At 53.3% G+C, this 55,943-nt stretch overlaps 2 protein-coding genes and 3 long non-coding RNA genes across 18 annotated transcripts; 3 read left to right on the forward strand and 2 right to left on the reverse strand.

Moving 5' to 3' along the window:
* Window positions 1–617: 617 nt before the first annotated feature.
* IGFN1 (immunoglobulin like and fibronectin type III domain containing 1) lies at window positions 618–27,471 on the reverse strand. Its single transcript, XM_073217734.1, is given in 20 exon segments — window positions 618–864; window positions 1,194–1,255; window positions 2,823–3,283; window positions 8,134–8,433; window positions 9,146–9,344; window positions 10,594–10,690; window positions 11,632–11,902; window positions 13,856–13,993; window positions 14,871–15,044; window positions 15,557–15,649; window positions 15,652–15,738; window positions 15,741–15,854; window positions 16,443–16,646; window positions 16,649–16,763; window positions 18,655–19,576; window positions 24,208–24,681; window positions 24,974–25,086; window positions 25,328–25,475; window positions 26,669–26,765; window positions 27,369–27,471. Coding segments are annotated over 20 exon segments (4,419 nt in total).
* LOC140844520 (uncharacterized) lies at window positions 23,782–29,113 on the forward strand. Of its 10 annotated transcripts, none has more exons than XM_073217166.1 (3): window positions 23,782–24,351; window positions 25,566–25,639; window positions 26,147–29,113. In XM_073217166.1, exon 3 carries the CDS (start codon window positions 27,470–27,472, stop codon window positions 28,616–28,618), a length of 1,149 nt encoding a protein of 382 aa, XP_073073267.1. In that variant the 5' UTR covers window positions 23,782–24,351; window positions 25,566–25,639; window positions 26,147–27,469; the 3' UTR covers window positions 28,619–29,113. The 10 variants fall into 10 exon arrangements, with proteins under 10 accessions (XP_073073267.1, XP_073073273.1, XP_073073269.1 ...); XM_073217172.1 differs by having other exon boundaries at window positions 27,255–29,113; XM_073217168.1 differs by having other exon boundaries at window positions 23,848–23,866.
* Window positions 29,114–38,717: 9,604 nt separating this feature from the next.
* On the forward strand, window positions 38,718–48,978 carry LOC140844521 (uncharacterized). 5 transcript variants are annotated; one of them, XR_012122969.1, is made up of 5 exons: window positions 38,718–40,627; window positions 41,175–41,387; window positions 41,684–45,395; window positions 45,705–46,923; window positions 47,454–48,978. It is a non-coding gene; the product is annotated as an uncharacterized lncRNA (long non-coding RNA). The 5 variants fall into 5 exon arrangements; XR_012122970.1 differs by having other exon boundaries at window positions 38,718–40,597; XR_012122968.1 differs by having other exon boundaries at window positions 38,718–40,189; window positions 47,454–48,847.
* LOC140844523 (uncharacterized) lies at window positions 48,931–51,179 on the reverse strand. The gene is made up of 2 exons (XR_012122972.1): window positions 50,564–51,179; window positions 48,931–50,416 (listed from the first exon to the last, which is right to left on the reverse strand). It is a non-coding gene; the product is annotated as an uncharacterized lncRNA (long non-coding RNA).
* A 610-nt stretch (window positions 51,180–51,789) lies between these two features.
* On the forward strand, window positions 51,790–54,362 carry LOC140844522 (uncharacterized). The gene is made up of 3 exons (XR_012122971.1): window positions 51,790–51,980; window positions 52,362–52,435; window positions 52,942–54,362. It is a non-coding gene; the product is annotated as an uncharacterized lncRNA (long non-coding RNA).
* The last annotated feature ends 1,581 nt before the right edge of the window (window positions 54,363–55,943 follow it).

Consider the following 55,943-nt stretch of genomic DNA (forward strand, 5'->3'; position numbering starts at 1 on the left):
CAGGCACCTCACCCAGGACACTATGTCCTACGAGTGTGACAGCTGTCAGCAGCCAAGGCTGCCCCCAGACGCCTCCCTTGTGGCCCGCTTAGCAGCTCCCCCTGCTGAGGTGGGCAGGATGGAGGGAAGGGCCCTGCTCCACTGTGAAGGGAAGACGTCATGCTAGGCAGCGTGCCGCCAGCTCTGGGTCTGAGTCTCTGGTTGGGCCTGGCCCAGGTTACCTCTGCCACCAGCCCTGTCCATCTTCTGTGGCCATGGCCGTGCCCTACCCTTGCTGTGACACTCGGCCTTTCTTTTAGGCCGTCTGAGCCCAGGCCTGAGGTGGCTCCACTCCGTCCGGTGTCCCTGGCACCAGTTCTTGACCCTCAGGGAGACCCTGGCTTTGGGCCCAGGAAGAAGAGAGGGTGCTCTGCTCTGAGGGCCAGGCCTCTGCTCTACCCTGTCCTCCCTGGGCCCAGCTCAGGGGAGGGACATCTGGAGTCCCACCCAGAATCCAGCAGGGAAGACGCTAGAGACATGCTGCTGAGCAGCGGTGAGAAGGCCATGAGGCCCAAAGCAACACGGGAGGGCAGGTGGTCCTGCGCACTGTCCCCAACTGAACCCACACAGCTCCTCCCTCACCCACAGGCCGTCCGGGACACCCAGACCTCCAGGGCTCCTGCCTCCGGACCTCCACCCTGAAGCCCCTCACAGGGACACCCAGAGCCAGGGACCCACCCTCCAGAAAACCCCAGGCTGCTGGTCCTCCCGGTCTGGGGGCCACGGAGGGCGTGCAGGGAGGAGGCTGGGGAGGCCTGAAGGACACCTCTCCCCCAGGCCTGGCGCGGGGCTCCTGGGCCCAGCACGAAGTGCACCCAGGGAGACCTGGGAGAGAAGGTGGGGGGAGAGCCTGCTGGTGCCCACCCCGTGGCCCCAGCACCAGCCCCACTCCCCAGTCCCTGCTCTCCTGTCCCCAGGCTGTCCCCGGATTTCACCTGGGGCCCTTTCTCCTCCTAGCTGCCTTCCCCAGCCCTGCTGAAAAGCCTGTGGTGCCCCCTGGTGGTTCCATCTGGGAAGGCAGGCAGCTTGTCACCTGGGGTTCAGAGGATGGGGCTGAGGCCTCTCAGGTCCCCATCCACCCTGCCCAGGCCCTCCACCCTGTCGCACTCCCCGGGAAGCCTGGCCCTGACACTGCTGGACTCCACTGCCCTGACCGCCTTCCACCTGCTCCAGCCACTTCGGGAGCCCTGGAGAGCTGGGCCACGCTGGCCTCCAGCTGGGGGTGTGAGCAGAGAGTTAGAAACATCAGCGTGGGGATAGGGAATAACGTTGCATCCTCACACCCCCACCCTGTGGAGGTTCTCTCTCCACTGCACACGTGAGGACTTGGGCTCAGGGAGACTAAATCACTTGCCCAAGGCTGCATGTTAGTAAATGGTGGCACTGGGACTGAACTGGCTCTCAGGACACCCAGAGCTCCCCGCTGTGGAGTTGTGGCCCCAGCCCCAGGACAAACCCGAGCCCTGGGGGAAGATCAGAAAAACACTAAACTTGGAGTTTGAACTTAAGCCCAGCTCGGCCACCTACTTCTGTGAGCCCCGGGCACGGCGCTCTCCTGCTCTGGGCCGCATCTGCCCCCTGTGCAGGTCAGAACAGACAATCTCCACGGGCTCAGGGTCCAGGCTGGGATGGCTGCAGCACACCTCGGCTTGCCCAGGTAACGGGCCGCCCACAGAGGGTGCTGAATGAAGCCCTGGCACATTTCTGGAGACTTGAGGGCATCTCCTAGGCCTCTGAGCCCACCCTCAGAATGCTCTTCCTGTGCCTCTCTGCCTGGAACACTCTGCCCTCCAGGTCAGCTCGGGTCCCTGGCCCCACGCGCCTGCACCTCATATGGAATATGGCACCGATGGTTAAGTTGGCCCTCTGGTAAGCCTCACGGAGGTGGGGGGCTGTGAGTGGGTGCACAGGGCTTAGAAGGGTCCAGGACCCAGGTTCTAGGCTCAGCGCTATCACCAAACTAGTAGTGGACAAGGCCCTTCCCATCTCTGAGCCTGTTTCCTGTCCCCACTTTCCTGGACTGGAGGAAGTGGTCTCTGAATGATGGTTCCGGACCTTTCAGAATCAGCTTGGGTGGGAGGTTAGGGGTACCCCTTTATTAAAATCAGATTTTCAGGCCTGACTCCAGAGCTAATATGTATATCCCAGAGGATTTTTATCATTATATCAGTGGTAACATTGTTAAGTACTCAGAATAACTGAAATGCACTGAAATTTGGGAACTACTGCTTGTGGTGTCCCTACCCACCCCTCCCTGACCCCCAAAAAAACAGTGTACATAATTTGTAGATCCAGGGCAAAATGCAAACGTGGGGAACTTTGTTCAAAAATTCTTAATACAAGATGGCAAGTGCAGATCATTAAAACAAATGAGGGGTCCTTCCAAGCAGGGTCTCCAGCAGCCCCAGCCCACCGTGCCTCCACTCATTCCAAGCGACCAGTCACCATCTCCCATCCCCAACAACCTGCCTCCACGCTTACCCGCATTCTCAGCAGGGGGTTTGCAAGGACTTGGTGAAGGTGGGGCGCCCCTAAATCACACCCTGCATATGCACAGCCCTGCAGGGAGCTAGAGCAGAGGCGCGGGTGGGAGTGAGGGGGGCAGAGCACACAGCGTCCCTACAGTCAAACTCTAGGGCATTAATGGGGTAACAGAACAGCCACAAAACACGCCTCATTTACTTTCAGGACAACCCCCAACACCTAGTTTTTGGAAAGAAAGCCATTAATATTTTCCCACACTCAGCTGTAGTGAAGTTTTAATTGGAAAAGCCAGCATTTACTTCCTCATTGCCAAACCCTCCCCGGAACTGTAGGGGCGGTGGCCCAGCCTGGATATCCTCGCGCATGGATGGGCGCTGGGAGGCTGAGAGTGGAGGGGCGCCCAGGAGAGAGGCAAGCGCGGGTGACGGAGCGGCAGGACCGCGGTGGCGGGGGCACGGCACTCCCTTCTCCCCCGTCCGCGGCGCTCTGCCCACAAGCTCCGCGGGCTCGGCCGGACCTTCCCGCAGCCCCTGCGCCGTGGCCCCCAGCGCCGCCGGGTGCACGGCGAGCGGCCGGCTCTGCAGACCCACGCTGCTCCGCGCCGGAAGCGACAATAAAACACCCACGAGGAGCAGCCCTCTGCGGCCACAGCCCGGGCTTGGCGACGGGCCGCGGCGGCTCCGCTCGGTCGTCACCCGGCAGCGAGGGCCGCACCGGCGGAGCGCCGGGAGCCTGGGACACACACGCCGGTAAGGGAGCCCTGCAAGCCAGCCTCGTGAGAACCCGGGGCACGCAGCCCGCACGGCCGGGAAGGCGGGGCGAGGGGCGCCAGGGCAACGGGGTCTGTTTGGCTGCTGACGTGTCCTCTCAACCAATGAGGGGAAAGAGTGGGCAGTGTGGGCTGTGCCGGCTGGTGGAGGCGGGGCGCTGGGGGCGGGCGCTTTTTCCGCGTCCTTTACTCATTTTTCCCTAGATGCTTACCTTTTCCTCAGTGATTTTAAGGGATCTCTAATTATGGACAAGAATTCTTTGACATATATTTGTACAGCAAATCATTCTGTGAATTATTTCACATTCTTTGTTGTCAGATGAAAACACATGCCTAATTTATAGTCAAATTTATAATCTTTTACTTTATCGCTATAATTTTGACATCTTGCTTAAAAAATCCATTCCTACCTCAAAGTAATACAGATGGTTAGCATCTCCTAAGGTTTATGTTTCACCACTTATGTATAAATTTTTTAATACATCTGGAATTCATTATATATCGTATAAGGTAGCGATTCAATGTCACTTGGATAACCAATTGTTCTAGAACAACATATTAAATAGTTCTTCATCCTTCCCAATTGATTTATAGTGCCCACTGGGTCATAAATCAAGTTTCCACATAGGCATAGGTCTGTTCTGTTCTACATGTCTATTGTTACACCCAAACCTCACTGCTAAATACTATACAGAGATAATAAATCTTGATGTCTGGTAGGGCAAGTTTCCACCTTTCTTTTTAATTCTTCTTCAGAAATGTCTTGACTTGTTTTGACTCTTTGCTTATCCTACATTTTGGAATCACTTTGTTCATCTGCATGAAAAACCCTTCTGGGATTTTTATCTAAAACGCATTGAATCTATAAATGAATTTGGGCAGAACTGACATCTTTGTTGTATTAGCTTCCTGTCCAGGAACAGAGTATATCATTTACATATGCCTTTTAAATTTTTTCCCAATACAATTTTATAATTTCTCCATGCATATTTTGTACATCTTTTATTATATCTAGTCCTAGGTATTCCATATTCTAAATGATATCTTTTTAAAGTTACATTTTCTAATTGAGTATAACTGTTTATGGAAATTTATATTCCATATTTGTATATTGATTATTTTATCCAGAACTCCTAAGTTATTTTATTAATTTCTATAATTGGTAGATTACTTTGCATTTTGTAGACAATCACATCATCTGCAAGTAATGCTAGCATTGTTTCTTTCTTTCTAATTCTTATGTGTTATTTGTTTTTCTTGCACTGACTAGGACCCCCAGTACAATGTTAATTATAAATGATGACAAGTAGGCATTTTGTCTCACTTCTGATTTTAAAGAGAATGCTTTCAGCATTTCAACATCAACTATGATGTTTGCGGCAGGTCTTTGTAGATGCTCTTAGTGGATGTTATGGCTATGGACATTGATTTCTCCTCCTAGTTTGCTGAGTCTCTTTTTAAATCACAGTAATAGCAAACTTCTATTACCCATGCAATGATTGTTCTAATGCTTTACACATACGAATTATTTTAATCCTCACAACAAACCTGTGAGAAAAGTACTATGATTATCTTCACCTTTATAGATGAGGAAGGAAACTGAAGCTCAGAGATATTAAATAACTTGCTGAAGGTTACAAAGCTCTTAATGGCATAGTGAGCATTCAACACCAGGCAGTCTGTCTCCAGAGCCCATGTCTGCAACTCTCTCTCCTACCTCTCACTGGGTGTTGAATTTTACTGAATCCTTTTTGTGTATCTATTGAAATTCTTGTATGGTTTTCTCTTTCATTTTATCAATGTGGTGAATTATGTTAATCATTTCTCTAATATTAACCCAATATTACAACTCTGGAATAAAGTGATCTTGGTCTTAATTGATCACTTGATCTTGGTATAAACATTTTTGCTTCATGTTGGATTCAGTTAACTGATATTTGTTAAGGATTTTGCGTCTGTACTAATAAGTTAGATTGACCTGTGACTTTCCTCCTTTGTACTGTCCTTCTGGTTGTGGCATCAGGGTAAGGCTAATCTTGCTTAATAAATTGGAGAGTAATGCTTATTTTTCTTTTCTCTGGAGAAAATTGTAAATATCATAAATGTTTCTCAAACATTTGAAAGAACTTCTCATCTATCAGGCTGGTGTGCTGTTTCCCTTGCAAGAAAATGCTAAGCTATCAACTGAATTTTTTCAGTGATATAGGACTTTTCAGGTTTTCTATCTCTTTGAGTCTATTTTGGTAAGTGATTTTTTTTCCCCTTAGGAATTCACACATTCCATTGATTTCAGCTGTGTTAGCATACAACTTTAAATATTTTCCTTCGCTGCTGAATCTGTGTGTTCTATTTTTCATTGTTTATTCTTGCCATTTCTTTTTTCCCTTGATTAATCATGACAGAGGTTTGTTAATATTATTAACCATTTAAAAAGATAATCTTTGAATTTGATTATCCTCTCCATAATGAATTTTAATTAATTAACTTCTGCCCTTTGTTGTTTTGGTTTTAAGCTCTTTAAAGTTATTCTCCTTTCTCCCCATTTTTATAAAGTTATTTGCTATATTACTCAGGATAGGCTAACTGCCATGACAACCCCCAGATCTCAGCCTAATGCAGTTCAGGTTCATTTCTCACATCACAGTCCAGTGTGAGCTGGCCACTGAGGAGCTTGCTCTACCTGGAGTCATCAGGAACTTGAGTGCCTTCCATCAGATGGCTCCACCACATTCTAGAGTAAGGGTCCTACAAAGGATTGTTTGCATCTAGCATCTAGAGGATGCTTGCACAGGAAGTTTTAAGGGTCAGACCTGGACGTTTTGCACATAGACAATATTCTACTGGACAGAACTCAGTCACACAGTCATACCTAATCATGGGAGGCTGGGAAATCGTCCCTGACGCAGATCCTTTCCTCATTAATTTTGAGCCTTTTTTGTTTTTGTTTTTTTAGAGAAGGCATATAAGCTATAAATGTTCTTCTCCATTTGATTTTCACTGGATTCTATAAGTTTTGATATGTACTTTATTATTATTACTCAGTTCTAAATTTTTTTCTTTTCCATTATGGTTTTCTGCTTGAATCATTAATTGTTCAAAGGTATATTTTGAAATTTCCAGTTGTATGAGCTTTTACATATGTATCTTTTATTACTGATTTCCAACTTAATTGCACTGTGGCCAGACAATGTGGTCTCTGAAATAGATGAATCATTTGGAATTTGTTCAGGCTGGCTTTGTGACCTAGTACATGGCAATTTTCACAAATTTTTCGTCTGTGCTTCAGAAGAATGCTATTCTCCATTCATTGAGCACAGTGGTCTGTGTTTACTCATTAAGTTCATTAAGGGTGCTGTTCACATCTTCTGTATCTTTATTACTTTTTTGCTTGATATATTAACTACTAAAAGAAGAATGGTACAATATCACAATGATTCATTTTTCTTGTAGTTCTGTTAATTTCTGCTTTTGATGTTTTGTGGAAATATTTAAACATATTATAGGGCTCTCTTTTTAGATGCATGACAGTTCAAAACTTATATTTTCCTAGTGAAGTAGACATTTAAATGTTGGTAATGACTCCATTATCTCTTCTAACAGTAGTCTTTTTACAGATCATTTTTATCTGCTACCAATATAGTTCTATCAAGGGTTATGTCTTGTGTATTTTTTTTAGTTTTAGTTTTTGGCTAATAATTACTTGAAATATCTTCGCCATTCATCAGCTCTATCTTTTTGGGTCCTGTGTTTAAGTGTCTTTAGTAAACAGAATACAGCTGGGTTTTGATAATACAGTCTGATGGTCCTTGTCTTTTAACTGGTGAATTTAACTTATGTTATTTGTGATGACTGAGGTGTTTCTATTATTTATGTTTGTCCCAGTACTTCTGTTTCCCTCCCTCCTCCGCTTCCTCCTCCTTCCTTACTTGCCGTCGTTTGGATTGAAGTTATTTTTCACTTTCCATATTTTGCTCTGAATCTATTATTTTTGTCATTACTCTAGTTATTCTTACTATGTTTAATAAATATTAAACATAAATGTTTAAGTAATATTCTTACTAAGTTTAATAAATATCATCATATTTTACCTCTGATCATTCCTTTCCCAAATTACATCTGATTTATGTCCAGTATTTTAGTCTATCATATTAGTAAATGTCATTTTTTACACTGTGAAACTTCCCCAGCACATACCTTTTTAGGATTGTAGACTAATTTGCTGTAGTAATTTAGTCTGCTTTACTAAAGCTTCTTATGGCCTTTGGACGCCCCCTAGTGGCCAAATGCTAGACCTGAAAAAGCTTTTTGCTCGGCTGAAGTGTTCAGGTGTGAAGCATACTCGTTTGCAACTTACTTTAAAATATATAAAAAAACATAAAATGGATCAATGGATGAATTGAGAGATGCATCAATGGTTCTATATGTGAGGGAGTAAATATGGTAATGGGTTAGGCAACTATTATTCTTAACTTACCAAAGAGGAATCAGACATAGGCTAAAGAGCTTGCTGGGGTCACACAACTAGTTAGTAACGGACCTAGTCTTCAGTCCCTTGAATTCGTGCTCAGATTCAATGTGCTTGACTGGCAAGGGCTTTTGGGCTTTGTTCAGAAGTGGATGAAAATGCCATAACTGCTCCCCCTGGCCCTCATATTCTGCCCTGGTTATAAAAGTCTGCGAGGCCCCTCCCAGGGACACGCTGCTGGGCAGGTTGGACTGGAGGGAGGAGCAACAGCTCCTGGGCTGGCTGCTGGCCTGGCTGCCCTGGGATGAGCCCAGCCCTCTGCCAGAGCTGCGCCTCAGCTGCCCATGGGCCCCTGGAGCACTGGCATGGAGCTCACCTCGCTGCTGGGGGATGTACCAGGGCTGGCAGGTGTCCGAGGGTGTGCTGGCCCCCAGCTCGTTCTTGGCCACCATGCGGAAGTGGTACTGGCACCCCGGGAGGACCCTTATGAGGGTGTAGCGGTTGGTTTGCATGTGGTCGGCCACCAGGAGCCAGGGGCCGTGTGCCACGGAGCATGTGAACACAGTGTAGTGCAGAGGGATGCCCTGGGCCTCGTCCGGTGAGCACTCCCACTCGGCCGTCACTGTCCCAGGCACATTCTCCTGTAGGCAGATGGGTCCTAGTGCCTGAGGGTGCCCTGCAAGAGAGAGAGGGTACAGGGGGCCGAGTGCGGGAGGCCTGCAGAGCTCCTGGAAATGCCCATGGGGTGTTGCCAGGCCCTCACCCAGGGCCCAGGTCTTCCAGGGTCCTGGGAATGAAGTCTAGCTATGAAGGTGGCTGGAGCCAGAGGGAGTTTGGCCCTGGACACACAGTTATCTCAGAGGGTGCGAAACCTCTCCAAAAAGAGTCATTTACGTTGGTTTGCATGTAAAATGACACAGGGCACAGAGGGCATTCTGGGCAGAGTCGGACATCCAGCTGGCGCGGCAGACCCCATTGTCGCTTGCTCATCATTGCTGTGCTACAGAAGCCACCCCGACCAGGGGTGGGGGCGTGTGGGGCTGTGTGGGAGTCCCAGTGGAGAGGGCCACCTCTACCTCATACAAGGACCACAGACAATCCTTCCCAGGGCTCTTTGGAGGAGATAATAATGGTGGTGACATTTGATCACAGACCCCAAATGAAGAACACCCAGGTCTGGTGAGGGGCTGTGGCTTAGCTGTCCCTAAAGCAGAAGAACAATGAGTCCCCTCCCCCGGGCTCTCTCTCTACCTTTCTCCTTTCTGTCCTCAAGCACACAGGAAGCCCCCAGGTGGTGTGGCCACCTTGCCTACCCAGGCCTGGTGCAACAACTGAGAGCTGAGCCCAGGCCAGATGGAGCCAGATGTGCCAGCCTAGGCCGGCCTCACCTGCCATCCTGAGGTGGAAGCTGTAGGCAGCCTTCTTGCCCTGCAGGCTCCTCAGCACCACAGTGTAGAGGCCACTGTCTGAGAGGCTGGCCACAGGAATCAGAAGCTGGGTAAGGACATCTGTGGTGGAGATCACACTTCTTCTTCTAGGCGAGGGCAAGCCATCCTTCTGCCAGGTCACCTCAGGCATGGGGGCAGCCTGAGACATGAGTGAGAGGAAGGGTGAGTGGGGGAGTTTTATGGAAGGGGTGGCATTTAAGCTGGGCCTTGGAGTAAGTGGTGAGAAGAGTGTTCTGGGAGAACGTCTGAGCAGAACCCCAGTGGTGGTAAGCACCTGCTTCAGGAAAGGCTGGTTGAGACAATGCAGGAGGGCATGGTAGGGCTGGTGGGGAAGGAGAGCAAGGTGGGAGGGGAAGCTGGGCCTCAGGACACCCACACAGACATCTAGAGTTTATTTTCTAAGCAGCGAGCTTCCACTGTAAGATTCTGAGCAGGAATCTGGATTAATTAGGTCTGGATTCCTGTGGCCAGGGGAGGTCTGGATGGGAGTGAGGGGGTGTGAACCATCCTGGTGCCCAAGATCAAGAGGAGGATGACTTGGGAGGAGTCCAGGAGGCAAATTCTGTGAGCTGGCCTAGAACAGTGGTGCCCCTGACCATGGGGAGGCCAGTCCAGCTGCCTGGATGGCCGGGCTGCCAACTCCCCATGAGACCCTTGGTACCAGCATCAGAGGCAGATGAGACTGCTAACAGGAGCTTGCCTCACGGGCTTGTTCTGAGGATTCAAGAATTAATAATGACAGGAAGCCCAAAGGACAGGGCTGAGGACACAGTAAACACTCAGGGTGTGTTAAATATTTGTGTTATCATTATCATCGTCATTATTACGGCCTATGAGTGAGGGACACGTGACTCAGTTAGAGCTGGGTTTGAGTCTGATGTCAGTGTACTAATTCCCTGAATCCTCAGAACAACCCTTTGAGATAAGTTACTGTTGTTACCCCCGACTGGTCAGAAAAGGAAGTTGGAACACAGACAGGTTAAGGTATTTGTCCCAAGTCAAACAGCTAGTGAGTGGTGATGCCAGCACTTGAACTCAGTCTGTGCTTCTGATCACAGCACACTGTGTCCGCAGAGGCAGGTGTGGGTCAGGTCAACCTGCCAAATGCAGGTCATGTGACTGCATGACACACATTCTGGAAATGAAGGGGATGCAGAGGTGGGGAAAAGTAGGAGCCTTAGTTTACAGGCGCAGTGCCCAACGCTGCCGCTAGAGGGATGTGCAGCCGGGAGCAGAAGGGTCCCCCAGCAGCCAGGGGACAGACAGCACAAGGCCCTTCACTGACGAGGGGCTGAGAAGCAACAGGGAAGAGGAGAGGACGCAGGGCTGAGTCTGGCTGCCTTAGCCACTCGGGACTTCCCTCCCCAAACCCCCTTAGTTACACTCACTTCAAAGGAGACAGGCACCGCAATGGTGTCCCCAGCTCTGACCATGAGTGACTCCTTTGTGCTGGAGTCCATGAGGAACCTGGGACAGACTGGAACACACAGGATGGCTGGTCACCTCCCTTCACAGCTGGGCCCCAGTCCCTGGTCCCCAACAAGGCAGGGCTGGAGGTGGCAGCGAATTGGTGCTGAGATCCCTGGGGCCGGGTCTCTGAAGGAAATGGAGAGGGAGCCGGGACGAGGCCCCGGGATGAAATCCCTGGAGCTCATGGAGGGATGCTGGTGGGAGAGGGCAGGGGCCAGGGAAGGGCTGCCATCAGGGAGAGGGCCGGGGCTCCGGTTGGTGGGACACGGGAGTGGACAGGTAACCCAACTCTTTTCCTCTGCAGGTGAGGGAACCCCTGATCCGAGGCGGGAGAGCCTGAGACCTCGTGGGGCTGTGGTTGGAGCCAGGACCAGGGTGTGAGGTCTGCACCCGGTGCAGTGCGCTTCTTATCACTCGCCTCTGTTATTGCAGTGACAGCCAGGGTCTGCTGGGGTGGCCCGGTATCAGGCTGGGCCAAAGAGTCGGCTGCTTCCAGCAATGAGAGCTCGAAGGGAGAGAGACAGTCCACCTTGGAGCAGCAGGGAGCCCGGACGTCCTCTCCTCTGGCCGGGAGCCGCGTGGGCTGAAGAGCACGGATCCTAAGCCAGGCCTGCCAGGCAGCAGCAAACCTGGGACAGAGCCCGGGCTTTGGGGCCAGGGCCACCTGTTTTAAATCCTGACTGCCTCACATCAGCAGTGAGACCCAGGACAAGCAACCTTGACCTCAGTCTCCTTATCTATAAATCAGGGAAAAACATCCTAACCTTGTAGGATTTTTCTGAGTTGTAGTGAGAAAACATTTTTTCAAGGGCCTGGCTAGCTCACTGCCTAGCTTTTCCTAGGTATTCGATAAAAGGCACCTGGCTGAGCTGGGAGGGCTCCTGTTTCAGCCCTGCAAGGGTGCTGCTCAGGCAGGGCCTGTAGGTGGAGGAAGGAGGTGGCACTCCCCAGCAGCGGGCATGGCTGGCACCAGAGTGTTCAGGGCAGTGGGCAGGCCATGGCCCCCATTGTTAACTGCTGTCACCTGCACAAAGTAGCCCTCTTGGGGACAAAGCCCGTTGGCTGTACAGCTCCACTGGCTCCACTGGAGACTGTCTGAGCCACGTAGCTCCACCACGTATTCCTTGGCCTCATCCCTGTCCTGAGTGTCGGGCTGGGTCCAGCTCAGTGGGATGCTGGTGAACCATGTGTCTGTGACTCAGAGATCCCTCATGGGCCCAGAGCCTCCTCGCCGGACACCACAGAAAGTCAGAAACGGCATCACCCTCTCCCCAGGGAGGCCACTCAGTGTAGATACTCATTAGTTTTCCTGTGGGAGGCTAGGAAGGCCTTTCGAGCGGGGATTCTGCCTGTAGACTTCCCTGATGCTCCTGCCTGGAACCCAATCCCCACTCTATCCCGCACTCCGCCTCCCCTGTGCACCGCAGACTGCAGCTGACCTCCTCCCGGGACGCCTCCCGGCTCACGGCACCCATCTACCAACCCGCCGGCCTCCTTCCCCTAACTATCCTTCTGTAATTCCTGTGACCTGCTATTTCAGTTGATGACCTCTTAGGCCCCAAGACCAGAATTCTGTATCTTCCTATTCTGATCTCTTAGCTCCTAATCAAGACTCCTCCTGGGCACTCAGCCCATACTTCTTCTCCCCTGTTAAATAAAGCGGTGATAACACAAGCCCTACCCACCCACAGGGATTCTGGAATAAACCAACGTGTGATACCCAGGGCTCCGGCTCCAGACCTGGCTGCACAATGGAGAATCACTTGGGGAGCTTTAAAAATACTGGCACCAAGCTCCCACCCCAGAGATTTGGATTAAATTTGGGGGTACAGCCTAGGCAGCAGGGTTTTTCTTAAAGCTCCCACAGTGTTTCTAAATATGCAGCAAAGGTTGAGAACCACTGGGGTAGGGCCACGCCTCTCAAGCTTCAGGCTGTGTACAAACCGCCTGAGGAATTTGTTAAAAACACGGATCCTACTTTAGCAGGTCTGGGGCAGGAGCTGAGACTCTGCATTGCTGAGAAGCTCCCGGGTAATGCTGCTGGTCCACGGGCCATACTCAGTAGCATGGGTGAGGACATGTGGTGATTGGGGGGTGATTCTGGCACCCTGCCTCTCCTACTTGTTGCCTGTCCCCTGTCACTGATAAGAGAGAGATTGACAATAAAATAGGACAGGTTTGGTGCCTTTGCAAGGACTGAGACACGTGGGCCAGCTTTCCTCACCCTTCCCTCCATTCCACACTCTGCTCTTTCTAGGACTAATACTTGAATGCCAACTGAACAATTAAACTTGTATAATGCTCTGTTCTTGCTGGGTTCATTACAACAGCAGGACACCTCCAGTGTGTCCTGTGGGGCTATAAAGGCGCCCTGGAGGTGCTGGCCACCTGTCCGATCCAGCAAGTGCCGAAATGTGCAGCTTGCCACTGCCAGGCTCCTAAGGGGCAGGGGTCTCCTCAGAGGCACACAGAGCAGCATTTTCCAAGCTGTGTACCTTGACGTGAAGTTACTGGTAGGTGTTTTGTGGAAAAGGTATTCTCTGCTCACATTTGAGAGATTTGGATGAAAGCAGGATAAGTTTCTCTCCTGCAGGACTTGGAAGTATCGGGCTGCAAGTCATAGACATCTTGGATCCCAGGTCTTTTCTGCCGACTCTGTCGCTCTCACAGTTTCTCTTGGCATCTCAGTAAACTGATGCTTCTGCGACCACGGGCAGGGAAATGCTACTCTAGACTGGAAGTTTCCCAAGGGCAAGACCAGGTTTAGTCACTGGTCCCTGGCACAGTGGGCAAACAACTACTGGATAGAGAACTGATGGTAAGGTTCCCCTGTGTTCCCCCTGCCCTGCAGGGATGGTAACTCCTCCCTGGAGTGAGTAGGTGGTGACAGGACTGCAACAGGTGGGCCAGGCTGGGGACTGACCTGCCAGAGGCCACAGAGTGAAGTGGGCTGGGGAGGGAGCTCTTCTGGTCCCCACTACTTGGCCCTGGGGCTGTAATATCTCAGTTAGGGGTTCAAGCCTCCTCTGGGCCCCTAAGATATGCCTTGTGGCCAGAGGCCTTTCAGCCTGTATTTTCCAGCCCTCCTGGCCATTTCCTCTGGGACCACCTCTGACGTCCCACCCGCCTCAGAGCTAGCGCCTGTTCACCCCCACTACCACCCTCATCCGGGGCTGGTGCTCTATGTTCCCATGGGGTCCCGAGCAAAGATGGCATCCGATGGGGGCCCAGGCTCTTCAGGGCCAGAGGGAGCCACAGCTGTGACCCGGAACGCATATTGACAGCCCTGCCACACGTCTGCCATGGTCCACCCCTTGCCTGTGGAGAGGCGACCCCGCGTCAGTCCCACCCAGACGGGACCAGTGACGTGCGGACAGACGGCCGGGTGCCTCGCATTTCTGGAGAACACTTAGCCTGTGGCCCAAGGGGACGAGGGCCCTGCTCAGGATGTCAGGGGCCCGGAGCCCTGGACTGGTTCTTGGGCGGTTGGTGGTCTTGGGCCAGTGCCTTAGTCTCCCTGGTTCTCTCTGCCTTACAGAGTTATTGTTGTATTTAAGTGAAAAGGAAGCGCTAAATGGAGTAGTCAGAAGGATGCCGGGAGTTCCTCTTCCTCTTTCCACAGAGGAGAAACTGAGGCCAGAGAAGCCTCAGCCAGAAACCAGGTCTCCTGACAATGTGCTCAGGGCGGTGGGCTGTTCTTTCTGATCTCAGAAAGCAGATCCTTGGAAACTGCTTGGTGGGGCTGGGGGCACGTCTCCCCACGGTGTGGACAGGGCCACTAGGATCTAGCGGGAAGAGAGCTGCTGGGATGCACCAGAGGGAGAGGGGCCGCGGCTGACAGCTCCGCCTCGGGGGCCTACACCCCGAGACTTCTCTTAGACTCGGTTTCCCACCTGGGCACGATTGGCATTGTTATCAGATAATTCTGGGTTCAGGGAAGTGGGGGCGGGGGCATTGACCTGTGCATGTTTAGCAGCATCTCAGGCTTCTTCACGCTAGATGCCACTTCCCACCTTCCCCCACTTCAGTCATGACAACCAAAAAATACCAGACATTGTCAAATGTGCCCAGGGGCAAAACCACCCCCGGTGAGGCCCGCGGCACTGAATTAATCAGGTACGGCCAGGACCCTGGAGCCGGGATGGCGTCTCAGGAACCTCTGGAGGCAGGGCGGTGACGCATCTGGCCTGCTAACCAGGCACTGGCTGCTTGTTCGCTGCCATCCAGGTGTCGCTCCCCTTCCTGCTCTTCTCAACCAGGTGGCCCAGGATGTGGGCACCGCCAGGGCCCCGCAGTGCCATCCAGGTCAGTGTGAGGCCCTGGCTAGAGGTAGACAGGATGGCTGGGGTGGAAGGGGGCCCAGGGACAGCTGGGGGCAGAGAAGGTGCTGGTAAGCCAGAGGCCGAGGAAAGGGGTCAGCTCATGAGGCAGTCCTGGGGGAGAGGGGGTGCGCCCCTGGGGGCACGCCACTGTCCTTTCCTGAGGGCCTTGGGGCTGAGCCGGCCTCCCTTGGGCCCTGTTCTGCCTGGGGCCTCGGAGTCTAGAACCAGCCCTGAGGCTCCCCAGCCTCAGGGTCCCTGCCAGCCACTCCAGATGGAGGGCATCTGGTGGAGGAGGGTGCTACCCCACCAGGCCCGGAGAGAGTGGGTCCTGCATGTCCATCCCCCGTCCCCTGCAAGGAGAGCCACAGGCGGGAGAAGCCCTGGAAAGCCTGCCTCCTGATCCAGACCCCAAATGCAGCAGAGACCAGAGGTCTCCACAGTACTCTGGAAGGTCCCCAAGGCCCCCTGGAGCCCCTCAGCCCATGGCGAGACCTGCTCATCCTTCGGGCACCGTGGAAAGCGCAGGGATTTACAACCAAGACCCCACCCAGCCACTCACCCTTGGGGGCTATGAGCACCTCCGAGGACTCCAGGGCCTCTCTGGTCCCTTCAGAGGTCACAGACCCCCAACAGAACATGTACTTCCTGCCCCCTCCACGCAGCCATCGGTGAAGGTAGTGCCATCTGCAGGGGACTCGCCCACCCTCAGCAACGTGCTCCTGCCGGCCTGTCGTCTTCTGCCATGTAGTGCTCCAGGGCCTGGCCCCCATCATCGCTTGGGGGCTGCCAGTGGAGGCAAACACCGGCCTCGCTGCAATCCTGCCCCTTCAGGGGGCCCTGTGGGGGCTGGGGCTTGTCTGGGGTCCCACCGAGAGGAGGAAGTCAGGGGGGAGAGTTGGAGGAACAGGAGGGAAGCGGTGCTGGACGTCCCCCTTCACCAGCAGGTGACTTGCAGCAGGGCTGAAAGCCCAGGGAGGCTTGGCCATTACCTACAGGGGTCCCTGGTCTTACCTCCCAACACACGCACACCTGTGGTTGGGGAGGTGACGGGGGACTCCCCAGCCTGGAGGCCCCCCGCTCAGTGCTGGTGCGGGTACCTGGTCAGCCCTCCGGCCGAGGGCAGTCCTATTTGGCTCCCGTCCTTCCAGGCTGGAGGCCCCAGCCCACCCCACCCCTGCAGATCCTCAACGCTATCAGAGAAGCACAGCCAGTCCCTCCTCGCAGGGGGAGCCCCGCTCTTTATTTGTCTAAACTGCTTCATCCCAACCAGTCTGAGGAGGAGAGAGGAGATGGGGGGGTGGAGGGAGGGCAGGTTTGGATCTTGAACAGCACGCAAAGAGGGTCAAGGCCAGGGCACCACGCCCCAGGCCTGCCCTGGCTGGCTGGGAGGCCCCAGAGCCCCGGGATGCTCAGGCCTTGTCTGGGGGGAAGGCTGGGACTGGCACCTATGGCTTGGAAGGTGAGCTCGGCCTGTAGAGAGCCTCCCTCACTCCTCAGGGTCCCGCTGTACTGGCCATGGACCTTCCTGCTGGCACAGGGGAGGCACAGCCTTGGGAAGCCGTCCCCCAGGGCTGCCTGTGCGCCTGTGCTGCTTCCCAGCAGCTCAGCCACGTCCTTCCTCCCGGACGCCTGAACTGGGAGGCGGCTCTGAAGGGGATCTGCACTGTCACCGGCTTCCCAGCCTTGACCACCAGTGGTTCCCTCAGCTTTTCTATAACATCTGGGGTAATGATGGGGGCATCTAAAGATATAATGGGGCAAGGGAGTCAAAGAAGGCTGGGATGCCAGGCACTGGGTGAGGACGAGAGAGGGCAGTTTGGGCTGAGGGAAGACCAGCCCCCACCTCACTGGAAGAACTTGGCGGGGAGGTGAACGGGCAGGTGGGGGCCTTAAAGTCCTGACCCCAGCTCTAAGATGTGGGAGTCTGTCTCTAAAGTAGGCAGGTGTCAGCTTCTCAGTCTGACTGCTCCCTTCTTGTCTCTTCTATTTATTCCTCCCATCCCCTCAAAATGGCCAGAACTCAGAGGCCTGCCCTCAACGCTGCCTTGTCACCTTGTACCTTCTCTCCCCGTGGCCACAGATACGTGCAGTTCACCTGGTCTGGTGCAGGGAGTCCCAGCTTACACTTCCTTGCCACCAGTCCACAAGCTTTTGTCGAGCCACCCCAGACGGCTCACCTTGGGTCTTGAACACTCACAGGCAGGCATTTTCCTGGGGTGTTTACGAAGGTCATACTTTATGCATATTGCAAGCAAGGAGTTTTGGGGAGTGATAGAGGGTCTCTCCTTTGGGTTTGGGTTCTGGCTGTTCCCTCATTTCTGCCTCTCCTCCAGCAACCCCAGTTGCACATGCAACCACAGCCATGAACTTGGAGCATCTACCAAGGGCCCACCTTATAAAGAACTTCTCACGGGGCCCTCAGCTTTGGAGACAGGAGACCAGAAAGAGAACGAGGAAATGTTTCCCTGGCTTTGGAGGCAATGTGGGTCTGAGACAGGAGCAGAAGCAAAGAAAGATCCTGAGAAGGCTCACAAAGGAATTTCTGTTCAGGTGGGTTTAGGTGTCAGGAGGGTGGTGACCAAGGAGACTAGAGCAGAGGTGCCAGGACCTGGCAGAAGGAAGAGATGAACCCGCTGTACCCTCTGGGGAGTTACTCACCCTTTCTAGGTCTGCTTCCCCCATATAGTGAGACTAATAGCTGCCGGTTCCATTGCTTTTAGGATTAAAGGCAATCGTGAATAGAAAAATGCCTATAACATCTCACTCTAAATAGTGACCCCAGAAGGGGTTGAAGTGAAATGGAGCTGTCCTGTGGGCTCTGCTGAGCAGGGGTGTGGGGTGGGGGCTGCTCTGGCTGGCACTGGGGTCCCAGGCTGCAGCCCGGATGACCTCAGGGCATCCTCTGTGAGGTCACTGCTACTGACCTGGAAATTCAGACAGAAGGCAGCATGCCACATTCTCAGTGTATTTCTCATTTATCTTTTATTTAACATGCAGGGGTATGTCCTGAGCCCTGGTCCCCTCCCTAGCCCTGGCCCTCCCTGTGGCTTCTGGCCCCGGGTCTGCTCCCAGCCACCTCCAGTCCCTGGCTGTCCTCTTTGTGATGGTCTCCCAGCCGGTCCTGTCCAGGGTGTCCACCTCTCTCTGGCTGGGTGCGGCCGCTCACTCTGGCTTTGATGTTGTGCCACAGCGAGCCATCCTGCCATGTATCTCAGGCCAGGAACGTACACTTTTTGTCCCACGCGGTTTGTGAGAGGCTCTGGACTCCTCAGCGGTGGGGGCGTGGGCAGGGCTGACCTCCTTGCAGGTGGTGTCATGCCTGCTGTGCACAGAGCTGCCGCGGCCTTCCTCCTCCTCTCTGGGGGCTCTCAGGCTGCCTGAGGTGCTGTCCCCTGGTTGGTGGGGTATCTAGTCCCCACCTGCCCTCTGGCAGCTGGCAGCTGGGGTGGGGGTGCGGGGTGGGGAGCTCTGGAGAGCGCCCTCCTGCGTGCTCTCCCTTCTCCCTGTGGGGGCCTCAGTGCTGCCAGGAGACAGGCACGGCTGCCTCCCAGCCTGCTCCCTCCGCAAGGTCGGAGCGGAAGTCGGAGAAGCTGACACTCCACTTCCTTCTCTGCCGTTGTTGCTGGCAGGTGCTGCTCCTGCAGTCGCCGTCCTCACGCTGTCCTCCCGGGAGAGGACCGCGGACCCACTGGCAGTGCACTCTGGAGGGCACGTGTTGGCATCCCCGGAAACAGCCGCGTTGGTTTTGCGTCCTCCAGGCCACTCGGTGGCTGCCCCTGCGAGGGCTGTGTTCAGCTGTTCCGAGGCCGACTTGGTGACTGTCATGCCTTTGTGGAAGTCCTGTCGGGCCTGCTCCCCAGCGGCAGAGGCTGCAGAGAGGGCCGCAGTCGCCTCCAGGACATGGATGCTCCCAGTGCTGACCTCTCCCCGACCTCCTGTTCCTGGGAAATGTGCTGCGTTGGGGCTCCTCCTGTCCATTTCCTTCAACACGGACATGAACCTGTCCCCGGCTGGAACGGCATGCGTACTGCTGTAAGCTTCCACCGGCGGCCTCAGGAGGTGAATTAGGACTTCCCAATAGCCAAAGAGCTGTTCCTGCTTGTCCGGAGGGGCACACAGCTGCAGGTAGTAGGAGCAGCCAGTGGCGAGCTTCACGCGCAGCTGTTGTTTTTCACGGTTGTGAATGGAGATCTTTACGAACTTCAAGGGGAGGAGCCTGGTGACCTCTAAGGTCTTTGTATCTCTTTGCTCTTTTCCCTGGGTGCCCTGGCCACACCCCACATGCCATTCACAATGACGGACAGGTTGTGCCAGCAGCATGATGTCTGGTATTGGGTTGAAGGGGTTGGTGTTTACAATGCCCACGGTCGTGATCATGGCGCAGTTGTGCACATCAATTAGCATTCCCCGTTTGGTGACCTGCATAAAGTCGCTCTCAAACACAGGGACAGACTTGAACATGTCAAATTCTCCCTGGCACAGTTGTCGCTGCAGTTGCCCCATGGCGGTGTTGAACATGCCCACCCTGGGGCTCCTCTGGTCCGTGTAACACGGAAACACAGACTCACTGTTGATGACTCTGTTACCACAGGAAGCAGTGCTGGCTAGGCAGACAGGTCCCTGTGACTTCCCTTCGCTGACAGAAGAGGGAACAGAGGTGCTCCTGGGCACGGGCGGCTACCTGGCAGGTCTCTCAACAGCACCCCACCCTGCAGTACCCAACTCCCCCGGCATCAGGGCCTCCTGGAGGCAGAAGTGGGGATGGGCGTGCAGGTGATGGCCGTGGGAGTGCTAGCAGGTGCTGGATGCCAGCCGGAATCTCTGCAAGTGTGTGGAGATGTACGGTGCGCTCGCGCTCTGCTGTACCTCACCTCTGCCTCTGAGAACCTCAGATGCTGTGAGCTACAGTCCAGCTGAGAGAAGTAAGTCCTCGCCTAGCCCCCTGCGCAGCCCTATTTATACTCTGCTGCCCTTTATGACCTGTCACTGTCACAAACCCCTTTGTTCCCACCCCTCAGCCGAGCCCTCAGGGCGGGGCCGCCATCCATACCCCCAAACATCTCACTACCCCACAGAGGACAGGCCCATCCTGCCATACCCACCTCAGGGTATGACCTGTCACTGTCACAAACCCCTTTGTTCCCACCCCTCAGCCGAGCCTTCAGGGCAGGGCCGCCACCCTCCTCCACAAACATCCCAGTGCCCCGCAGAGGACAAGCCCATCCTGCCATACCCACCTCAGGGCATGACCTGTCACTGTCACAAACCCCTTTGTTCCACGCCTCAGCAAAGCCCTCAGGGCGGGGCCGCCATCCTCACCCCCAAACAACCCGCTGCCCCAGAGAGGACAGGCCCATCCTGCCATACCCACCTCAGGGTATGACCAGTCACTGTCACAAACCCCTTTGTTCCCACCCCTCAGCCAAGCCCTCAGGGCGGGGCGGCCACCCTCCTCCCCCAACATCCCAGTGCCCCGCAGAGGACAAGCCCATCCTGCCATACCCACCTCAGGGCATGACCTGTCACTGTCACAAACCCCTTTGTTCCACGCCTCAGCAAAGCCCTCAGGGCGGGGCCGCCATCCTCACCCCCAAACAACCCGCTGCCCCAGAGAGGACAGGCCCATCCTGCCATACCCACCTCAGGGTATGACCTGTCACTGTCACAAACCCCTTTGTTCCCACCCCTCAGCCGAGCCCTCAGGGCGGGGCCGCCATCCTCACCCCCCAACATCCCACTACCCCACAGAGGACAGGCCCATCCTGCCATACCCACCTCAGGGCATGACCTGTCACTGTCACAAACCCCTTTGTTCCCACCCCTCAGCCGAGCCCTCAGGGCGGGGCCGCCACCCTCCTCCCCAAACATCCCGGTGCCCCGCAGAGGACAGGCCCATCCTGCCCTGTCCTCAGGTGGGTACCAAGGTAGAAATGTCTTCAACAGGGAAAATTGTGTGGATACTTTCTTTTCCTGCCCCAAATGAAAAAGATAGAGCAAGTGGAAAAAGTTTATAGTCACGTAAGATGATGGGTGAGGATGGAACCATCAAACAACCCAGGCTTGGTCCTTAGCCAGTCCTTTCAAAAAGTCTCAGTGAACGATGATATTGAGCTTATTTAATAATACATTAAAAATTGCTTTCCTGAGGTGCTGTGTGATGTTCTTCACATATGATCATGCGAATGCACTGTGCTTGGTATTGTAGCTACCAGCCCATGTTATAGGTGAAGAAAATGAGGTTGTATCAGTTGCCTGAATTCACGGAAGTAGTGGTAGTGGAGGCAGTATTTGAACGCAGGTTTAAAGCGTTTGTTCTGAACCGCTGTAGTACTTTGCTTACAGAGAAAGCTTGGGCCATCCAAATGTTTCCAGACCGGACTGATTTAACTACCTTGGAGAGGATCAGATCAGTGCATTTTCACAAGTTGTATAATGCGATGTGCATATATATGTTCTGGAGAGAATCCAGGATGACCGCTTCAGACCGTGGCCGGTAGGACATGGGGGTTAAATTATCTGGGGAGTCATTTCAGTTTCTCCTTTCATCAGCCTGTGTATGGAAACCTACGTATTCTTTTAAGACCCCTCCACATTCTTCCCTCCTCCCCCACTGAAATGAGGAGCGCAGGAAATAAACCTGAGCCGTAAGCTTCCATTCCAGGAGCCTGCCAGATGCCCTCCAGCAGAAGTGCTTTGGAAACCTCGACACCTTTGGGGAGCGGGTACCCTTATACCTCCTGCCTTACTGCTGTCCCATAGAGCTAGTCAGAGAACATGTGATTTCTAATTTGTTACTCGACAGATCTGAGAAAGACGTCTGCTCTCAAATCCCTCACCTTCAATTTGATGTGATGCCTGAAATCCCACCCTAGAGATTCATTCCTTGACAACAAAGGCTATCTTGCTGTGAAGATACATGCAACTGTTCACTGACAGATGAATGGATAAACAAAATAGGGTCTATTCACACAGTACAATGTTACCCAGCCATAAAAAGAAATGAAGTACTGACACATGCCGAAAATGGATGAACCTTGACTACATTGTGCTAAGTGAAAGAGGCCAGATACAAAAAGCCACAGATTGTACGAATCCACTTATATGACATACACAATGGAGGCAAATCCATAGAGACAGACATGAGAGTGGTGGTCGCCTAGGACTAGAGCGAGGGGAGAATGGGGGATGACTGCTTAATAGGCATAGGATTTCCTTTTAGGGGGATGAAAAATCCTGGAACTGGTTAGTGGTGATGTTTATCTAGTATTGTGAATACACTGAGGGGCACTTGAGTTATATACTCTAAAATGGTTACAATGTTAGATTTCATGTTAATTTGTATTTTATCACAAACACACGCATGCACACACGTAAACACACTGGCTCAGAATGCTTATCGTTAAAAAGCATAGGTTCCCACTTTAGGGAGGTCACCCATGGGACCTTCAGGAAACTTCAAAGCTCTTCACTTCCTCATCTGTAACATGGGGATTAAAGTTGTGTGAGGATTAAGTGAGATACTGCATGTACATTGTGGAACATATTGTGTCAAGCAGTGGTAGCTATTATTATTAGCGCTCGTCCCACCTGGCCCTGACAGCCTCGGGGTCAGTTCCTCCCTGAGAGCAGTTTCTGATCAGACACACAGAGACGCCTCTGGGGTGAGAGCCAGAAGGACGCGCCAGGATGCTCCCTGGCCAACCCGGTCTCCTCGGAGGGCACCTCCAGCAGGTCTGTGAGTACTGCTCGCAGAAGAGCTTCTTGAGCGCAACCACGAATACGGAATGGAGAGGAGCGGAAAAGCTTGATGTGGGCTTGGCCTGCAGGAGTTTATTCAAAGCCCGTGCAGAGACATTAGGATAGGGATGGAAAAGAGTCAGCGTTTTAGATCTTGGCACAAAGTAAAAGTTTCACATCCAGAACCCCTGTCCTGGACCAAAACCCTTTAAAGCTCTCTCTCTGAGCAGTGCCAAGCCAGGCCTCAGGGAAAGGCAAGGGGACAAGGCGGAGGGCAGGAGAGAGGAGGGAGGGCGGGCGCTCCATCCCCTGTGCGACGTCACAGCCCAGCAGGCGGCAGCCCGGTGGAAACCATGGTCAGCCTGGCGTCTGGCAGGGGGCCCGTCCAAGTTTGTTCCCCCAGAGCCCCCAGCCTTTCCTTTCCACTGAATGTGACATGAGGTGAGCTAAACAGTTTGATGGTAAGTACATAGTCATCCTTTTTTAAAAAATTACAGTATTAAAACAAAGTTGGCCACAGAAAACAAGACTTTTTAATGCATTTGTTAAAGGAACATGCAGTTCCATTGTCATACACGGCACATTTCTCAGATCAGTTTCTCTTGCCAGAGTCACCACCCCCTTCCTTCCTCTCCAACCCTTTGTCGTCCATGGCCGCTTAAATATTTCCTTGAGTTTCGTAAGGGCTCAGCGTGGCCCCTATACCCACAACCAGAGGGTGAATGTAAGGATTTATTTCCCCTGCACTGAGAAAAGGAAACATCTCCAGAGAGAAGTGCCGGACGGTCCTCTGCCTGATGACTCTTTACAGATGAGGAACGGCCCCTGATGGACAGTTCAGGAAACAAAATTAGGAGGACTGTGTTACAGGGGATCGTGTAAAGGAACCATACGTGAGTTCAAGGACCAGGCGCCACTCCTGTGCGTGAATCTTAACATTTAATCAAGCCTGTGTCTCCCTGACGGGCATTGGTAGCAGAGTAGCCAAGTTTTATTCCAGCCCACGTGTTGTAGCGTAGCCTACATGACTTGTACGAAGAGATCAATCAAAGGCTTTTCACAGTGAGCGACAGGAGAGCTGGCAGCTTCCTTTTCTCCGGAAAAGGGGCGAGTGAACAGTGACTGTAATGGGGTATGTGGTTGGGCCTTGACGGTGGGCGGAATCTAGTAACCAGGGCGTTGCTCATGGGATTGTATATTAATGATACCATTAAAAAAAAGGCGAGTGAAGCCTCTTTCACTGATCTGTCCTGCGGCCTGCAAGCTGGGGGACATGTGTGGACCAGACAGAGGGCTGATCGCTCCTCAGGATCGGGGAGAAAAATCGGTATCACTGAGGTTACACAGGGAGTCAGGAGCAAGTCACGCAGGGCCCCAGACAGGGGCCCGGGAGGATGTGGGGCTTCCCCGTAAGGGAAGAAAGCAAAGATACGGTGAGGGGAAAGGACAGGACGGCGGCCTCCGCTCTCCCACGGGCGGGTCTCGCCCTCACATGCGCCGCAGAGTCCGGCGCGGAGAGGCGGCAGCGAGAGTCCACCCTCCCTGCGCCCCCGGCCGGAACGGCCGCCGCCGTCCACTCTCCGCGGACTCTCAGCCGGGACACTGCGGCTGCGCAGGGTGAGTTTCCGGCCGGACGCGGGTTCCTCCCCCCGGGGGAACCCGCCCTTCCGCTCCCAGCGTTCCCGCCGACAGTTCAAAGTGGGGAAAAGGCGGCGGCGGCGGCGGTTGGGCTGCGGTTGGGCGGCGGCGGCGGCGGTTGGGCGGCGGCGGTTGGGGGGCGGCTGCGGCGGTTGGGCGGCGGCGGTTGGGGGGCGGTTGGGCGGCGGTTGGGCGCGGCGGTGGTGGGGCAGCGGGAGGCGACCGCCGCGGGCCGTGAGAAGAGTAACCGGGACAGACGCCCTGGCCTCGGTGTCCGCCACCCCGAGAGGACGTCCGGGTGCGCTGCACCTTGAAGCGGCCCGTGGAGGACCTGGAAGATTCGTGCGGCGGCTTCATGCCGCTTGTCGGGGACGCGCTGCCAGAGGAGATTCGGGAGCTGGCGCTGCGAGGGGCGCAGTGGGTCCCAGTCGCCGTCTCCTCTCGCCTGCCGCGACCACCCGAGCCGACACAGTGCCCCTCCTTTCTCTCCATCCCCTCCCCCGCTGTGTCTTCCTTACGGTGCCGCCTGAGGAGTGCTACAAGCATTGGCTTGTGGCTCTCGGGAGCGTGTAAGCTCCATGCAGGAGGGCCTCTGGTTCACCCTGGGTAGCGGGCGTAGTCGGTTACCTGCGCCACCATCCTCAGTGCACCACAGCCCACAGCGTGCTTGGTCTCAGCTGCCAGCATCTGCACGATCGCTTCCTCCTGCTGCGCCTGCTCAGCGAGTATTGGCATTAGCCAGAGGGAAGTAACAGGAAATTAGCACACATGCAAACACACCTGGCTCAGGCAACCTGGAGCACAGGACCGAATTGAGTGGACTCAGCATCAACTGGGAATATTTCTGGGTGGTATCTCCAATCCTCCTCTGGGGATTGGAGGACACCAAGGTGACCTTCAAGGGGGCAGAAAGAGATGAGTAGATGCCAGTCAGGTAAAAAGGTTTAGTTCTCACCTGCAGCAACTGCTCCTTGCTGCCCGGGGTGGAGGATATCTGGTACTTGGTGGAGTTACTGACGTCCCCTTTGGTGCACTGCCAGTGCACCTGGGGTCTAGGCTCCCCTTGGACCACAGCGTGAAGTATGGCATTTCTCCCTGCAGGAGCAAGAGGCAGGCAGGGAGATTGACAAATTGGGGAGCAGTGAAAGGATACTTAATTGATGTTTTGATTTATGACATTTTTTCCACCTTAGGTATCTCAGCTGTCTACTCCAAGGACGGTGCCAGGATTCGGTCCCCCTGACTCAAGGATTCCCGATGCCAAGTGGTGAGCAGCTGCTGCCAGGTCCCCTGAAGAGGGCCTCACCTGGCATTTGTATTGTAGAGCCTGGGATCCTTGAGGAGGAGTTGCAGCCCAGCTGCCCGTGGTGGGAGGGAGGCAAGCAGGGCTTGCTGTGGGGAGAGGAGCATTTCTTCTCAAATGGGTGGGGTAAGGAGGCTGTAGGACTCTCCCAAGGCTGGGATGGGGAGGAGTCTTCTGTGGGTTCACATCCCCCCCTCCAGCAGGGATGACAGCCTGGGCAAGCAGTGGCTGTTTGGTGCCCAGGGGAGCTGGTGCTGACACAGGGCTCAGTCTTAGAAGAGACCCCATGCTCCATGTTTGCGTGGAAGCCAGGGAGCTGCTCACCCTCATGGGACCCCTGCGGCTCACATCAGGAATGCCTCGGTGGAGGGACCCAGGGAACCTCCCCAGCGACGACAGACAAAATTTCTCATGAGGGGGAACTTAGAGTTAGATTTAGAAGATTAAAGTACCATTACTTTCTTCTTCCAGAATGTTGGAAACTGAAGTTTCTTGGGGACCTGTGTTGGGGAGAGGACTTCAGTTCGTACCCTCTCCTCCATGAGCTTATGTCACCACCACTTTCCTGAGCACTTTTCTCATGTGGCCTTCTGGAATCGGCTTCCTAAGCCCAGCCTGAGAGCCGAAGGGGGTGTGGGTGTCTGCAGGCAGGGCTGGGAGGAGGTCAGGTCAGCTCCGTGTGGGCAGTGCCTTCGCAGCAGCTGCTCGGGGGGAAGAGACGCGATGCCAAGAAACTCACGGCCTTTCCTACTCCAGCCCAACTTTTCCCCATCCTGGTTCCTGGATGTTTCTCGAATCAGCAGACCATAGCGTATCCTCACTCTCTACTCCTCTACTCCTCAGGCGCCCCCCCAGTAACAGGAGGCAGCGTGTGGCCTGGTGATGGACTTAGGGACAGGGAGCCAGGTTGGGAAGGCTGCACGCACTGGGGAGCTTGGGGTGTGGGACTCTTTCCCCTATCGGCAGCCCTCCTCCCGGGCCTCCCCCTGCCGCAGCGCCCAGGTGACGCGCTTCTGCTCGAGGTCCGGCATGCTGCCTCCTCCTGGGACCTCCTCCACCCCAGGGATGGAGGACCTCTCGAGAGGCCTCCCTGGAGGAGATGGGAGAAAGGGAAGTGGGCCCTCCTGCTCGCCGCGGGTGGAGCACGATGCCCTTCCCTCTCCCCCGGTGGGCAAGCTTGTCTCAGAGCTGCCAGCAAGCAGGGCTTTGGGATTTTCTACCGGAATGTGGAGGCAGTGTGATTGCAGCCCCTGGGAAGTGGGTAGGGGATCCCCGGGAAAACTGGGGGTGCCTCCAGAAGGAAGAATGGGACAGGGTTCCTTGACCAGAGCAGGGCCCATGTGAGGGGCTCTGCGACATTTATTTGGGGAAACAAAAGTCCAAGTAGAGACTGAGGAAAGCAGAGAGGCAGGTGACCTCTCCAGGTCTCTGAGTCCCCCCCTTCCTCCGCCCCACCTGGTGTGGGGCCACGGCGGGAGGGCCGAGGATCAGCTCTTGTCTCACCTGCCTAGTCAGCACTGCTTCCTGTGGTAACAGAATTATTAAAAGTGAGTCTGTATTTCCGTGTTACACGGACCAGAGGAGCCCCAGGGTGGGCATGTTCAACACCGCCATGGGGCCACTGCAGCGACAACTGCGCCAGGGAGAATTTGACATGTTCAAGCTATCCCCGTGTTTGAGGGCGACTTTATACAGATCAGCGGATGGGGAACGCGGAACAGTGTGCACCGGTGCGACCCGATCACGACCGTGGGCATTGTAAACACCAGCCCCTTCAACCCAATACCAGACATCATGCTGCTGGCACAACCTGTCCGTCACTGTGAATGGCATGTGGGGTGTGGCCAGGGCACCCAGGGAAAAGAGCAAAGAGATACAAAGACCTTAGAGTTCACCAGGCTCCTCCCCTTGAAGTTCGTAAAGATCTCCATTCATAAACGTGAAAAACAACAGCTGCCCGTGAAGCTTGCCACTGGCTGCTCCTACTACCTGCAGCTGTGTGCCCCTCCAGACAAGCAGGAAAAGCTCTTTGGCTATTGGGAAGTATTAATTCACCTCCTGAGGCCGCCGGTGGAAGCTTACAGCACTACGCATGCCGTTCCAGCCGGGGACAGGTTCATGTCCATGTTGAAGGAAATGGACAGCAGGAGCCCCAACGCAGCACATTTCCCAGGAACGGGAGGTCAGGGAGAGGTCAGCACTGGGAGCATCCATGTCCTGGAGGTGACTGCGGCCCTCTCTGCAGCCTCTGCCGCTGGGGAGCGGGCCCGACAGGACTTCCACAAAGGCATGACAGTCACCAAGTCGGCCTCGGAACAGCTGAACACAGCCCTCGCAGGGGCAGCCACCGAGTGGCCTGGAGGACGCACAACCAACGCGACTGTTTTCCCGGGACGCCAACACGTGCCCTCCAGAGTGCACTGCCAGTGGGTCCGCGGTACTCTCCCGGGAGGACAGCGTGAGGACGGCGACTGCAGGAGTAGCACCTGCGAGCAGCACCTGCCAGCAACATCGGCAGAGAAGGAACTGGAGTGTCAGCTTCTCCGACTTCCGCTCCGACCTTGCGGAGGGAGCAGGCTGGGAGGCAGCCGTGCCTGTCTCCTGGCAGCACTGAGGCCCCCACAGGGAGAAGGGAGAGCACGCAGTAGGGCGCTCTCCAGAGCTCCCCACTACGCTCCCCCACCACAGCTGTGGGGCAGCGGGTTGTTTGGGGGTGAGGATGGCGGCCCCGCCCTGAGGGCTCGGCTGAGGCGTGGAACAGAGGGGTTTGTGACAGTGACAGGTCATACCCTGAGGTGGGTATGGCAGGATGGGCCTGTCCTCTGTGGGGCAGTGGGATGTTTGGGGAGGAGGGTGGCAGCCCACCCTGAGGGCTCGGCTGAGGCGTGGAACAAAGGGGTTTGTGACAGTGACAGGTCATATAGGGCAGCAGAGTATAAATAGGGCTGCGCAGGGGGCTAGGCGAGGAGTTACTTCTCTCAGCTGGACTGTAGCTCACAGCATCTGAGGTTCTCAGAGGCAGAGGTGAGGTACAGCAGAGCGCGAGCACACCGTACATCTCCACACCATTGCAGAGATTCCGGCTTGTCATCCAGCACCTGCTAGCACTCACACGGCCATCACCTACACCCCCGCCCCCACCTCTACCTCCAGGAGGCACTGAGGCCGGGGGAGTTGGGCACTGCAGGGTGGGGTGCTGTTGAGAGGCCTGCCAGGGAGCCACCCGTGCCCAGTAGCCACCGCTGTTCCATCGTCTGTCAGCGAAGGGAAGACCCAGGGAGCTGCCTGCCTAGCCAGCACTATTAAAAGTGAGTCTGTGTTTCCGTGTTACACGGACCAGAGGAGCCCCAGGGTGGGCATGTTCAACACCGCCATGGGGCCACTGCAGCGACAACTGCGCCAGGGAGAATTTGACATGTTCAAGTCTGTCCCCGTGTTTGAGGGCAACTTTATACAGATCAGCAGATGGGGAACGCGGAACAGTGTGCACCGGTGCGACCCGATCACGACCGTGGGCATTGTAAACACCAACCCCTTCAACCCAATACCAGACATCATGCTGCTGGCACAACCTGTCCGTCACTGTGAATGGCATGTGGGGTGTGAATAGGGCACCCAGGGAAAAGAGCAAAGGATACAAAGACCTTAGAGGTCACCAGGCTCCTCCCCTTGAAGTTCCTAAAGATCTCCACAACCGTGAAAAACAACAGCTGCTAGTGAAGCTCGCCACTGGCTGCTCCTACTACCTGCAGCTGTGTGCCCCTCCGGACAAGCAGGAACAGCTCTTTGGCTATTGGGAAGTCCTAATTCACCTCCTGAGGCCGCCGGTGGAAGCTTACAGCAGTACGCATGCCTTTCCAGCCGGGGACACGTTCATGTCCATGTTGAAGGAAATGGACAGCAGGAGCCCCAACGCAGCACATTTCCCAGAAACGGGAGGTCAGGGAGAGGTCAGCACTGGGAGCATCCATGTCCTGGAGGCGACTGCGGCCCTCTCTGCAGCCTCTGCCGCTGGGGAGCGGGCCCGACAGGACTTCCACAAAGGCATGACAGTCACCAAGTCGGCCTCGGAACAGCTGAACACAGCCCTCGCAGGGGCAGCCACCGAGTGGCCTGGAGGACGCACAACCAACGCGACTGTTTCCCGAGACACCAACACGTGCCCTCCAGAGTGCACTGCCAGTGGGTCCGCGGTCCTCTCCCGGGAGGACAGCGTGAGGACGGCGACTGCAGGAGCAGCACCTGCCAGCAACATCGGCAGAGAAGGAACTGGAGTGTCAGCTTCTCCGACTTCCACTCCGACCTTGCGGAGGGAGCAGGCTGGGAGGCAGCCGTGCCTGTCTCCTGGCAGCACTGAGGCCCCCACAGGGAGAAGGGAGAGCACGCAGGAGGGCGCTCTCCAGAGCTCCCCACCCCGCACCCCCACCCCAGCTGCCAGCTGCCAGAGGGCAGGTGGGGACAAGATACCCCACCAACCAGGGGACAGCACCTCAGGCAGCCTGAGAGCCCCCAGAGAGCAGGAGGAAGGCCGCCTCAGCTCTGCGCTCAGCAGGCATGACACCACCTGCAAGGAGGTCAGCCCTGCCCACGCCCCCACCGCTGAGGAGTCCAGAGCCTCTCACAAACAGGGTGGGACAAAAAGTGCACATTCCTGGCCTGAGATACACGGCAGGATCGGCTCTCTGTGGCACAACATCAAAGCCAGAGTGAGCGGCCGCACCCAGCCATAGAGAGGTGGACACCCTGGACAGGACCGACTGGGAGACCATCACAAAGAGGACAGCCAGGGACTGCAGGTGGCTGGGAGCAGGGCTAGGGAGGGGACCAGGGCTCAGGACATACCCCTGCATGTTAAATAAAAGATAAATGAGAAATAAACTGAGAATGTGGCATGCTGCCTTCTGTCTGAATTTCCAGGACAGTAGCGGTGACCTCACAGAGGATGCCCTGAGGTCATCCGGACAGCAGCCTGGGACCCCAGTGCCAGCCAGGGCAGCCCCCACCCCACACCCCTGCTCAGCAGAGCCCACAGGACGGCTCCATCTCGCCTCAAGCCCTTTCGGGCTTTGTTCCTCAAGGCCTTGGCTGAGAGTCAGACTGTGGCCTGGGAAGCTCCACCCCTCCACACACCATCTCCTTATTTTTAAAAACATTTCTTCCCTTGAGGGCCCATAAGTAAAGCAAGAACAGGACTCCTGCCCTTGCGCACCAGTGGGGAGGAGCGGAGGAGCAGCATCTGCTGGGAGGCAGAACTGGGAGGACTCTCATCTGGACTTATCACTTCTGGAGCTCCCAGGTACACACCCTGCAGACACACGAGAATGCTTATAGTAAAAATAATAGCCAAACACTGGTTTCTGGAGGTACTTAGCCCCAGGATTTCCTTTCCCCAAACTGACAGAAGCACAGTACCTGACCCAAGATCCCACACGTGCTGACAGCACTGAGATGCGAACCCGGTTTGGCTCTGGGCTCTGAACTGCTCACCACGCAGCCTCTCTGTCTGCCCATACGCAAGCAGTGGCTGTTTGGTGCCCAGGGGAGCTGGTGCTGACACAGGGCTCAGTCTTAGAAGAGACCCCATTCTCCATGTTCGCGTGGAAGCCAGGGAGCTGCTCACCCTCATGGGACCCCTGCGGCTCACATCAGGAATGCCTTGGTGGAGGGACCCAGGGAACCTTCCCAGCGACGACAGAGAAAATTTCTCATGAGGGGGAACTTAGAGTTAGATTTAGAAGATTAAAGTACCATTACTTTCTTCTCCCAGGATGTTGGAAACTGAAGTTTCTTGTGGACCTGTGTTGGGGAGAGGACTTCAGTTCGTACCCTCTCCTCCATGAGCTTATGTCACCACCACTTTCCTGAGCACTTTTCTCATGTGGCCTTCTGGAACGGGCTTCCTAAGCCCAGCCTGAGAGCCGAAGGGGGTGTGGGTGTCTGCAGGCAGGGCTGGGAGGAGGCCAGGTCAGCTCCGTGTGGGCAGTGCCTTCGCAGCAGCTGCTCGGGGTGAAGAGACGCGATGCCAAGAAACTCACGGCCTTTCCTACTCCAGCCCAACTTTTCCCCATCCTGGTTCCTGGATGTTTCTCGAATCAGCAGACCATAGCATATCCTCACTCTCTACTCCTCTACTCCTCAGGCGCCCCCCAGTAACAGGAGGCAGCGTGTGGCCTGGTGATGGACTTAGGGACAGGGAGCCAGGTTGGGAAGGCTGCACGCACTGGGGAGCTTGGTGTGTGGGACTCTTTCCCCTATCGGCAGCCCTCCTCCCCAAACATCCCACTGCCCCACAGAGGACATGCCATCCTGCCATACTCAATTGCTGAGTACTTTGCTCAGTGTATGACCTGTAACTGTCACAAACCCCTTTGTTCCACGGCTCACCCGAGCCCTCAGGGCAGGGCCGCCATCCTCACCCCCAAACAACCCGCTGCCCCAGAGAGGACAGGCCCATCCTGCCATGTCCTCAGGTGAGTACCAAGGTAGAAATGTCTTCAACAGGGAAAATTGTGTGGATCCTTTCTTTTCCACCCGAAATGAAAAAGATACAGCAAATGGAAAAAGTTTATAGTCACGTAAGATGATGGGTTAGGATGGAACCATCAAACAACCCAGTCTTGGTCCTTAGCCAGTCCTTTCAAAAAGTCTCAGTAAACGATGATATAGAGCTTATTTAAAAATACATTAAAAATTGCTTTCCTGAGGTGCTGTGTGATGTTCTTCACATATGATCATGCAAATGCACTGTGTTTGGTAATGTAGCTACCAGCCCATGTTATAGGTGAAGAAAATGAGGTTGTATCAGTTGCCTAAATTCACGGAAGTAGTGGTAGTGGAGGCAGTATTTGAACGCAGGTTTAAAGCCTTTGTTCTGAACCGCTGTAGTACTTTGCTTAGAGAGAAAGCTTGGGCCATCCAAATGTTTCCAGACCGGACTGATTTAACTACCTTGAAGAGGATCAGATCAGTGCATTTTCACAAGTTGTATAATGCGATGTGCATATATATGTTCTGGAGAGAATCCAGGATGACCGCTTCAGACCGTGGCCGGTAGGACATGGGGGTTAAATTTTCTGGGGAGTCATCTCAGTTTCTCCTTTCATCAGCCTGTGTATGGAAACCTACGTATTCTTTTAAGACCCCTCCACATTCTTCCCTCCTCCCCCACTGAAATCAGTAGCTCGGGAAATGAACCTGAGCCGTAAGCTTCCATTCCAGGAGCCTGCCAGATGCCCTCCAGCAGAAGTGCTTTGGAAACCTTCACACTTTTGGGGAGCGGGTACCCTTATACCTCCTACCTTACTGCTGTCCCATAGAGCTAGTCAGAGAACATGTGATTTCTAATTTGTTACTCGACAGATCTGAGAAAGACGTCTGCTCTCAACTCCCTCACCTTCCAGTTTGATGTTATGCCTGAAATCCCACCCTAAAGATTCATTCCTTGACAACAAAGGCTATCTTGCTGTGAAGATACATGCAACTGTTCACTGACAGATGAATGGATAAACAAAATAGGGTCTATTCACACGGTACAATGTTACCCAGCCATAAAAAGAAATGAAGTACTGACACATGCCGAAAATGGATGAAGCTTGACTACATTATGCTAAGTGAAAGAGGCCAGATACAAAAAGCCACGTATTCATAAACATGAGTGACCTCTTCTTGAACATATCTCCCCAGGCAAGGAAAACAACAGCAAAAGTGAACAAGTGGGACTATATTAAGCTGAAAAGCTTCTGTACAGCAAAAGACACCATCAATAGAACAAAAAGGAACCGTACAGTATGGGAGAATATATTTGTAAATGACAGATCTGATAAAGGCTTGACGTCCAAAATATATAAAGAGCTCACACGCCTCAACAAACAAAAGACAAATAATCCAATTAAAAAAATGGGCAGAGGAACTGAACAGACAGTTCTCCAAAAAAGAAATACAGATGGCCAACAGACACATGAAAAGATGCTCCACATTGCTAATTATCAGAGAAATGCAAATTAAAACTACAATGAGATATCACCTCACACCAGTAAGGATGGCTGCCATCCAAAAGACAAACAACAACAAATGTTGGCGAGGCTGTGGAGAAAGGGGAACCCTCCTACACTGCTGGTGGGAATGTAAATTAGTTCAACCATTGTGGAAAGCAGTATGGAGGTTCCTCAGAATGCTCAAAACAGACCTACCATTTGACCCAGGAATTCTACTCCTAGGAATTTACCCTAAGAACGCAGCAATCAAGTTTGAGAAAGAGAGATGCACCCCTATGTTTATCGCAGCACTATTTACAATAGCCAAGAATTGGAAGCAACCTAAATGTCCATCGGTAGATGAATGGATAAAGAAGATGTGGTACATATACACAATGGAATACTACTCAGCCATAAGAAGAGGGCAAATCCTACCATTTGCAGCAACATGGATGGAGCTGGAGGGTATTATGCTCAGTGAAATAAGCCAAGCGGAGAAAGAGAAATACCAAATGATTTCACTCATCTGTGGAGTATAAGAACAAAGGAAAAACTAAAGGAACAAAACAGCAGCAGAATTACAGAACCCAAAAATGGACTAACAGGTACCAAAGGGAAGGGGACTGGGGAGGATGGGTGGGTAGGGAGGGATAAGGTGGGGGGAGAAGAAAGGGGGTATTAAGATAAGCATGCATGGTGGGGGAGGGAGAAAGGGGAGGGCTGTACAACACAGAGAACACAAGTAGTGATTCTACAATATTTTGCTATGCTGATGGACAGTGACTGTAAAGTGGTTTATAGGGGGGACCTGGTATAGGGGAGAGCCTAGTAAACATAATATTCTTCATGTAAGTGTAGATTAAAGATAAAAAAAAAAGAAAGAAAAAAGGGGGATTACTCCTCGATAGGATAAAACTAACTGTAAATCACCGATTAATGCCTGCTTTAAATATCCTTAATTTTGATCACTTAAAGGGTGTCAGATGATCGGCTATGGAGGTACACTCTTCTGATAATATTCCTTTCTCTTAAAAAAAAAAAAAAGCAGTTCCTGTGTGGTGACCTCCAATGAGTTCTATACAATGGTGTAAAGGGCATATCAAAGTGTGGGCAAAGGGTCTGTTTGTGTTTATACAGAGGATCAAAGCCTAATTTGGCTTCCCAGAAAATGAACTAAGATACGATATGAAGAAGAACTTCCAACATCAGCACTCTCTGGAAGACTCATACCAGAAGATGATCATCAAAAAAACCTCAACAAAGATCCAGGCGATGCTGTAGTTGTAGCTGCATCCATCCCACCTGTTCCTGGACTTGCCATTGGAATGAAGGAGACATCTAAGGTGGCCTGTGCTTTCAGTAAAACAACAAATTTGACTGGATCTATACTGTTGGAACTCAACCAAGAATTAGGAGAAGTGCAAGTTGTAGTGCTCCAAAATCTTACAACTACAGACTATCTGCTGTTAAAAGAACATATGGGATGTGAACAGTTCCCAGGAATGGGTTGTTTTAATTTGTCTGATTTCTCTCAGACTGTTCAAGTACAGTTGGACAATATCCATCATATCAGAGACAAATTTTCACAAATGCCTAGGGTGCCTAACTGGTTTTCTTGGCTTCACTGGAGATGGCTGGTAATTATAGATCTGCTTTGGTTATGTAACTGTATTCCTGTTATGTTAATGTGTGTGCACAATTTAATTAGTAGTTTAAAACCTGTACATGCTTAAGTTACTCTACAAGAAGATATGTCAAAGAAATAATCAATCCTCCCATGTTTTCTTCTGTCTGCTACCTCTATAGCTTTTCTTCTTCCTTTCTAATTACAACCCTTAAATAGAATTCGTGCCTCATATCAAATTTACCGAGTATCATAATTCCTCCAAGTGGTAAAGATACCTCAAGACAAATGCTGGGCATAGAAGCCGCAGGGCATAAATCTGCAAAGAAGTAAAAAGCTAACCTTCTCAAACAATATGGCTTCTCTCTCACTTACCAACTTTGCATTTCCCTGTATGGCCCCGGAAGATGACTGGTTAGCCAGAGACGGGTAAGATTCCTCAAGGGAGGAACAACCTAAGACAGGCACAGTCGCAGGGGGGCCATCAGGTGAGAAATTGGGGATCAACAGTGGTGAGGCTTAGAACCTCACCCCCCCGTGTTTTGAGAGAAATCTTCTGCATCTGTGGATGTTTTAATGCCCTTGTCTAGCTTGGATTAGCACATAGTCTACAGGCACACACCTGATCATCTCCATTTGCTCTCTTACAACACTAAACTATATTTTCTACCTTTATCTTGCATCTACCTACCACTTCAGCATTTTATTAAAAATAATAATAATAAAGGGAGAAATGTGGAATCCACATATAAATCAAGTATAAAAATCAAACGAATATTCATATTTGACCTGATTGTTTATAGTTCATAATGCGTGATCAAAACCGAAAGTTTCTGTGATGACTGCCCTTGTACTGTTCACCATGTAAGAACTTATTCACTATGTAAGAATTCGTTCACCGTGTAAGAACTTGTTCGTTATGCTTCAGAAGATTGGAGACTGACGAGAATTAGGCTTGAGATGGATTAATGATTGTGCATTGAGCATTGACTCCCTTATACAAAATTTTATTGTTGTTAACAAACATTTGATCAATAAATATGAGAGAGGCCCTCTCAAAAAAAAAAAAGCCACATATTGTATGATTCCACTTATATGACATACACAACGGAGGCAAATCCATAGAGACAGACATGAGAGTGGTGGTCGCCTAGGACTAGAGGGGGGAGAGAATGGGGGATGACTGCTTAATAGGCATAGATTTCCTTTTAGGGGGATGAAAAATCCTGGAACCAGTTAGTGGTGATGTTTATCTAGTATTGTGAATACACTGAGGGACACTTGAGTTATATACTCTAAAATGGTTACAATGTTAGATTCCATGGTAATTTGTATTTTATCACAAACACACACATGCACACACGTAAACACACTGGCTCAGAATGCTTATCGTTAAAAAGCATAGGTTCCCACTTTAGGGAGGTCACCCATGGGACCTTCAGGAAACTTCAAAGCTCTTCACTTCCTCATCCGTAACATGGGGATTAAAGTTGTGTGAGGATTAAGTGAGATACTGCATGTACATTGTGGAACATATTGTGTCAAGCAGTGGTAGCTATTATTATTAGCGCTCGTCCCACCTGGCCCTGACAGCCTCGGGGTCAGTTCCTCCCTGAGAGCAGTTTCTGATCAGACACACAGAGACGCCTCTGGGGTGAGAGCCAGAAGGACGCGCCAGGATGCTCCCTGGCCAACCCGGTCTCCTCGGAGGGCACCTCCAGCAGGTCTGTGAGTACTGCTCGCAGAGGAGCTTCTTGAACGCAACCACGAATACGGAATGGAGAGGAGCGGAAAAGCTTGATGTGGGCTTGGCCTGCAGGAGTTTATTCAAAGCCCGTGCAGAGACATTAGGATAGGGATGGAAAAGAGTCAGCGTTTTAGATCTTGGCACAAAGTAAAAGTTTCACATCCAGAACCCCTGTCCTGGACCAAAACCCTTTAAAGCTCTCTCTCTGAGCAGTGCCAAGCCAGACCTCAGGGAAAGGCAAGGGGACAAGGCGGAGGGCAGGAGAGAGGAGGGAGGGCGGGTGCGCCATGCCCTGTGTGACGTCACAGCCCAGCAGGCGGCAGCCCGGTGGAAACCATGGTCAGCCTGGCGTCTGGCAGGGGGCCCGTCCAAGTTTGTTCCCCCAGAGCCCCCAGCCTTTCCTTTCCACTGAATGTGACATGAGGTGAGCTAAACAGTTTGATGGTAAGTACATAGTCATCCTTTTTTAAAAAATTAAAGTATTCAAACAAAGTTGGCCACAGAAAACAAGACTTTTTAATGCATTTGTTAAAGGAACATGCAGTTCCATTGTCATACACGGCACATTTCTCAGATCAGTTTCTCTTGCCAGAGTCACCACCCCCTTCCTTCCTCTCCAACCCTTTGTCGTCCATGGCCGCTTAAATATTTCCTTGAGTTTCGTAAGGGCTCAGCGTGGCCCCTATACCCACAACCAGAGGGTGAATGTAAGGATTTATTTCCCCTGCACTGAGAAAAGGAAACATCTCCAGAGAGAAGTGCCGGACGGTCCTCTGCCTGATGACTCTTTACAGATGAGGAACGGCCCCTGATGGACAGTTCAGGAAACAAAACTAGGAGGACTGTGTTACAGGGGATCGTGTAAAGGAACCATACGTGAGTTCAAGGACCAGGCGCCACTCCTGTGCGTGAATCTTAACATTTAATCAAGCCTGTGTCTCCCTGACGGGCATTGGTAGCAGAGTAGCCAAGTTTTATTCCAGCCCACGTGTTGTAGCGTAGCCCACATGACTTGTACGAAGAGATCAATCAAAGGCTTTTCACAGTGAGCGACAGGAGAGCTGGCAGCTTCCTTTTCTCCGGAAAAGGGGCGAGTGAACAGTGACTGTAATGGGGTATGTGGTTGGGCCTTGACGGTGGGCGGAATCTAGTAACCAGGGCGTTGCTCATGGGATTGTATATTAGTGATACTATTAAAGAAAAGGCGAGTGAAGCCTCTTTCACTGATCTGTCCTGCGGCCTGCAAGCTGGGGGACATGTGTGGACCAGACAGAGGGCTGATCGCTCCTCAGGATCGGGGAGAAAAATCGGTATCACTGAGGTTACACAGGGAGTCAGGAGCAAGTCACGCAGGGCCCCAGACAGGGGCCTGGGAGGATGTGAAAGCAAAGATACCGTGAGGGGAAAGGACGGCGGCCGGCCGGCCTCGCCCTCACATGCGCCGTAGAGTCGGGCGCGGAGAGGCGGCAGCGACAGTCCACCCTCCCTGTGCCCTCCGCCCCCACCGCCGCAAGCACGGTCGCCGCCCGCTCTTCGTTGAGTCTCAGCCGGGACACTGCGGCTGCGCGGGGTGAGTTTCCGGCCGGACGCGGGCTCCTCCCCCCGTGGGAACCCGCCCTTCCGCTCCCAGCGTTCCCGCCGACAGTTCAAAGTGGGGAAAAGGCGGGCGGCGGCGGCGGCGGCGGCGGCTGGGCGGCGGCGGCGGCGGCGGCGGCGGCGGCGGGGCGGCGGCGGCGGCTGGGCAGCGGGAGGCGACCGCCGCGGGCCGTGAGAAGAGTAGCCGGGACAGACGCCCTGGCCTCGGTGTCCGCCACCCCGAGAGGACGTCCGGGTGCGCTGCACCTTGAAGCGGCCCGTGGAGGACCTGGAAGATTCGTGCGGCGGCTTCATGCCGCTTGTCGGGGACGCGCTGCCAGAGGAGATTCGGGAGCTGGCGCTGCGAGGGGCGCAGTGGGTCCCAGTCGCCGTCTCCTCTCGCCTGCCCCGACCACCCGAGCCGACACAGTGCCCCTCCTTTCTCTCCATCCCCTCCCCCGCTGTGTCTTCCTTACGGTGCCGCCTGAGGAGTGCTACAAGCATTGGCTTGTGGCTCTCTCGGGAGCGTGTAAGCTCCATGCAGGAGGGCCTCTGGTTCACCCTGGGTAGCGGGCGTAGTCGGTTACCTGCGCCACCATCCTCAGTGCACCACAGCCCACAGCGTGCTTGGTCTCAGCTGCCAGCATCTGCACGATCGCTTCCTCCTGCTGTGCCTGCTCAGCGAGTATTGGCATCAGCCAGAGGGAAGTAACAGGAAATTAGCACACATGCAAACACACAGCCCAGCAGCTGTCCACATTCCAAGTTCCACGGGGATGGAGGGGTTGTTTGCGGTGTCCTCAGCCAGGAGGGCAGGGGCAGGAATGCTGAAAAGTGGCAGAAAGTGGAACTTCGGGGAGAGGGTGGTTATCAAGGACAGCCTGCTGACCAGGAGAGAGACAAACCTGGCACTGGGAGAGATGATATAAGCTACAATCCCAGGCAGCCTGCTCGCAAGCCCCGGGATCTTGGGCAAGACACCTGACTTCTCTGAGCTTCAGTTCCCTGCTGGCATGAGGGTGTTAACCCACTTGCTCTGCCTGCCTCCAGGGTCAGTGGAGGATGACATGAGGTGACACACAGATAGAAAGAAGGAGCGTTTCCCCAGTGACCTGGCCTGCCACCGGAAGGACAAGAACAAGACTGGCCTGCCCGCAGCTGGAAGCTCTGCACCAGTCTGGCCCACAGCAGGCTGGGGGAAGAATAGGAGCTGATCAAAGGCTGTGTGGTAAACTGCAGGGGCAGGCGGGCGCCTCTCCCCAGGCAGGGAACCTGTACACTGGCTCCATCTGCCATAGTCCCGGCCAGGAGCAGGGCCTTCCTGCCCCCTGGTGGGCCCGTTAGGAGGTGCACCTGTTCTCGCAGGCCTGCTGCAGGCAGAGTGGCCAACGCTAACAGCAAGGCCTACAAATTGCAGAATGCCACGGTGCACCAAAGACTGTGCTAACTCTGTCGTCATACAGAACTCTCAACAGGCCTCCAAGGTCTGCGTTACACCCCCATCGTGCCGGTGGAGATCCTGAGGCTTAGAGGTTATGGAATTGTGAAAGCCCACACAGTTCCTGATGTTGGAGCTGGGATTCCAGGGCCGGAGAGTGTGTATTGGGGTCTGGGTCCCTTTAGGATTCCCTGGGCAGCTAGTTGGGGGCTGGGAAGATGAACGTTCAGTGCTGGGGAGTTTTGTCCTAAGAAAGTCAGGGCAGCTGGCTTTGGCAGAAGTCTCCTGGGAGCCGACCGCCTCTTTCTGCTCCTATGCGGCCCCTCAGCCTGAACTTCCCTCGGGCTGCTTCCTCTCCAACATGGGGGCCGATCTGTGGCCCAGGGCCCTTTTCCTCTAGGGCAGGCAGCTGAAAATGTTCTGCAAAAGACCAAATACTTAATATTTAAGCTTTCTGGGCCTTGTGATCTCTATCACCTTGACTGTCATGGTAGCAGGAAGCGGTGATGGACAACACTTCAGCGAATGAGCCTGGCTGCGAGCCAATAAAACTTTATCCATAGAGGTGAAGATTTGAATTTCGTGGGATGTTCAGGTGTCATGAAATACTATTCTGCTTTTGAATTCCTTCAGCCATTCAAAACTATACAAACCCTTCTTAGCTTACAGGCCGGACAAGAACAGGCAGGTGGGGGGCCATAATGTCCTGACCCCAGCTCTAAGATATGGGAGTCTGTCTCTAAAGTAGTCAGGTGTCAGCTTCTCAGTCTGACTGCTCCTTTCTCGTCTCTTCTATTTATTCCTCCCATCCCCTCAAAATGGCCAGAACTCAAAGGCCTGCCCTCAACGCTGCCTTGTCACCTTGTACCTTCTCTCCCCGTGGCCACAGATACGTGCAGTTCACCTGGTCTGGTGCAGGGAGTCCCAGCTGACACTTCCTTCCCCCCAGTCCACAAGCTTTTGTCGAGCCACCCCAGACGGCTCACCTTGGGTCTTGAACACTCACAGGCAGGCATTTTCCTGGGGTGTTTACGAAGGTCATACTTTATGCATATTGCAAGCAAGGAGTTTTGGGGAGTGATAGAGGGTCTCTCCTTTGGGTTTGGGTTCTGGCTGTTCCCTCATTTCTGCCTTTCCTCCAGCAACCCCAGTTGCACATGCAACCACAGCCATGAACTTGGAGCATCTACCAAGGGCCCACTCTATGAAGAACTTCACACGGGGCCCTCTGTTGGAGACGGGAGGCCAGAAAGAACGAGGAGACACAGCGCTGGCTTTGGAGGCACTGATGGTCTGAGGCAGGAGCAGAAGCAAAGAAAGATCCTGAGAAGGCTCATGAAGGAATTTCTGTTCAGGTGGGTTTAGGGGCCAGGAGGGTGGTGACCAAGGAGACTAGAGCAGAGGTGCCAGGACCTGGCAGAAGGACGAGGTGAACCCGCTGTACCCTCTGGGGAGTTACTCACCCTTTCTAGGTCTGCTTCCCCCATACAGTGAGACTAATAGCTGCCTGTGCAGTTGCTTTAAGGATTAAAGGCAGTCATGAACACAAAAATGCCTATAACATCTCACTCTAAACAGCATCCGCCCAGTAATTATTACTGTTGATTAGATGGAACTCTGCCCTAACCACGCTGCCGTCCTGCCCATCCAGCTCGCCAGCTGTGTTTCCACCGTGAGGAAGGCCTGCCTCGAGCCTCCTCAGTTCCTCAAGCCATGGGTTTCCTTCGCGATCTACAACCTCAGTGAATGGCTGGACAGGGCGCAAGGCGCTGGCGGCAGCCATCAAACAGCACGGACCAGAATGGGGCTCAGACTCATTTGAGGTAAAGTCTGGGGCTTCAGCCTCGGGAACGCTGTGACTAACACGGTCGCGTATGGGCAGACGGAGAGGCTGCGTGGTGAGCAGTTCAGAGCCCAGAGCCAAACCGGGTTCGCATCTCAGTGCTGTCAGCACGTGTGGGATCTTGGGTCAGGTACTGTGCTTCTGTCAGTTTGGGGAAAGGAAATCCTGGGGCTAAGTACCTCCAGAAACCAGTGTTTGGCTATTATTTTTACTATAAGCATTCTCGTGTGTCTGCAGGGTGTGTACCTGGGAGCCCCAGAAGTGCTAAGTCCAGATGAGAGTCCTCCCAGTTCTGCCTCCCAGCAGATGCTGCTCCTCCGCTCCTCCCCACTGGTGCCCAAGGGCAGGAGTCCTGTTCTTGCTCTACTTATGGGCCCTCAAGGGAAGAAATGTTTTTAAAAATAGGGAGATGGTGTGTGGAGGGGTGGAGCTTCCCAGGCCACAGTCTGACTCTCAGCCAAGGCCTTGAGGAACAAAGCCCGAAAGGGCTTGAGGCGAGATGGAGCCATCCTGTGGGCTCTGCTGAGCAGGGGTGTGGGGTGGGGGCTGCCCTGGCTGGCACTGGGGTCCCAGGCTGCAGCCCGGATGACCTCAGGGCATCCTCTGTGAGGTCACCGCTACTGACCTGGAAATTCAGACAGAAGGCAGCATGCCACATTCTCAGTGTATTTCTCATTTATCTTTTATTTAACATGCAGGGGTATGTCCTGAGCCCTGGTCCCCTCCCTAGCCCTGGTCCTCCCTGTGGCTTCTGGCCCAGGGTCTGCTCCCAGCCACCTGCAGTCCCTGGCTGTCCTCTTTGTGATGGTCTCCCAGCCGGTCCTGTCCAGGGTGTCCACCTCTCTATGGCTGGGTGCGGCCGCTCACTCTGGCTTTGATGTTGTGCCACAGCGAGCCGATCCTGCCATGTATCTCAGGCCAGGAATGTGCACTTTTTGTCCCACCCAGTTTGTGAGAGGCTCTGGACTCCTCAGCGGTGGGGGCGCGGGCAGGGCTGACCTCCTTGCAGGTGGTGTCATGCCTGCTGTGCACGGAGCTGCGGCGGCCTTCCTCCTGCTCTCTGGGGGCTCTCAGGCTGCCTGAGGTGCTGTCCCCTGGTTGGTGGGGTATCTTGTCCCCACCTGCCCTCTGGCAGCTGGCATCTGGGGTGGGGGTGCGGGGTGGGGAGCTCTGGAGAGCGCTCTCCTGCGTGCTCTCCCTTCTCCCTGTGGGGGCCTCAGTGCTGCCAGGAGACAGGCACGGCTGCCTCCCAGCCTGCTCCCTCCGCAAGGTCGGAGCGGAAGTCGGAGAAGCTGACACTCCAGTTCCTTCTCTGCCGATGTTGCTGGCAGGTGCTGCTCCTGCAGTCGCCGTCCTCACGCTGTCCTCCCGGGAGAGGACCGCGGACCCACTGGCAGTGCACTCTGGAGGGCACGTGTTGGCATCCCCGGAAACAGCCGCGTTGGTTTTGCGTCCTCCAGGCCACTCGGTGGCTGCCCCTGCGAGGGCTGTGTTCAGCTGTTCCGAGGCCGACTTGGCGACTGTCATGCCTTTGTGGAAGTCCTGTCGGGCCTGCTCCCCAGCGGCAGAGGCTGCAGAGAGGGCCGCAGTCGCCTCCAGGACATGGATGCTCCCAGTGCTGACCTCTCCCTGACCTCCCGTTCCTGGGAAATGTGCTGCGTTGGGGCTCCTCCTGTCCATTTCCTTCAACATGGACATGAACCTGTCCCCGGCTGGAACGGCATGCGTACTGCTGTAAGCTTCCACCGGCGGCCTCAGGAGGTGAATTAATACTTCCCAATAGCCAAAGATCTTTTCCTGCTTGTCCGGAGGGGCACACAGCTGCAGGTAGTAGGAGCAGCCAGTGGCAAGCTTCACGCGCAGCTGTTGTTTTTCACGGTTGTGAATGGAGATCTTTACGAACTTCAAGGGGAGGAGCCTGGTGACCTCTAAGGTCTTTGTATCTCTTTGCTCTTTTCCCTGGGTGCCCTGGCCACACCCCACATGCCATTCACAGTGACGGACAGGTTGTGCCAGCAGCATGATGTCTGGTATTGGGTTGAAGGGGTTGGTGTTTACAATGCCCACGGTCGTGATCGGGTCGCACCGGTGCACACTGTTCCGCGTTCCCCATCTGCTGATCTGTATAAAGTCGCCCTCAAACACGGGGACAGACTTGAACATGTCAAATTCTCCCTGGCGCAGTTGTCGCTGCAGTGGCCCCATGGCGGTGTTGAACATGCCCACCCTGGGGCTCCTCTGGTCCGTGTAACACGGAAACACAGACTCACTTTTAATGATTCTGTTACCACAGGAAGCAGTGCTGGCTAGGCAGGCAGCTCCCTGGGTCTTCCCTTCGCTGACAGACGAGGGAACAGCGGTGCTCCTGGGCACGGGTGGCTCCCTGGCAGGTCTCTCAACAGCACCCCACCCTGCAGTGCCCAACTCCCCCGGCCTCAGTGCCTCCTGGAGGCAGAGGTGGGGGCGGGGGTGTAGGTGATGGCCGTGGGAGTGCTAGCAGGTGCTGGATGCCAGCCGGAATCTCTGCAAGTGTGTGGAGATGTACGGTGCGCTCGCGCTCTGCTGTACCTCACCTCTGCCTCTGAGAACCTCAGATGCTGTGAGCTACAGTCCAGCTGAGAGAAGTAACTCCTCGCCTAGCCCCCTGCGCAGCCCTATTTATACTCTGCTGCCCTTTATGACCTGTCACTGTCACAAACCCCTTTGTTCCACGCCTCAGCCGAGCCCTCAGGGTGGGGCCGCCACCCTCCTCCCCAAACATCCCACTGCCCCACAGAGGACAGGCCCATCCTGCCATACCCACCTCAGGGTATGACCTGTCACTGTCACAAACCCCTTTGTTCCACGCCTCAGCCGAGCCCTCAGGGCGGGGCCGCCATCCTCACCCCCAAACAACCCGCTGCCCCAGAGAGGACAGGCCCATCCTGCCATGTCCTCAGGTGGGTACCAAGGTAGAAATGTCTTCAACAGGGAAAATTGTGTGGATCCTTTCTTTTCCAGCCCGAAATGAAAAAGATACAGCAAATGGAAAAAGTTTATAGTCACGTAAGATGATGGGTGAGGATGGAACCATCAAACAACCCAGTCTTGGTCCTTAGCCAGTCCTTTCAAAAAGTCTCAGTAAACGATGATATTGAGCTTATTTAATAATACATTAAAAATTGCTTTCCTGAGGTGCTGTGTTATGTTCTTCACATATGATCATGCAAATGCACTGTGCTTGGTATTGTAGCTACCAGCCCATGTTATAGGTGAAGAAAATGAGGTTGTATCAGTTGCCTAAATTCACGGAAGTAGTGGTAGTGGAGGCAGTATTTGAACGCAGGTTTAAAGCGTTTGTTCTGAACCGCTGTAGTACTTTGCTTACAGAGAAAGCTTGGGCCATCCAAATGTTTCCAGACCGGACTGATTTAACTACCTTGAAGAGGATCAGATCAGTGCATTTTCACAAGTTGTATAATGCGATGTGCATATATATGTTCTGGAGAGAATCCAGGATGACCGCTTCAGACCGTGGCCGGTAGGACATGGGGGTTAAATTATCTGGGGAGTCATCTCAGTTTCTCCTTTCATCAGCCTGTGTATGGAAACCTACGTATTCTTTTAAGACCCCTCCACATTCTTCCCTCCTCCCCCACTGAAATGAGGAGCGCAGGAAATAAACCTGAGCCGTAAGCTTCCATTCCAGGAGCCTGCCAGATGCCCTCCAGCAGAAGTGCTTTGGAAACCTCGACACCTTTGGGGAGCGGGTACCCTTATACCTCCTGCCTTACTGCTGTCCCATAGAGCTAGTCAGAGAACATGTGATTTCTAATTTGTTACTCGACAGATCTGAGAAAGACGTCTGCTCTCAACTCCCTCACCTTCCAGTTTGATGTTATGCCTGAAATCCCACCCTAAAGATTCATTCCTTGACAACAAAGGCTATCTTGCTGTGAAGATACATGCAACTGTTCACTGACAGATGAATGGATAAACAAAATAGGGTCTATTCACACGGTACAATGTTACCCAGCCATAAAAAGAAATGAAGTACTGACACATGCCGAAAATGGATGAACCTTGACTACATTATGCTAAGTGAAAGAAGCCAGATACAAAAAGCCACGTATTCATAAACATGAGTGACCTCTTCTTGAACATATCTCCCCAGGCAAGGAAAACAACAGCAAAAGTGAACAAGTGGGACTATATTAAGCTGAAAAGCTTCTGTACAGCAAAAGACACCATCAATAGAACAAAAAGGAACCGTACAGTATGGGAGAATATATTTGTAAATGACAGATCTGATAAAGGCTTGACGTCCAAAATATATAAAGAGCTCACACGCCTCAACAAACAAAAGACAAATAATCCAATTAAAAAAATGGGCAGAGGAACTGAACAGACAGTTCTCCAAAAAAGAAATACAGATGGCCAACAGACACATGAAAAGATGCTCCACATTGCTAATTATCAGAGAAATGCAAATTAAAACTACAATGAGATATCACCTCACACCAGTAAGGATGGCTGCCATCCAAAAGACAAACAACAACAAATGTTGGCGAGGCTGTGGAGAAAGGGGAACCCTCCTACACTGCTGGTGGGAATGTAAATTAGTTCAACCATTGTGGAAAGCAGTATGGAGGTTCCTCAGAATGCTCAAAACAGACCTACCATTTGACCCAGGAATTCTACTCCTAGGAATTTACCCTAAGAACGCAGCAATCAAGTTTGAGAAAGACAGATGCACCCCTATGTTTATCGCAGCACTATTTACAATAGCCAAGAATTGGAAGCAACCTAAATGTCCATCGGTAGATGAATGGATAAAGAAGATGTGGTACATATACACAATGGAATACTACTCAGCCATAAGAAGAGGGCAAATCCTACCATTTGCAGCAACATGGATGGAGCTGGAGGGTATTATGCTCAGTGAAATAAGCCAAGCGGAGAAAGAGAAATACCAAATGATTTCACTCATCTGTGGAGTATGAGAACAAAGGAAAAACTGAAGGAACAAAACAGCAGCAGAATTACAGAACCCAAAAATGGACTAACAGGTACCAAAGGGAAGGGGACTGGGGAGGATGGGTGGGTAGGGAGGGATAAGAGGGGGGGGAGAAGAAAGGGGGTATTAAGATAAGCATGCATGGTGGGGGAGGGAGAAAGGGGAGGGCTGTACAACACAGAGAAGACAAGTAGTGATTCTACAATATTTTGCTATGCTGATGGACAGTGACTGTAAAGTGGTTTATAGGGGGGACCTGGTATAGGGGAGAGCCTAGTAAACATAATATTCTTCATGTAAGTGTAGATTAAAGATAAAAAAAAAAGAAAGAAAAGGGGGATTACTCCTTGATAGGATAAAACTAACTGTAAATCACCGATTAATGCCTGCTTTAAATATCCTTAATTTTGATCACTTAAAGGGTGTCAGATGATCGGCTATGGAGGTACACTTTTCTGATAATATTCCTTTCTCTTAAAAAAAAAAAAAGCAGTTCCTGTGTGGTGACCTCCAATGAGTTCTATACAATGGTGTAAAGGGCATATCAAAGTGTGGGCAAAGGGTCTGTTTGTGTTTATACAGAGGATCAAAGCCTAATTTGGCTTCCCAGAAAATGAACTAAGATACGATATGAAGAAGAACTTCCAACATCAGCACTCTCTGGAAGACTCATACCAGAAGATGATCATCAAAAAAACCTCAACAAAGATCCAGGCGATGCTGTAGTTGTAGCTGCATCCATCCCACCTGTTCCTGGACTTGCCATTGGAATGAAGGAGATATCTAAGGTGGCCTGTGCTTTCAGTAAAACAACAAATTTGACTGGATCTATACTGTTGGAACTCAACCAAGAATTAGGAGAAGTGCAAGTTGTAGCGCTCCAAAATCTTACGACTACAGACTATCTGCTGTTAAAAGAACATATGGGATGTGAACAGTTCCCAGGAATGGGTTGTTTTAATTTGTCTGATTTCTCTCAGACTGTTCAAGTACAGTTGGACAATATCCATCATATCAGAGACAAATTTTCACAAATGCCTAGGGTGCCTAACTGGTTTTCTTGGCTTCACTGGAGATGGCTGGTAATTATAGATCTGCTTTGGTTATGTAACTGTATTCCTGTTATGTTAATGTGTGTGCACAATTTAATTAGTAGTTTAAAACCTGTACATGCTTAAGTTACTCTACAAGAAGATATGTCAAAGAAATAATCAATCCTCCCATGTTTTCTTCTGTCTGCTACCTCTATAGCTTTTCTTCTTCCTTTCTAATTACAACCCTTAAATAGAATTCGTGCCTCATATCAAATTTACCGAGTATCATAATTCCTCCAAGTGGTAAAGATACCTCAAGACAAATGCTGGGCATAGAAGCCGCAGGGCATAAATCTGCAAAGAAGTAAAAAGCTAACCTTCTCAAACAATATGGCTTCTCTCTCACTTACCAACTTTGCATTTCCCTGTATGGCCCCGGAAGATGACTGGTTAGCCAGAGACGGGTAAGATTCCTCAAGGGAGGAACAACCTAAGACAGGCACAGTCGCAGGGGGGCCATCAGGTGAGAAATTGGGGATCAACAGTGGTGAGGCTTAGAACCTCACCCCCCGTGTTTTGAGAGAAATCTTCTGCATCTGTGGATGTTTTAATGCCCTTGTCTAGCTTGGATTAGCACATAGTCTACAGGCACACACCTGATCATCTCCATTTGCTCTCTTACAACACTAAACTATATTTTCTACCTTTATCTTGCATCTACCTACCACTTCAGCATTTTATTAAAAATAATAATAATAAAGGGAGAAATGTGGAATCCACATATAAATCAAGTATAAAAATCAAACGAATATTCATATTTGACCTGATTGTTTATAGTTCATAATGCGTGATCAAAACCGAAAGTTTCTGTGATGACTGCCCTTGTACTGTTCACCATGTAAGAACTTATTCACTATGTAAGAATTCGTTCACCGTGTAAGAACTTGTTCGTTATGCTTCAGAAGATTGGAGACTGACGAGAATTAGGCTTGAGATGGATTAATGATTGTGCATTGAGCATTGACTCCCTTATACAAAATTTTATTGTTGTTAACAAACATTTGATCAATAAATATGAGAGAGGCCCTCTCAAAAAAAAAAAGCCACATATTGTATGATTCCACTTATATGACATACACAACGGAGGCAAATCCATAGAGACAGACATGAGAGTGGTGGTCACCTAGGACTAGAGGGGGGAGAGAATGGGGGATGACTGCTTAATAGGCATAGATTTCCTTTTAGGGGGATGAAAAATCCTGGAACCAGTTAGTGGTGATGTTTATCTAGTATTGTGAATACACTGAGGGACACTTGAGTTATATACTCTAAAATGGTTACAATGTTAGATTTCATGGTAATTTGTATTTTATCACAAACACACACAGGCACACACGTAAACACACTGGCTCAGAATGCTTATCGTTAAAAAGCATAGGTTCCCACTTTAGGGAGGTCACCCATGGGACCTTCAGGAAACTTCAAAGCTCTTCACTTCCTCATCCGTAACATGGGGATTAAAGTTGTGTGAGGATTAAGTGAGATACTGCATGTATATTGTGGAACATATTGTGTCAAGCAGTGGTAGCTATTATTATTAGCGCTCGTCCCACCTGGCCCTGACAGCCTCGGGGTCAGTTCCTCCCTGAGAGCAGTTTCTGATCAGACACACAGAGACGCCTCTGGGGTGAGAGCCAGAAGGACGCGCCAGGATGCTCCCTGGCCAACCCGGTCTCCTCGGAGGGCACCTCCAGCAGGTCTGTGAGTACTGCTCGCAGAGGAGCTTCTTGAGCGCAACCACGAATACGGAATGGAGAGGAGCGGAAAAGCTTGATGTGGGCTTGGCCTGCAGGAGTTTATTCAAAGCCCGTGCAGAGACATTAGGATAGGGATGGAAAAGAGTCAGCGTTTTAGATCTTGGCACAAAGTAAAAGTTTCACATCCAGAACCCCTGTCCTGGACCAAAACCCTTTAAAGCTCTCTCTCTCTGAGCAGTGCCAAGCCAGACCTCAGGGAAAGGCAAGGGGACAAGGCGGAGGGCAGGAGAGAGGAGGGAGGGCGGGTGCTCCATGCCCTGTGTGACGTCACAGCCCAGCAGGCGGCAGCCCGGTGGAAACCATGGTCAGCCTGGCGTCTGGCAGGGGGCCCGTCCAAGTTTGTTCCCCCAGAGCCCCCAGCCTTTCCTTTCCACTGAATGTGACATGAGGTGAGCTAAACAGTTTGATGGTAAGTACATAGTCATCCTTTTTTAAAAAATTAAAGTATTCAAACAAAGTTGGCCACAGAAAACAAGACTTTTTAATGCATTTGTTAAAGGAACATGCAGTTCCATTGTCATACACGGCACATTTCTCAGATCAGTTTCTCTTGCCAGAGTCACCACCCCCTTCCTTCCTCTCCAACCCTTTGTCGTCCATGGCCGCTTAAATATTTCCTTGAGTTTCGTAAGGGCTCAGCGTGGCCCCTATACCCACAACCAGAGGGTGAATGTAAGGATTTATTTCCCCTGCACTGAGAAAAGGAAACATCTCCAGAGAGAAGTGCTGGACGGTCCTCTGCCTGATGACTCTTTACAGATGAGGAACGGCCCCTGATGGACAGTTCAGGAAACAAAATTAGGAGGACTGTGTTACAGGGGATCGTGTAAAGGAACCATACGTGAGTTCAAGGACCAGGCGCCACTCCTGTGCGTGAATCTTAACATTTAATCAAGCCTGTGTCTCCCTGACGGGCATTGGTAGCAGAGTAGCCAAGTTTTATTCCAGCCCACGTGTTGTAGCGTAGCCCACATGACTTGTACGAAGAGATCAATCAAAGGCTTTTCACAGTGAGCGACAGGAGAGCTGACAGCTTCCTTTTCTCCGGAAAAGGGGCGAGTGAACAGTGACTGTAATGGGGTATGTGGTTGGGCCTTGACGGTGGGCGGAATCTAGTAACCAGGGCGTTGCTCATGGGATTGTATATTAATGATACCATTAAAAAAAAGGCGAGTGAAGCCTCTTTCACTGATCTGTCCTGCGGCCTGCAAGCTGGGGGACATGTGTGGACCAGACAGAGGGCTGATCGCTCCTCAGGATCGGGGAGAAAAATCGGTATCACTGAGGTTACACAGGGAGTCAGGAGCAAGTCACGCAGGGCCCCAGACAGGGGCCTGGGAGGATGTGAAAGCAAAGATACCGTGAGGGGAAAGGACGGCGGCCGGCCGGCCTCGCCCTCACATGCGCCGTAGAGTCGGGCGCGGAGAGGCGGCAGCGACAGTCCACCCTCCCTGTGCCCTCCGCCCCCACCGCCGCAAGCACGGTCGCCGCCCGCTCTTCGTTGAGTCTCAGCCGGGACACTGCGGCTGCGCGGGGTGAGTTTCCGGCCGGACGCGGGCTCCTCCCCCCGTGGGAACCCGCCCTTCCGCTCCCAGCGTTCCCGCCGACAGTTCAAAGTGGGGAAAAGGCGGCGGCGGCGGCGGCGGCGGCTGCGCAGCGGGAGGCGACCGCCGCGGGCCGTGAGAAGAGTAGCCGGGACAGACGCCCTGGCCTCGGTGTCCGCCACCCCGAGAGGACGTCCGGGTGCGCTGCACCTTGAAGCGGCCCGTGGAGGACCTGGAAGATTCGTGCGGCGGCTTCATGCCGCTTGTCGGGGACGCGCTGCCAGAGGAGATTCGGGAGCTGGCGCTGCGAGGGGCGCAGTGGGTCCCAGTCGCCGTCTCCTCTCGCCTGCCCCGACCACCCGAGCCGACACAGTGCCCCTCCTTTCTCTCCATCCCCTCCCCCGCTGTGTCTTCCTTACGGTGCCGCCTGAGGAGTGCTACAAGCATTGGCTTGTGGCTCTCTCGGGAGCGTGTAAGCTCCATGCAGGAGGGCCTCTGGTTCACCCTGGGTAGCGGGCGTAGTCGGTTACCTGCGCCACCATCCTCAGTGCACCACAGCCCACAGCGTGCTTGGTCTCAGCTGCCAGCATCTGCACGATCGCTTCCTCCTGCTGTGCCTGCTCAGCGAGTATTGGCATCAGCCAGAGGGAAGTAACAGGAAATTAGCACACATGCAAACACACCTGGCTCAGGCAACCTGGAGCACAGGACCGAGTTGAGTGGACTCAGCATCAACTGGGAATATTTCTGGGTGATATCTCCAATCCTCCTCTGGGGATTGGAGGCCACCAAGGTGACCTTCAAGGGGGCAGAAAGAGATTAGTAGATGCCAGTCAGGTAAAAAGGTTTAGTTCTCACCTGCAGCAACTGCCCCTTGCTTCCCGAGGTGGAGGATATCTGGTACTTGGTGGAGTTACTGACGTCCCCTTTGGTGCACTGCCAGTGCACCTGGGGTCTAGGCTCCCCTTGGACCACAGCGTGAAGTATGGCATTTCTCCCTGCAGGAGAAGAGGCAGGCAGGGAGATTGACAAATTGGGGAGCAGTGAAAGGATACTTCATTGATGTTTTGATTTATGACATTTTTTCCACCTTAGGTATCTCAGCTGTCTACTCCAAGGACGGTGCCAGGATTCGGTCCCCCTGACTCAAGGATTCCCGATGCCAGGTGGTGAGCAGCTGCTGCCAGGTCCCCTGAAGAGGGCCTCACCTGGCATTTGTATTGTAGAGCCTGGGATCCTTGAGGAGGAGATGCAGCCCAGCTGCCCGTGGTGGGAGGGAGGCAAGCAGGGCTTGCTGTGGGGAGAGGGGCATTTCTTCTCAAATGGGTGGGGTAAGGAGGCTGTAGGACTCTCCCAAGGCTGGGATGGGGAGGAGTCTTCTGTGGGTTCACATCCCCCCTCCAGCAGGGATGACAGCCTGGGCAAGCAGTGGCTGTTTGGTGCCCAGGGGAGCTGGTGCTGACACAGGGCTCAGTCTTAGAAGAGACCCCATGCTCCATGTTTGCGTGGAAGCCAGGGAGCTGCTCACCCTCATGGGACCCCTGCGGCTCACATCAGGAATGTCTCGGTGGAGGGACCCAGGGAACCTCCCCAGCGACGACAGACAAAATTTCTCATGAGGGGGAACTTAGAGTTAGATTTAGAAGATTAAAGTACCATTACTTTCTTCTCCCAGAATGTTGGAAACTGAAGTTTCTTGGGGACCTGTGTTGGGGAGAGGACTTCAGTTCGTACCCTCTCCTCCATGAGCTTATGTCACCACCACTTTCCTGAGCACTTTTCTCATGTGGCCTTCTGGAACGGGCTTCCTAAGCCCAGCCTGAGAGCCGAAGGGGGTGTGGGTGTCTGCAGGCAGGGCTGGGAGGAGGCCAGGTCAGCTCCGTGTGGGCAGTGCCTTCGCAGCAGCTGCTCGGGGGGAAGAGACGCGATGCCAAGAAACTCACGGCCTTTCCTACTCCAGCCCAACTTTTCCCCATCCTGGTTCCTGGATGTTTCTCGAATCAGCAGACCATAGCGTATCCTCACTCTCTACTCCTCTACTCCTCAGGCGCCCCCCCAGTAACAGGAGGCAGCGTGTGGCCTGGTGATGGACTTAGGGACAGGGAGCCAGGTTGGGAAGGCTGCACGCACTGGGCAGCTTGGGGTGTGGGACTCTTTCCCCTATCGGCAGCCCTCCTCCCGGGCCTCCCCCTGCCGCAGCGCCCAGGTGATGCGCTTCTGCTCGAGGTCCGGCATGCTGCCTCCTCCTGGGACCTCCTCCACCCCAGGGATGGAGGACCTCTCGAGAGGCCTCCCTGGAGGAGATGGGAGAAAGGGAAGTGGGCCCTCCTGCTTGCCGCGGGTGGAGCACGATGCCCTTCCCTCTCCCCCGGTGGGCAAGCTTGTCTCAGAGCTGCCAGCAAGCAGGGCTTTGGGATTTTCTACCGGAATGTGGAGGCAGTGTGAGTGCAGCCCCTGGGAAGTGGGTAGGGGATCCCCGGGGAAACTGGGAGTGCCTCCAGAAGGAAGAATGGGACAGGGTTCCTTGACCAGAGCAGGGCCCATGTGAGGGGCTCTGCGACCTTTATTTGGGGAAACAAAAGTCCAAGTAGAGACTGAGGAAAGCAGAGAGGCAGGTGACCTCCCCAGGTCTCTGAGTCCCCCCCTTCCTCCTCCCCGCCTGGTGTGGGGCCACGGCGGGAGGGCCGAGGCTCAGCTCTTGTCTCACCTGCCGTGTTCTGGCCCCACCCCTCCCGCGCCCTCAGGCCATCAGCCGGTACCTGGGGTGGGCACCAGGTCGAGGTGCGGCCCCTGAGAGCTTGTCTAACCCCAGCTAATGACACCGACCGGTTTCCTGCAGTTCCCGGTCCAGCAAAATCAATTTCCCAGGGACAGAGGGAGCAGAATGCTGCCCGTTGTACTCCCCTCCCCCCAGGTAAAGGGAATCACAGGGCTGAGCTTATTGGGTGTGCTGGTGACCTGGCCCACGGTGGGACCCCCCAGGCCTGATGACCGCTCACATGGTGAGGTACAGCTTCCCAAACCTCAGGAAGTCAAATCCCCGGCATTCAGGGTGCTTCCAGCTATTTAACAGCCTGGCCCTTGACTTTGGAATGTCAATTTTCCAGGGACTTTCTCTGCGACACCTGGCTCCTCCCCTGACACCCAGATTTTCTAGAAAGGCCCAGCAGCCCTCTGCCTCCCACCCTCAGCCAAGCTGGAATCCTTCTGATCACCAGGTCTGCAGGGGAGAATCCCTGACTTGGCTGCACTTGAGCTCTCGACCCAGGCTGATGGGGTCCTCATAAATCTCTCTGCCCCGTCTGAAGCCAGTGAATTATAGTGTCAGGTGGACAAGAATGCTTTCCATCCTCTCCATCCAGCACAGCCACTGTCTCCCCTGACTCCCTCCCATTGCACCCCTCCATCGTGGCTGATGAGGATGGGGGCCATGAATTGGACGAGTGTGTGTATGTGGAGGTGTCTTGAATGGTTTCTCCAGGAGGCCCACCTCTCGTGCGGTTGGCCCATTTTGGAGACTCCCTGCGCTGCCCAAAGGGCCCTTCCAGCAGTATGGAATTGCACATGACAGAGCAGGTTCCTCCAACTGATACTTCCGTTTCACAACTGCCCACCCACTGGCACTTCTGGCCCAAGCTGTCCCCTCTACAGCCCAGCCACTGCGCCCCAGCGTGCTGGAATGCCACAGCATGCCAACTGCATTCTGGGCCGGTCCCGGCACACCAGCCACTGTGTGGCAGGGAGGCACGGGGCAGACTGTACTGGCGGAGCATTTGCCAGTGGAGGGGAACCCAGCTGGCCGCAGCCCGAGGCATGGGCTGCAGGGTCCTCTGTCCCATCCCCCACCCCAGTACAGCCGTTCAGCCCCTGTGCGTGACCCCCCACCCTGGAGTGGTTTTCTTTGTCGCCATCTTCATCTTCCTCATCACAGCAGCTATCGCTGACTTAGTCTCCTCTCTGTCACACATGAAGGCGCTTCAGGCTCACACTGCCCGTCTCCCTCCAACCTCCCTGCCTGCAGGTCCCAGCTGAGGAGGGAGAGGAAAGCAGGACCCCCACAGGAACGTAGGGGTCCTGTGTTAAGCCATCTTGCCCTCTAGACCTCCCATCTGAGGTAAGCCAGATTTGGTACAAGGTCAGTGATAAGTGGGCAAGAGATCTGTTTGGTTGGAGGCTAGAGGGATGTGGTCTCAGTTGGAGGAGATGAGGAAGGAAATGAATTCCCTTCTCTGGGGTTCATTCCCACTTTAGGGGAGAATCCTAGTTCTTCTCAGCGTCAAACAGCAGCTTGTGTCACTTCAGCCGATCCCAACAGGACTCACTGCCCTGGACCCCAGGCCAGGGCCTCCTGGCCTCCCCCTAGCACCTGCAGCCACCCCCGCCTGCCCCCACCTGCTGTTTCATCCTATAGATGCAGGTTCCTGCTGCCTCCAGCTTCTCAACTGATAGGAGTGCAGGCAGGAAGAGCCAGATGGGGTCCCTCTCAACTGCTTGGACCATGCTATTTATCCAGATGTAACAAGTGCCAGTCCTACGGTCCTTATTCTAGACAGCTAGTCCATTTTTAGCCTTCATTATTTCATGTTCTAAGCCTAACGGCATCTGAAAAATCAGAGCCAGGACAGAACAACCCAGCCAGGACTCACTGAAATTCTCTCCTCCCAGTATCCTGGAGTT

Source organism: Manis javanica, chromosome 11, assembly GCF_040802235.1.
Source record: "Manis javanica isolate MJ-LG chromosome 11, MJ_LKY, whole genome shotgun sequence".
Classification (NCBI taxonomy): Eukaryota; Metazoa; Chordata; class Mammalia; order Pholidota; family Manidae; genus Manis; species Manis javanica.

Coding starts and splice junctions, on each gene's coding strand:
- LOC140844520 (XM_073217166.1), top strand. CDS start 27,470: ATGCTGCTGGCACAACCTGTCCGTCACTGTGAATGGCATGTGGGGTGT.